This window comes from Colobus angolensis, unplaced genomic scaffold, assembly GCF_000951035.1.
Source record: "Colobus angolensis palliatus isolate OR3802 unplaced genomic scaffold, Cang.pa_1.0 Scaffold100, whole genome shotgun sequence".
In the NCBI taxonomy this organism is placed as follows: Eukaryota; Metazoa; Chordata; class Mammalia; order Primates; family Cercopithecidae; genus Colobus; species Colobus angolensis.
In genome coordinates this window covers 3,770,357-3,842,445 of record NW_012110920.1, presented here as the reverse complement: position 1 = coordinate 3,842,445, position 72,089 = coordinate 3,770,357, and the positions used below count along the sequence as shown (strand labels likewise).

Genomic DNA, 72,089 nt, shown 5'->3' with positions numbered 1-72,089 from the left:
GTTGTGACACACAGTCTGAAAAAAATGAGACGATATTAAGGGGATGATGGGAAGGAATTTGTTATCAGAACATTCCTAAAAAATTCAGAGTCTATGTTCATAATAGGCATTTGGGTGAGGAGAGGAGAAAGGCACTGAGATTCCTTCTGAGGGACAAGGAGGGTATCTGATATTTCTTAGAGAAAGTTTGGTTTGAGCAAGGCCTTGACAGACTAATGGGTTTGTGAGCTTTGAAGATGGAGAATGTGGCAGGGTCAGAAGAACCCTTACTCCTTCCAGCAAGAAAAGATGGCACAAAATTCCTGAGGCCAGAGAGCACTTCTACCTCCCGTACCTGAGGGATGGCAACTCGTGGATGTTGGTTGGGGTTCAGGAGCAGGTGTTGAAGAAAGTTTTAAAAAATGGTGGAATTGCAATGAACTGTGAGCATGAACTTGAGAAACTATACTCTGAGACGTTCTAAGAATCAGTGACTGTTTTCCTTTGGTAACCCACTCAGAATCTAGGCCAACATCATACATCACAATAGGTCAACTGACTTGCTTACTGATGTGTTTCCCTAATTTCAAATTCAAAGCACCTTTTTTTTTTTTTTTTTTTTTTAGAGAGAGAGACATATAGAGGCAGGGTCTTGCTTTGTCATCCAGGCTGGAGTGCAGTGGTGTAGTCATAGCTCAATGTAACCTCAAACTCCTGGGTTTAAGCAACCCTCACATCTTAGCCTCCTTAGTAGCTAAGACTACAGGCATTCACCACCATGCCTGGCTAATTTTTTATTTTTGTAGCTGTGGTGTCTCGCTATGTTGCCCAGGCTGGTCTCAAACTCTGGCCTTCAAAGTACTTTTTCGTTCACTGGTTTCCTGCAGAGACTGAGCTCTCTACTATCCAACAACTTTCACATTAGACACCATTTCTAGCCACCTAGTGGTACTGGAAGGACCCTGCCTGCACTCTGCCTAAGGGGTATCTCATCTAGACTTACACCTTGCTCTTCTTGAGCCAGGTGTGAGGGACATTTTGGAGCCATTGAGGAGGTGAGGAAGAAGAGGTGAAGTCTTGAGTTCTTTCTCCCCACTCATAGGGTGGCTGGTCTGAAAAAGCTGAGAACCTCTGGCCCAAGTGAGAAGGTGCTGCTTCTGCTGCTGCTGACCTTGTTGGAGCAGATGATGCCCTCTAGCCTGCAGACTTGGGACTGCACCACTCCTAGGTGAGAAGGGCCCCAGTTAGCAAGACACCCAGAGCCCTGTCCAGCTGAGGAGTTGAGTGGAGACATTAATCTTCAGGCCTCGGGATGTGAAGTTAAGGACCACAGGACAATAATCAGGGGTGAAAGAGAAATGAAAGGCAAGAAGGACAGACAGAAAATTGACTCCTTTGCCATGGAGCTAGAAACAAAGGACATGGAACAGAGGTAGAGGATCCAAGTGGAGGATAAAAGGAAGGCTGATAGGTTCTAAAACCAATGACAAAGTCACAGGCTTCCTTTAAGTGGGCTCCGCCTTTGCTTCATGCATGCATTCATTCATTCAATGAACATTTATATACTGAGTGCAGCCATTTACAAAGTGGCTGTGCCCTCAGAAGCTCAGAATCTGGAGATAGGAAATGGATACTGAGATATCTCTGACTTGTCAAGAACTGGAAAACCATTCTGGGTCCCAAGGAACACAACTAGGAGTGGAGGTAGAGAGGAAGGAGCAAGAGGAAGATTGCTTTCTGCCCTGGGGGAACGGCTGCAGTTCTTGGGAAGTTAAGCCTGTGCTGGGGGTAGAGTTAAGATGCACTAGAAGGTGACCACAGGCTCTTTTGTTGTTTGTTTGTAGCATTTACTGTGTGCCAGGCACTATGTACTTCATGAAATACTAGTTCCTTTGATTCTCATGCAACCCCATGAAATATGTGTGCTTATTCTCTTCATTTTCCAAATAAGGAAATTGAGGCACAGAGTGCTGTTAGAATGTCTAGGGAAGTGATCAGCAGAGGCGTCCAGACCAGAGTGTGCTGAGTCATACTTATCTCCTGATATGAAAGCTAGATTCTGAACCCACTCCCACTCCCTGGTGCTGGATCCAGCCTCATTTACAGCACTTGAATCTTCACTGAAGGTGGTTCTGTGGCAGAGCTCTAAAACTGAACTAATTGAATGTCTTTCAGTAACAGAATGCGAAGTATATAGATGTCTGTAGAATGCTCTAGAGCAGGGGTCCCCAACTCCCAGGCCATGGACCAGTACTGGTTGGTGGTCTGTGAGGAACAAGGCCATAGTAGGAGGTGAGCTGCAGGCCAGCGAGCATTGCCACCTGAGCTATGCCTCCTGTCAGACCAGTGATGGCATTAGATTCTGATAGGAATGTGAACCCCAGTGAACTGCGCATGTGAGGGATCTAGGTTGCACTCCTTATGAGAATCTAACTAATGCCTGATGATCTGAAGTGGAACAGTTTCATTCCAAAACCATCCGACCTCCCCACCCTTGACCTGGTGGAAAAATTGTCTTCCACAAAACCAGTCGCTGGTGCCAAAAAGGTTGGAGACTGCTGCTCTAGAGAATAATCTATCTCGGGCCGAGTGCTGTGGCTCACACCTGTAATCCCAGCACTCTGAGGGGCCAAGGCAGGGAGATCACCTGAGGTCAAGAGTTCAAGACCAGCCTGGCCAACATGGTGAAACCCCATCTCTACTAAAAAAATACAAAAATTAGCCAGGTGTGGTGGCACACACCTGTGATCCCAGCTACTCGGGAGGCTAAGGCAGGAGAATCACTCGAACCCGGGAGGTGGAGCTTGCAGTGAGCCAAGATCACACCACTGTACTCCAGGCTGGTAGAGAGAGTGAGATTCCATTTCAAAAAAAAAAAAGAATGCTGTATCTCTGGAATGCCTTGTCTGGCTACTTAAAAAACAAAAACAAACAAAAAAACCCATGCAACTTGAGCTCATAGCAACTTTTAAAGAATTTATCCTCTCCCAAAGGCCTTGGCCAAAAGTGGTATGCTGACCCCTACTGTGGACCTACATCCAGGAATAATTGCTGTGCCCTGCTACCCACAGTCAGGCATTGCTCATGGCTGCATGGGAGGTATTGAGTGCATCTTATGTGCCAAGGGTTATTCTAGGCATGACAATCAGTGCTGAACAAAGCGGGGATCCGTATAGAGTCAAGGGAAGAGTCCTACACTGATGAGCACTGTGACAGAGGAAGAACAGGGCACTGGGTCAGCCTGCAGGAGGGGTACCTGAGTAGCAGGGAGAACCAGGAAGGCTACCTGGAGCCTGGCTGGCCATGCAGAAACTGCAAGAGCCATAGCCAGGATGCGGCAGAGAGCCATCTGGAGATGCAGACCTCGAGGAAAGTACAGCTGCCCTGGACCAGAGTCTCTTGCCTTCATACTTGCTAGTTATAAATAAATAAATAAATAAATAAATAAATAAATAAATAAATAAATAAATAAATAAATAAATGTACAAGTAAAACTCTCCTAAAACGACACTGTTATATGGAAAATAAAATTGTAAAGTTGAGAATCATTAAATACGAAAATCATCTTTTATTAAACTGTTTATTTTTTGTGAGTACACAGCAGGTGTATATATTTATGGGGCACATGAGATGCCATGATACAGGCATACACTGTGTGACAACCACATCATAAAAAATGGGGCATCTGTCCCCTCAAGCACTTATCTCCCATGTTATAAACAGTCCAGTTATACTCTTCTAGTTATTCTAAAATGCACAAACAAATTACTATTGACTATAGTCACCTTGTTGTGCCATCAAACACCAGGTCCCATTCATTCAATTATTTTGGTTGTTTTTACCGATTAACCATCCTCCCCTCCCCTCAAGCCCCCTACTACTCTTCTCAGCCTCCGGTAACCATGCTTCTACTCTCTATCTCCATAGGTTCAATTGTTTTGATCTTTTAGTCACACAAATAAGTGAGAACATGTGATATTTGTCTTTCTGTGTCTGACTTATTTCACTTAACATCATAACCTCCAGTTGCATTCAGGTTGTTGTAAATGACAGAACCTCATTCTTTTTTATGGCTGAATAGCACTCCACTGTGTATATCTGCCACATTTTCTTTATCCATTCATCTGTTCACAGACACTTAGGTTATTTTCCAAATCTTGGCTATTGTGAACAGAGCTACAGCAAACATGAGAGTGCAGATATCTCTTCAATATAATGTTTCCATTATTTTGAGTACATACCCAGCAGTGGGATTGCTGAATTGTATGGTAGCTCTATTTTTAGTTTTGTGAGAAACCTCCAAACTGTTCTCCACAGTGGTTGTACTAATTTACATTCCCACCAACAGTGTACGAGGGTTCACTTTTCTCCGCATCGTTGCCAGCATTTATTATTGCCTGTCTTTTGGATATAAGGCATTTTCACTGGGGTGACATGATATCTCATTGTAGTTTTGATTTGCATTTCTCTGATGATCAATGATGTTCAGCACGTTTTCAAATGCTTGCTTGTCATTTGTAGGCCTTCTTTAGAGAAATGTCTATTCAAATCTTTTGCCCATGTTTTGATTGGGTTATTAGATGTTTTCCTAGAGAGTTATTTGAGTTCCTTATATATTCTGATTATTAATCCCTTGCCATATGGGTAGTTTTAAAATATTTTCTCTCATTCTGTGAATTGCCTTTTCATATTGTTGATTGTATTCTTTGCTGTGCACAAAAACTTGATGTGATACCATTTGTCTATGTTTGCTTTGGTTACCTGGGCTTGTGAAATATTGCTAAAGAAATTTTTGCCCAGGCCAATGTCCTGGAGAGTTTCCCTAATGTTTCCTCATAGTAGTTTCACAGTTTAGGGTCTTAGATTTAAGTCTTTAATCCATTTTTATTTGAACTTTGTATGTGGTGAGAGATAGGGGTCTCATTTCATTCTTCTGCATATGGATATCCAGTTTTCCAAGCACCACTTATTGGAGAGACTGTCTTTTTCCCAGTGTATGTTCTTGGCACCTCTGGCAAAAATGAGTTCACTGTAAGTGTGTGGATTTGTTTTTGGGGTCTCTATTCTGTTCCATTGGTCTATATGTCTGTTTTTATGCCAGTATCAAGCTGTTTTGGTTACTATAGCTCTGAAATATAATTTAAAGTCAGATAATACGATTCCTCCAGTTTTGTTCTTTTTGCTTAGGACAGCTTTGACTATTCAGGGTCTTTTGTGGTTCCATATAAATTTTAGAATCGTTTTTCTATTTCTATGAAGAATGTCTGTATTTTGATAAGGATTCCATTGAATCTGTAGATTGCTTTGGGTAGTATGGACATTTTAACAATATTGGTTCTTCCAATCCACGAACATGGAATATCTTTCCATTTTTTGGTGTCCTCATCAATTTCTTTTAGCAGTGTTTTATCGTTGTCATTATAGAGACCTTTCACCTCTTTTGTTAATCCCTAGGTATTTAATTTTATTTGTGGCTAGTGTAAATGAGATTACTTTCTTGATGTCTTTTTCAGATTGTTCACTATTGGCATAGAGAAATGCTACTGATTTCTGTATGTTGATTTTGTATCCTGCCACTTTACTGAATGTGTTTATCAGTTCTAATAATTTTTGGTTGAGTCTTTAGGTTTTTACAAGTGTAAGATTATGTCATCTGTAAACAAGAATAATTTGACTTTTTATTTTCCAATTTGGATACCCTTTATTTCTTTCTCTTGCCTGATTGCTCTAGCTAGGACTTCAAGTACTACATTTAATAACAGTGGTGAAAGTGGACATCCTCGTGGTGTTCCAGACCTTAGGGGAAAGGCTTTCAGTTTTTCCTCATTCAGTATGATACTCGCTGTGAGTATGTCCTATATGGCTTTTATTATGCTGAAGTGTTTTCTTTCTATACCCAGATTTTTGGGGATTTTTATGAAGGGATGTTACATTTTACCAAATTCTTTTTCAGCATCAATTGAAATAATCATATGGTTTTTATCCTTCATTCTGTTGATATGATGTATCACATGGACTCATTTGCATACATTGAAACATCCTTGCCTGCCAGGGATAAACCCCACTTGGTCACGATGAATGATCTTAATGTATTGTGAAATTTGGTTTGCCAGTATTTTGTTGAGGATTTTTGCATCAATAGTTATCAGAGATATTGGCCTGTAGTTTTCCTTTTTTGAGGGGTCTTTGTCTGGTTTTGTCTTTAGTGATCCATAGTAGCCACTAAATGATCCTTTGAATTTCTGTGGTTCAGGAGTGTATTGTTTAATTTCCATGTATCTGTATAATTTCCAAAATTCCTCTTGCTATTAGTTTCTAGTTTTATTCCATTGTGGTCAGAGAAGATGCTTGATATTTTCTCTTTTTTTTTTTAATGTTTTGACTGGTTTTGTGACCTAACATATGGTCTATCCTTGAGAATGAGCCATGTGCTGGGAAAAGAATGTGTGTTCTGCAGGAGTTGGATGAAATATTCTATAAATATCTATTAGATTCTTTTGGTCTATAGTGCAGAGTAAGTTTTTTTGTGGATTTTCTGTCTGGAAGATCTTTTCAATGCTGAAAATGGGATGTTGAAGTCTCCAGCTTTTATTGTATCAGGGTCTATTTCTCTTTTGTTCTAATATTTGATTTGTATATCTGGGTGCTCCAGTATCAAGTGCATTTGTATTTAAAATTGTTATATCCTGTTGCTGAATTGACCCATTTTCATTATGTAGTGACCTTCTTTGTCTCTTCTTATAGTTTTTGTCTTGAAATCTAGTTTGTCTGATTTAAGTGTAGGTGTTCCTGCTCTTTTTGGTTTCCATTTGTGTGGAATATGTTTTTCCATTCCTTTATTTTCACTCTGGGTGTCTTAACAAACCAAGTACATTTCTTGTAGGCAGTAGACCATTGGGTCTTTTTTTAAAAATCCATTCAGCCACTCTATGTATTTTGATGGGATCATTTAGTCCATTTACATTCAATGTTATTGATAAGTAAGGACTTACTTCTGCCATTTTGTGATTTGTTTTCTGGCTGGTTTGTGATCTTCCCTTTCTTCTTTCTTTCCTTCCTGTCTTCCTTTTAGTGAAAGCAATTTTCTATGGTGATATAATTTAGTTTCTTGTTTTTTATTTTTGTGTATGTTTGTGTATCCATTGTATGTTTTTTGGTTCGAGGTTACCATGAGGATTGCAAATACTATTTTATAATCCATTGATTTAACTTGATAACAACTTAACACTGCTTGCATAAACAAGGAAACAAAAATCAAACAAAAAAAAAACTAATAAAGATTCTAAGCCTTAACTTTGTCCCCAAACTTTTTAACTTTTTGTTGTTACTCTTCATATCTTATTGTACTGTCTGTATCTCTAAAACTTGCTGTCTTGAAAACTTGTTCCACTCCTCAAGTGGAAGTTATTATTTTTCATAATTTTTCATCTTAAGATAAAAGTAGTTTATACACCACAGTTACAGTGTTGTAATATTCTGTATTTTTCTATGCACTTACTGTTATCAGTGAGTTTTGTACTTTCAGATGATTCCTCACTGCTTATTAATATCCTTTTCTTTCTGATTAAAGCACTCCCTTGAACATTACTTACAGGACAGGTCTGGTGTTGATGAAGGCCCTCAGCTTTTGCTCGTCTAGGAAAGTCTTTCTTTCTTTTTCATGTTTGAAGGCTATTTTCACTGGATATGATATTCTAGAGTAAAAGTTTTTTTCCTTCAGCACTTTAAATAGGTCGTGATGCCACTCTCTCTTGGCCTACAAGGTTTCCACTGAAATATCTGCTGCCAGATGTATTGAAGCTATGGTGTACGTTATTTGCTTCTTTTTTCTTCCTGCTTTTAGGATCCTTTCTTTACCTTTGACCTTTGGGAGTTTGATTATTAAATGCTTTGAGGTAGTCTTCTTTGAGTTAAATTTGCTTGGTGTTCTATAAACTTCTTGTACTTCAATATTAATATCTTTCTCTGGACTTGAGATGTTCTCTGTTATTAATCCTTTCAATAAACTTTCTACCCCTACCACTCTACTTCCTCTTTAAGGCCAATAACTCTTAGATTTGCCCTTTTGAAGCTATTTTCTAGATGCTATAGACGTGCTTCATTGTTTTTTATTACTTTTTCTTTTGTCTTCTCTTACTGTATATTTTCAAATAGCCTGTCTTCTGCTTGATCAACTCTGCTATGAAAAAACTCTGATGTGGCCGGGCGCAGTGGCTCACGCCTATAATACCAGCACTTTGGGAGGATGAGGCAGGCAGATCATGAGGTCAGGAGATCGAGACCATCCTGGCTAACATGGTGAAACCCCGTCTCTACAAAAATTACAAAAACAAAATTAGCCGGGCATGGTTGTGGGCGCCTGTAGTCCCAGCTACTCCGGGGTCTGAGGCAGGAGAATGGTGTGAACCCGGGAGGCAGAGCTTGCAGAGAGCTGAGATCGCACCACTGCACTCCAGCCTGGGTGACAGAGCAAAATTCTGTCTCAAAAAAAAAAAAACTCTGATGTATTCTTCAATATGCCAAGTGTATTTTTCAGCTCCAGAATTTCTGCTTTATTTTTCTCATTATTTCAATCTCTTTGTTAAATTTATCTGATAGAATTCTGAATTCCTTCTCTGTGTGATCTTGAATTTCTTTGAGTTTTCTCAACACAGCTATTTTGAATTCCCTTTCTGAAAGGTCATATATCTCTGTTTCTCCAGGATTGGTTGGTCCCTGGTGCCTTATTTAGTTCACTAGGTGAGGTAATATTTTCCTAGATTATCTTGATACTTGTAGACGTTTGTCTGTGTCTAGGCATTTAGCTATTAATTATAAAGGTTAGGTATTGTAGTCTTCACAGTCTGGACTTGTTTGTACCTGTCCTTCTTAGGAAGGCTTTCTACATGTTCAAAAGGACTTGAGTATTGTGATCTAAGCTCTATCTGCTTTAGGGGGCACCTCAAGCCCAGTAACAGTGTGATTCTTGCAGACTTGTAGAGGTACCACCTTGACAGTCTTGGACAAGATCCAGAAGAATTCTCTGAATTACCAGGCAAAGATTCCTGTTTTCATCCCTTACTTTCTCCCAAACAGTCTCTCTCTCTGTTTTGAGACACCTGGAGTTCAGAGTGGAGTGACACAAGCCCCCCTGTGGCCACCAAGGACTGTGCTGGGCCAGCACAGCACTGGGTCTCACCCCTTCTGTAACCATTCCCTAGCTACGGCCTATGTTTGCTCAAGGCCCTGGGGCTCTACAATCAGCAGGTAACAAAGCCAGCCAGGCCTCTGTCATTCTTATCAGGGTGACAAGTTCCCCCAAGTCCCCAGAGGTACTATCTGGGAGTCAGAGACTAGAGTCAAAAACCTCAGGAGTCTACCCTGTGTTCTGTGTTCTATTGTACGGCACCTGAGCTGGCACTCAAATCACAAGATGTAGACTTTCCCACTCTTTCCTTCCCTTTCCAAAAGCAGGAGAGCCTCATCGGATGGCTACCACCACCCCAGGCCCACAGAGAGTACTGCCACACTACTGCCAATGTTCCCAAGGGCTCTTCAGTCAACTTACAGTGAATGCTTCTAGGCCGGGGACTCACCCTTCAGGGCTGTGGCCTCCACTGTGCCCCAGGGCAGGTTTAGAAATGTCATCCAAGAGCCAAGTCCTAGAATCAGGGACCCCAGGAGTCCAGTTGCTGCTGTACCCCATTGTGTCCAAGCTGGTACCTAAGGTGAAAATCAAAGTCCTCTTTACATTTCCCTCCACTTTTCTCAAGCAGAAGAAGTCTCACCCCATAGCTACCATAGTTGGGAATGTGCTGAGTCTGATCTGAAGCCAGCAAGTCTCACAGTCTCACCCAAGACCCTTGACATAGTACCTGGATATCATTGCTGGTTATTCAGACCCAAGGGCTGTTGAGTTAGCCGGTGATGAATCCTGCCAAAATTGAGTTCTTCCCTTCAAGGCAACCGGTTCCCTTCTGACCCACGGGGTGCCTAGAAATGTCAAGTGAGAGCTAGGACCTGGAAAGGGGGCCTCATGACTGACCATTGCCCTATCCTGATGTGGCTGAGTTGGTATCCAAGATATAAGTCAAAGTCCTCCCTACTCTTTTGTCTCCACTCCTCAAGTGGAAGGAAGGAGTCTCATTATTTTGAACCATCAGTTGTGCAGCCTGGGGTTAGAGGAGGGGTAATGCTGGCACCACTTTAGCTGCCTTTGTTGGTGTCTCAGTATACTGTGTGCCCTCACATCCTAGTCTGCTGGCTCTGGGCCCAGTTCAACACTAGTACTTGCCTAGGAGTTGCAGTCCTTGTGGCCTAGACTGAATCTCAAGTTTATTTAGAACCCCAGAGTACTTCAGCCCACAGTGATAAGTCTTGCAGAAACTCAAGTTCTGACTCTTGGGGTCAGTGACTCCCCTCTGGGTAGGGCTGGTTTAAATCTCCCTCCATGGGTGGGCATCAGGTGAATGTGTTCCAGTTTTGCTTTCTCCTATAACACGGACAGTACTGATTTCAATGCCTCACAATTGCTGCGCTCTCCCTCTCCCCAGCACACAAAACTGCTCTCTGCACCACACTGCCACTGCTGGGGGACTGGGGACAGGGTGGCATCAGTGATTCAAGGCTGTTTTTCCTACCTCTTCAGTACCTCTTTCAGCAGTATGAAGTTTCAGTAGTATGAATATGTGTGGCTATTAACAATTTGCTCTGGAAGATGGAAGGAGGATAGAGCATCCCCAGGAGGAGCCCACGCCTCAGCTGGGCCGGGAACATTGCGTGACACACTCAGAAGTTGGCCTCTGCTCCTTTGCTCTGTGTTGGTCCATAAATTCGTGGGTAACTTCAGAAGTTTGTGGCTAGTTAATCCAAGCCCCTTTTGGTGCATCTGGGTTTAGTTATCTGCATTCCTGGTATTCAGCATAGTAACCTGGGTCCTAGGTTATACAGTTTTGTCCAGGATGAAATGAACTCCCCTAGCAGCAAGAGGAGAGGGCACCAAAGCCAGGAAGTTGGGGCCTGGATTCATTTTCTGGATCTGCCATCCCAAAGCTATGTGGACTTGGGCAAGCTCCCCCACCTCCCTGAGCCTAAGATGCCTTCACTGACCGTGTGAGGATAAGAACTCCAACCCCCTTGGCTTCCTCTGAGGTTTGAATAAAGTCTTACGTGTAAAGTGCCTGTCATGGCCCTGGTGCGTGACATGCATTCCCTTCCCATGCACCTTAGCAGTGGAAGTGAGCTCCAGATTTTTCAAGGGTACCTACTAGGGACTGACAGAGGACTCAGCATGGTTTGGGAGATAATGTTACTCTTGGTTTCCTAGCATGTATTTCTTAAGCACCAGCTCTGTGAAGAAACACACACACACCACTATGCCAGAGCTACTGTGAACTCAAAAAGCATTGGGACATATTCTTCAAGTCTGAAAAATGAGAAAGGAAAAGTAGATGAGGAAAGGAAGCAAACAAGAGACACAGGAGAGTTTCGAGCAAGATACCAGCCATTTCAGAGAGGACAAGTGAGCTCTTCTTCAATTATCTTCCTCCTGCTCCTCCTCCTCTTTTATTAGTACTTCTATCACCATTGATAATAACAATATTTCCTGCAGGTGCAGGTCATTATTGCCAGTAAATCACCTTCTCATGTGGGCTTCTTGCCACATGAGCAGGATGCACAAGCCACAACAAACCATCATGATGGAGGACTCAGGCTTTGGAGTAGGACACCCGGAGTTGGTATATTGTCAGACTCACTAATCTCCAGACTTTTTTGTTTTGTTTTGTTTTGTTTTTGAGATGGAGTCTAGCTCTGTCGCCCAGGCTGGAGTGCAGTGGAACAATCTCAGCTCACTGCAACACCTGCCTCCCATGTTCAAGTGATTCTCCTGCCTCAGCCTCCCTAGTAGCTGGGATTACAGGCACCTGCCACCACGCCCAGCTAGTTTTTCTATTTTCAGTAGAGACGGAGTTTCACCGTGTTGATCAGGCTGGTCTCGAACTCCTGACCTAGTGATCTGCTCACCTCGGCCTCCCAAAGTGCAGACTTCTTCACCTTATAATTATAACCTTACCTTAGAGAACTATCATGAGGAGTAAAGGAGGAGCCATAAGTTAAGTTCTCACCTTGGTGCCTGGCACATGATGAACTCACCATATGGACATTATTGTGGACATTATAGTTCATTCTGGAATGTGGCTGCCTGGATTGGAAGCTCAGCTCTTCTACTTATGCAATGTGTGGCCTAGGGTAAGTCATTTAACCTCTCTGTGCCTAGTTTCCTTCTTAGGGTTTAATTATCTGTACTGCTAACAATCAATGAGGTAGCCTTTTTCATCTTTATTTCATTCAAAAAACCCTAAAATAGGATCGTTTTGAGAAATAAATGATATATATATATATATATCATATACACTTATATTATATTACAAGAAGTATATTTCTTAGACTGTTGGCTTGCCTATAGGAAGCACTATGTCTGTGTTGGTGGTTATTCACATTTCTTGAATAAATAATCTGGGTGAATTGTGAATTTAACACCTACTAAGTGCCAGGCAGTGAACAAAATAAACCATCCCTACACTCATGAAGCTTACCTTCGTATGGAGAAAGAGCTAGTAAACAAAATAGGATGCTAGATAAACAGAAAAGGGGTATGAGGTGTGCTGAAGGTGGAAATGGCGGGTTATCCTCCAACAGGAGACCTTTGGAGTGAAGACCTGAAAGACGTGGAGGTGCAAGCCATGCAGGTGTCTGGGGAAGCACATCCCAGGGCAGTGATAAAAGATCAGAAATGCTATAACTGCCATCATCCTGCCATCACCCAGCCTGCTCAGGGTGGGTGCCCATCCAAGGTCACTGTGGAAAGGTTAGGTGCTCAACAAACAACCCTGGTCCCTAATAGCCTATGAATCCCATTAACGCATAATGTGTGGAGGGTTTCTTTTACTTTTTAACCCTACCTCAGTTTATGAGTGTGCATGTACACAAAGTGCAAAGGCTGTATGGTGAGAACATGCCTGGTGTGTTTGAGAAATACAGAGCCAAACACCATGGTTGGGTCAGAGTGAGCCCGGGGAAGCAGCAGGGGCACAGTCGGGGGAAATAGCCAGGAGGGGTGTGTGTGCACATATTAGGGTTGTCAAAGCCCTCATAATGACTCCATTTTTAAATGATTATATAGAGGCAGGTGTGGTGGCTCATGTCTGTAATGCCAGCACTTTGGGAGGCCGAGGAGGGAGGATTGATTGAGCCAGGAGTTTGAGACTACAGTGAGCTATGATCATGCCACTGTGCTCCAGCCTGGGTGACAGAGTGAGACCCTGTCTCCATAAATAAATAATCATATGGAGCAGGTAGTACAGAAGGGTCAGTATCCACACTACCAAAAACTAAGGACCAAAGAAATGTACTGACCTGCCCTGGGAAATTCATGGCAGGAGATGCCTTAGAACCAGAAGGTGGCCCCTGAATCGGCAGTCTTTATACTGCACTGTGCCGTCTCCCACCCTGCTGAGGTCATGAGAGACCTTTTCCTCACTCGATGCTCACAGCAACACTACTAGACTGGTGTTAATATCTTCACTTTACAATAGAGGACACTGAGTCTTAGAAACATTAAGTGTTTTGTTCGAAGTCACATAGGATTGGAACCAGATCTGTCGGACTTCAGAGGTCTTGTTCTTTCCGTTAAAGCACGTGATATGAAATCTGAAAGATAGGCATTTGTGCTCTGAATCATCTATGCGGTGTCCATCTAGATGTTGGTGCCCTTTTTGGCCTCTCTACCCAGCAGCCTCTCTACTTACTTGTGGCTGTGCTTGTTCAGCTTTGTCACCATGACAACCATTCCTCTGTCAGAAACACCCTGTCCTCAGTCTTGACTGACTCTCCCTGACTGAAAAGATCCTTCCATTCATACGTAAAATACAGAATTTATTCAGAAAAACCAGTCAGTACAAGGTGTACTACAGGATATCACACCTGGCTCACATCACAGACATGGACTATACGACTTCACAATAAATTAGAGGGGAGGCAGCCCTATACTCCCTGCAGGCCCTTTCAGCAGATAGAGTTCAGTATCAATACCACAGTAGACTTTTTGACTATTTTCAAGTGGAATCAGACAGCCTGAGGCCAGCCAGTGGGACTGTCAGTTGCAAAGGGCCTTCCCCATCTCCTTCCCCTTCAAGGTGGGCCGTCTCCCACAGTAAACCGCACAGGGGATGTTCGTCACTGGCTCACTATACAGGTTCCTTGTCATCAGGCTGAGGACGTTACTTCATGATTCTTAGCAATCCAGGCTAGAAAGATGTCGAGCTCTCCCAGGGATTTGACGGCAGCAGAGCGGACCTCCAGCTGAAATCAGAGATCATTGTAAGAACCCACCTTTCTAGACTGTGTAATGGTTTTCAAGTCACTTTCTTCACATGCTGGTCCCCACAAGGTTTTGTTTTTTGTCGTGAAATATATTTGTATAACATACAGACTCAGTATTCTTTTCCTCGCAGGCAACCAATTTTTTTCCCCACAAACAAGCAATTAAATCATTTCAGCTCCTTATAAACAAAACTTTAAAATTCTTCATTCTTTTCCCTCAGGTTTCTTTTTTTTCCTCTGTTTTTCACAGGAAAAAAATCTGCCTTACTGGCCAGTTCTGCTGATTTTCTTCTCCACATCAGCTTGCTTTAGTGCTTCTGTTATCCCAGAACATCTTCGTCCCTGTGGTGCTGGACAGCGGGTAGGGAGAGCATGTTGTCCCCATTTGACATATTAGAGCACTAAAGTCCCTAAGAGCAAGTGTCCTACCCAATGTCACCCAGCCAGTTAGTAACAGAGTTGGAACTGAAGCCCAAGTCTCCTGCCTTATTCCACCTCCTTCCCCAGCAGACTGAGTTCATGCTTTTAGCATGTCCTGCAGAGCCAGCCAGCATGGGATTGAATCCTACCTCTGCCATGCAATTGCAGTGTGAACTTAGTTTAGTTACTGCACCTGCTCGAGCCTCAGTTTCTTAATGTATCCAATGCAAATAATGACTCATAGCATTGTTCCGAACAACAAATGTGTAATACTTGTTGTGTGCCTAGAACAATACCCAGCTTATAGTAAGAACCATGTAATCCTTAGCTATTTCTATAACATTATCTTACAGAGCCTCTCCACAAAGAAGCAGAGCCCATAATAGGCTCCCTAACTCCTTGCTATTCAAAGCATTGGCATCATTTGTCAGTATGATCTAAATGCAGAAACTCAGGCTCACCCCAGCCCTCCTGAGCCAGAATCTGCATTTTAACAAGATCTGCTAATGCTCATGAAAAGCACTGCTTCTCCCTCTACATCCCGTGAGATGTGCATTTTACACCAACATTAACATGAGAAGTACTGTGTCTTCATCACTACACATAATATGGGCGGGGGGGCAGGTAACGATCACAGTGACAGCATGCAGGTAACACGTTTTACGCATAATAGCTCACATATCATGGGGGATCTTTGCTCCCTCTGTGTCATCCCATCTTAAGCAGTGGGTGCTTTCCCCAAATCATACAGGTCAGGCTTGATATACGAGGGTATGAGAAAATGGTGGAGGAATGATGGAGATGGGGAGCCCAGGAGGTTAGCAAATGAGGTAAGATCAAAACTCTCTTTACAGACACAGAATTGAGGCCTGTCCACAATGACTGCTTATAGAGTGAATGCATGAATTTAAGTGGAGAGGAGGCTGAAGGGCTGGCACCCTCCTGATCTCTCATCTTCCATCTTCCCCATCCTCTTCCCAGATCTTACCTGATCATAGTTGTCGTGGATGACTCTGGTGACATTGGTAGCTTCCTGCCTGCAGTGACACTGCCTCTGTTCCTGCTGTGATAAAGTGGAGGAAGCTCCTATCAGAGGACATTTCCACTTGGGCCCTCTCTTATTCCTACCTGCCCGCATAAGAAGTGACATTTCTCCTCCCTCCCACAGTGAGAGTCGGATGAGTAAACTCAGGTGGGAACAGCCATGGAAGAATAGAGCTTGTTTGTAGAATCACCTGCATCTGCCCACGCCTTTTGTTTTTTCTGCATTTAGAGCCTATCGGGCTGTTAGCACTAGGAAAGCAGGTGCCATATCTGTCTTATCACTACTCTGAGTGCTGCCTCCCACAGGGTAGGCACTCAATGAACATTTGTTAAATATTAATTAGATAATAAATATTAATTAGATGATTAATTAAATAACTGGTTAGGTGAATTCGTTTGAGTCCATTATCATATTAATGCAAGTAGGACAGGGACCGTCACCCCTTCTAACAATTTCAGAATCTGAGGCACAGAGAGGTGAAGTCACTTGACACAAAGTCTCACAGGAAATCATTAGCAGGAATGGGACTAGAGCCCAGATTCTCTACTGGTCTAAGTTTTTGTTGCTTTGTGTTGGTTTTGTTTCTGATGTTGGATTTGAATAGATTGCAATGAATTTCTAGGTGACCTTTAGGGATAGGCCATACCAAGGACCTACCCAGAAGTTTATTGATGTAAAGACACCAAAGGGCCAGAAATAAAGAAACCAGGGGTATGCTTATAGTAGAACTGGTGTCCCTGCCATGCCTCTTACTAAGGAATATGTTGACATAAGTCGGTCACCCCAGGAGGGTTATCTAGGAGGAGACCGTCTGAGGAGTTGCCACCAGGCAGGGAGCCCTGGGGAAGCAATGGCCACTGGGAGAGGTTCTCAACAGTTCTCCACGTAGACGTAGGCAGAGAATTTCCTTTGACTCCAAGCACCATATCAGGAGGCCGATGGGGGCCAGCATATCCTGGCCTCTCCTGGGGCAGAAGGGGAGCAGATGCTGGAATCCTGACCCAGTGACTCACACATTGCCGCAGAGTTTTCTGCATGTAGAGGAAAGAGTTGGCAATGCTGCTGATTTTTCTCAAGATTTTGGGGTTTGGCTCCTGATGATCCTTGAACACCCTGTCCACGTAGAATGCCAGGAGGTTCTTGGTCACGCAGCACACATCTAAGGGCTACAAACACAAATTAGAGAAACACTGGAGGCCTATTCTCTCATTATGTTAGAGACCAGGGCAGTCCATTTGAGTGGGGTCAGCAACACATGACAGAACTAAAAGTCATTTTGGAAAAATTCGTAATGGTCTCAGAGTGTTCATCCTCTCTTATTCCCAGCAAAGCTACTTATGACAAAAATGGTGAGAAGAGATTCCAGTTCTCCCCATTTTTTGTATGGCCAAGAAATACATTTACCAAGGATGGGGCCCAGAATCCATCATAGACTAATTCTCTCTACAGTATCCCTAGCGTGTCATCACTAACTTCCACTTAAATCTTTCCAGGAACCAGTTGCCTCCTTTTTAAAAGGACTGATGGCTGAGCAGCTTTTTGGAAAAGGACTTCCTTACATTACAGGGGCTGAAGTCAACCTCTCTGTTATATCTTCTGTCTGGCAACACACAAGGGCTGTTGCATGCCAGTCATCCTGCTAGGTGTGCATTCCTCCAACTGTAATCACAATGCATTCATTCTGGCCACCTTACTCTGGGCCACACTGCTTAGCTCTCCTCTAGTCTGTCCTTTTACAACCAGAAGGAGCACTGGAATGAGGCTGAGATTTGCAAGAAGGGAGACTGACAGCTGCAGAAATGGGCATATTTGGGTAGGTCTGCAGCCTGCAGAGTGCAGATGTCCCAAAAAGATAGTCTCTAAATTCCCAGGCACAGCCCAGAGAAGTTGGCTAGACAGTTTCCTTCTAGAAGTTTGCCTGCCATCTGCCCTGAGAGTCAGTTACTCTGCAGAAGATAAACTGTTCAGTCTAAGCAGGGAGTGGTTAACGGTGGGGCAGCACATCTGTCTTCATTCAAGAAGCAAAGCCTCCTTGGCCCCAGTGGCAGCTTTTCCTAGATGGCAACACAAAAACCCTTCTCCTCCTTCACTTTTGCTGATTTCCTTAACCAGAAGGGCAAAATGTTACACTCCTCTGCACTATCAAAGACTGTGGTACTAGAAAAAGGAGCACTGCAGAAAAAAGGAAGGTGGGGCTGAGAAAGGAAGGGAAGGAGAGAGGAAGGGAGGGAGAGAGGACAGGAGGCAAAGAGGAACAGAAGGAAAGGGAAGGGAAGGGAAGGGAAGGGAAGGGAAGGATAAAGACCTGAATCCTTATTGACTCCTTTTCTTATTCCACATGAGTTACTTCCCAACCTTGAGAGGAGAAAGAATCTGAAGATGGGGACATACACTTGGGGGTCTATTCCTAGCTCTGCCACTAACTCATCATGCTCCCTCCCAAGGTCTCACTGTCCTCATTTGAAAATGATGGTTTTGGAATAGATGATCTTTTGGGTTCCTTCCAGCTGTCATATCTTATGTGTCTATAATACAGTTGGCTAGAATTTTATTTAGTAAGTGGCTACGTCTCTTCACCACAAATAAATCACTGCTTAGAAGAATTATGAAGGGGTGTGTGTGTGTCTCTCTCACGTATGCAGAGAAACCTGAGAAAAAAGTAACTCAATACAAAATATACCTCACACTCTGTCATATAAAATCCCCCTAAAACTGGATCTGTCTAGAATACTTCCCAGGACTAGAGAAGCTCACTTTTAAAGGCATCTCTCATGGGCCTTTTTGTAAAATGAATGATCACCTGATAAGCCAGCTATTTTGTAACATACTCTCGTCACCTCCTGTCTAGATGGTTGGACTGATCTTCTCACTGGCTTTCCTGCCTCACGTTGTCCATTGTAAGAACAGCACCAGACTGTCTTCCTAAAACAATTTATGATCATATAACTTTGGGCTCAAAAATTTCAGTGACTCTCTATTGCTGCTATTATTTTCTTTTATTCTTTTATATTTCCATGGGGCCTTCCAAAATTACCCCTAAGCTACAGAAATCCTAATCGCCTCTGAGCACTGGGCACCCCCAATCACTCTCTAGGAAGTGGCACTTCTTTAGGTCCTCCCAGGGGTTCCAAGTCCTTGGGACACTAGTGTGCCCTAACACACATTCTTTTATTCTTTTTGGGCATCTCAATCTGGTGCCCAGGCTGGAGTGCAGTGACACAGTCATGGCTCACTGCAGCCTTCACCTCCCAGGCTCAAGCAATTCTCCCATCTCAGCCCCCCAAGTAGCTGGGACTCCAGTTGCATGCCACTATGACCTGCTAATTGTTTTGTTTTGTTTTGGAAACGAGGTCTTGCTATGTTGCCCAGGCTGGTCTCAAGCTCCTGACCTCAAGCAATCCTACCCGCCTCAGCCTCCCAAAATGCTGAAATTATAGGCATAAACCACTGCACCCAGCCTATTGCCTGTATTATAAGCCTGAGGCTCAGCCTGGCTCCAGGGACCTTTATAAAATGACTCCAAGGTATTTTTTTGCATCATCTCCCACCAGTCACTTACATGTCCTTCGGATCACAAACCTGGTCACCTCTCTGTCCAACCTTCACTGATCTTACAGCCATTATCTTATCTTGCCCAAATACCTTCCTCCTTCTTATCCACTGATCTATAACCTCCTCAGGTTTTAAGTCACTGTTTTCTTAGCTACCTCCATGGGACCTTCCAAAATTAGCCCTAAGCCACAGAAATCCTGTCCCCTCTGAGGACAGTGATTGGTCACCTCCAATCACTCTCTAGGAAGTGGCACTTCTTTCATTCCTCCCAGGGGTTGCATGTCCCTGGGACACCAGCATGCCCTAACACATCATCTGACAAAGAAGAAGCCTGGTGCATTTAGAGTACATTGGAGATTAGGAAAGAGAAGATGATAATGTAGGGATTTCTTTCTCAACCCAGAGCCATTTAGACATGAAGATAAAAATATTAGAAAAAGCAGACATAGGCCAATACCTTAATGATCTGCAGAGTCTCCAATGTGGACAGGATAGTGACATTTGGGAAGGTGTCCTTAGCTTGCTGTGGAGGGAAACATAAGAACAGACATAAGCAATCAGTATCCTATGTTATTCTGAGATGCAAAAGGCAATGAGAAGGAACTCATTTTCAAGCTAAGATGTAAGGGGAGGTATACCCCATCACCCACACCTTTACACCAACCCATACTCACGATGGCTCTTTTGATTTCTTGGAAACTCTCTTCTATATGGTGCATGTCTGTGGAAATCAGACATCTCCTGAGACCATGGTTGTCTACTGAGCACAACATCAGTATTGTACCCAGGAGCCCAAGGGAAACACAAGGTAACTTCATGCCTGCACAAAGGAGAGGAAGTCAGCTGTCCAGCCAAGAGTGGAGGGCAATGAAAGAGAAGAGCCCTGATTGACGTCCCCTTCCAGCCCCAAAAGCAGGCCAGGTGGAATACAAGAAAACAAGACTAAATACTTCAGCCTTGAGGAGTTTCAGGGGTATGTGTCTCCTCTGGTTTTCTTGAGTCAACTGGATATGAGTTCTTCCCCACCCTCACCCCATGCCCCCACCTCCACCCCAGAAAGCATGATACACCACTCTCTTAAGTCCCAGGAAGCATACTTGCGTGCATATCACTCTCCCATGACTCAACACAGCCTACTTTGTCAACAGGGGTGAAAAGCATTGTTTTTAATAAATTAAGTAGGAAAAGCAGGGTTGGTAAGATGCCCTAGGAATTGGGCAACAGATGTGAAAAACCATAAAAACACACTTGGTTTTTGATGTTTACCCCCAAAATAAGTAACACCCTTTTATTATAAACCTCAAGAGTGTATCTGCTTAAAATCATTTGTTTGAAGCCAGCTGTGGAGATTTCATCTTCTGGAGAGGATGGGAAAGGGAGACTTCTTCAAGTCTTCAAGGCATCTTCAAGGACTAATCAGCCACAACGAGGAGCTAGGGGAAGATGCCAATGGTAGAGGGCAGCTTGGCAACTTCCCGTCTGTCACCCGCTGAGCCAAAGGGTGTGAGCGGCATGTTTGCAGCTGGCTGCTTCATAGCCAGGGCCAGACCCTGAGAGGTTTGCCTCTTCTCATTCTCTTACCCTTCTTCCCTCTGTCTTTCTTGCTGCCTCTTCATTTAACCACTTTATATTGTGCCATATAATGCACACAGAGAAAAGTGCATAAAATATAATGATGCAGCTTATGGGGTTATCTCTGCTTTCACCCACATTTCCCAAGCTTATAAATAGAGCTTAGCCTTAACACACGTCTTATGACAACACATGTGATGAGAGCAGCCCTCTGCTATGCACTTTGCATGATGCCCACTGAGATCTCCCATTTACAGCTGTGTGTGCCAAGGTAAGTGTATCATGTGTGGCCGTGGAGGAGAGGAGGGCATCAGACACAGGGAGCCAGCTGCGGGGACTGCAGAGCTATAGTTAGAGCTGCTGTAACTCATACATGTGAGTGTGAACCCCAGCTGCCCCCACTCCCTATGCCTTCCTCAGGATTCCCAGCTCCTTCTCTGGAAAGTCAGGAAACAGGAAATCCTGTTTAGAAACCATTTTTGCCTTGTCTCTCCGTAACTGGGCATCATTCCCAGGGAATAGACAGGTGTATGCTGAGACCTTACCACGTGGCAGGCATTAGGCCAAAGAGCTCCCTTCCTCTTTTATCAACCTTTCTTTCTGGCTAAACAAAGATGGGCCCCATTGCCAGGGAAGTTTGTAGAGAGTCCCCCAGAGTTCTGTCCCCTCGGAAGGCTACTGGGGTGCTTCTAGAAAGCCAAGAAAGAGTGCGGTTTTTCTTCTGACAAGATAACTCTCAGAAGCAGTGGGATATTGCCTGCTCATCCCATGCCAGGAGACTTGCGCATTTTGTGGAGGAGAAAGATGCCTCCCTTAGCTTGGTGAGGCAATGCCAGACATCTTGGCTATTTCAGATATTAGTAGTAGGTAACATTTATCCTACGTGTCATGTGCATTGGGCACTGTCCCAAGAATTTTACGTAATTTTCTCATTTAATGCTCACAACTACCCTGTGAGGTAGGCTCTGTTTCTGTTCCCATTTTACCAAGAAAATGAAGTAACTTGCCCAGGCCAGGGTTTGAGGGAAGGCGGGCCAGTCCCTGAGCTGGCTCTCTTTACTGCTACTCCACCCCACTAACAACACTGTTTCTCTCTGGCATCACAGCCTGGAATCCCAGTAGCTCCCCTGACACCAGACAGACAGGAATCCATTTACGAACCGGTGGTGCTCCTTACATTTAAAAAGACATTTAACATTGCAAAGGATTAAACAATGATAACACATTACAAAGTGCCCAACACAGTTCTTGGAACAAAAAAGCAATAGTAAAGACGTTAGATTCCTTACCTTTCCTTCCTTCCCTCCTTCTTTCCCACCCTCTATCTCTTCTCATTGAAACTAAAGTACTAGAAAATCACCCCTTCTATAGAGTATCTCTTCCCGTTCTATCAAATGCCCAGCATCTGGAACATCACAGCCACACACAATGGTAATAGGTCACCTCCCTGCGGCCATGAAGGAAGAGGTCTAGGATGGCAGTGCATATGAGCCCCTGACGATGGACAGCATGAGCCTCACCTGTCACTTGGTGCTTGCGGGCTGCTCCTTGTGTCTCCTCTCAGTGCTCTCTGCCATTTGGAAAGGGCTGGTCATTTTTATTCAGGTGGATAAGAGGAAATGCTGTCAAGGTTTGCTGGGTGGATCCACCTTGGGGAGATTGTTTTTTCCCTTGTTTTCTTAGTATCGTATTTCCTTAATTGTTTTCTTTCTTCTTTAAGACATAGTTGATTAATCATTACTATAAAATGCCTCTTTCTTCTGGGTCTTGACATGCAGCTTCTAGGAAAAATAAATTCCCCATTTCCATGCAAATGAGAATTTTTTGCAATTCTGTGTCCATGCAGAAAAATCCAAGTTAGGTCACTTTCCTGAGAGCTGTGGCACATTACCAACTGTACCCTGCAGGCCAACTCATGAAAGCACTCTCAGTCAGCCACACCCTGCAGCAGCCAACCCGTGAGGCTCTGCAGGTGCCTCTGGCTCCAGCATGATCCAGCTCTCCAATGCCTCACGCAGCTATGAGTGTCTGCCATGTGCCAGGTGCTAGCTAACTGCTTTACCTGCATTATTTTGTTGAACTTCAGGAGGAACAGTTTTTCCCCTCATAAAGCAAGAATTTCTTTGCACATCATCTCTTTCACCTTCATCTTGTCCCCTGGAGAGTTCTCTCATTCTTGATTAATGCAGAGAGAGAGAAAATGAGACTGGAAAGAAGAGAGGTTTAACAGAAGCTAGTGGCAGAGCCAGGACCTGAAATCCTTATTCTTGGGCTAGAAGACTCTCTATCTAAATTACCTTTTTACATAAACTCTTTACCACGAAGTTCTCTAGGGATCAGGGTTTGGGGCAATGAAAAGATAGGATGTAAACAGTTTCTTCCCATTAAATAAAATTTTCAGGAGGTGATTGGTTTGGACCGAGTTACTGCACTAGGCCAATAGGCCAAACCGAAATGGAGTCACTCATGCTGAATGAAGTTCCACACCACCAAGCTGAAACTAAATTGTTTATCTAACCTTCTGAGAAATCAGGAGAGAGAAAGATAATAGCCAAATCCTCAAGTGAGCCAGTTTTAGCTAGCATATAAGGAAGTCTCCTCTGCTCTAACCTTTACAAGGAAAGTAGCTTGAAATGACCAATCTGCTTTTTGTTCTCTGTTTCTGCTTCCTCCAGCCCTTGTCTGCCTATAAAACCACTCTCCTCTGTCAGCTCATGGGGCCACTCATTCTATGTCTATAAAATGGAATGTTGCCTGATTCTAGGATTGCAAATAAAAGCCAATTAAGATCTTTTAATTAAATGTGTTGTGATTTTGTCTTTTGACATCCCCAAACACAGACTCCCAGAATAAATGGAGCTTTATTCAAATGAAGTGAATAAGTCAAATGAAGTGACCTCGGGATGAGATGCAATTCTGAGACCCCATTGGGCTGGTACAAACCCTGCCCCTGCAGCCAGATTCAGGAGACAGAGAGGGCGACAGGGCACCGGCAAAGAAGGAAAAGGGACAGGAAGGATTGGGGTCTTTTATGGGACAGGTGCAAGGGAAAGAAACCCCAGGGACTTGATGTCTTGTGGTCCAGCATCTTGGACATAATAAAATGATAAGTGTTGAGGGAAGTGGTAGACGGTAGCGGTTCACAATGTCGTTCTGGGTTTAAACCCTGGCTCTCTCTCTTCTCTTCTCCCTTGTCTCCCTTCTCTTCTTGGTAGCATGCCACAGCTCTCAAGAAAGTGACTTAACTTGGATTTTTCTGTATGAACAAAGAATTGCAAAAAATTCTCATTTGCATGGAGATGGGGAGTTTATCATTTTTCCTAGAAGCTACATGTCAAGACCCAGAAGAAAGAGGCATTTCATAATAATGATTAATCAGCTATATCTTAAAGAAGAAAGGAAATGATTAAGGAAATAAGATGAGGGTATGGCCAGGTAGGTACCCTCTCTGCCTGGCTCAGAGAGGGTACCATGCCTATTGCCTTCTGTGGGAATGAGGCTTCACGGAGTTGAGCAATATGTGGTCCTATTGCAGAGTCTGGATGAAATGCATTAGGTCTGTAGACACTGGACAAGCTACTTAAAGCCTTTCTGAAGCTCCATAAAGTAGGTAAAATAAACTGTGAGGATTTCAATGAGCTAATGGACCTGTGTCACAGTAAGTACTCCTTAATAAATGTTATGTTTTTCTAAGCTGTGCGCCAGGCACCTGGAAAAGGAGAAGACATCTTTGTTAGGAGCTAATGGACATCTTTCTTCTCCTTTGGAGAGGGGGCAAAGAGCCACTCTTGACATCGGAAATCTCCCCTATCCCCACCCTTGTTTCCCCCAGAGGGGTCGGATGGAGGGAGGTGGGTGCTGTTTTCCCAGCAGGGCCTGAGCTGCCTGGCTCAGAGCCCCTCTGCACATGTGGAAAGAGCAGTTCAGAGCCCAGCCACACACATGAGAGGATTTGCAGCACTGTCCTTGCTGAGTCTCACCCCACATTCGCCCCTTGTGCTCAGACTATATGTTCTGACCCAGCTTTCATTTCAGGGCAAATATGTCATACCAGGAAGCTTGCAGGGGAAGGGAATAAGTGATGTGTTTATAACTCCACTTCCAGCATGCAGTGTACCATAATCACCGGTACTGGAAGCTGGGTTGACTGGCTCTACTTTCTATGGCTGTCAGACTGAAGGCAAGCCACTTAATCTCAGTGCCTGTTTACTCATCTGTCAAATGGTACACACCATGTCTACTGCACATTTACCATGTAGGCACAGCATGAAGATAAAGTGATTACACGTAAGTCCTCAGCACAGTGCCTGGCACATAATAAGCAACTTGAAAATGATGACATTTATTATCAATTTTACAATTCCCTTTAGAGCTCCTAAATCAGGAAGAAGGAATGATAAGAAATAAGATCTCTTCATATTAAGCCTTGCTACCTGACCCCTAATATCAAAAATAAAATATAGATTGAGATAGAATGGCATCTTTCCCAGGATTGCAATTAAATTATGAATCTGGTCTCCAGACATATGGTTGCATCTCGCCTTAGAATTGGGACTTCTGGGACCAATGGACCCACCATTGAGATATCAGAGCTCAATTTTCCACTTGTTAAGTAGGGAAGCAGAAAGAATGTGAAGCAAGATTGGCGAGCCAGAATGGAGAATGCTCTGAGTTTGATATGTTCTGGACACAACTCTCTCATGTCTTCCAATTCCTTATCCCCACCTAACATGCACTCCAACCTCATGAATTTTTCATAGTGATGCCAAGGCAATTTCCTTCCCTTAAAAGAGTTGATTCTGGCCATTCCTAAGTACTTAGTCCTGGAGCGCATATAAAAATTGCATAATTCCAGAGGGTACCATGCCTATTGCCTTCTATGGGAATGAGGCTCCATGGAGTTGAGCAATGTGTGGCCCTATTGCAGGATTTGGATGAAATGCATTAGATCTATATGAGTAATTTTGGTTAGATTTGAGAAAGAACCTGTCGTTATGAGGACTATAAAACACTAAGAAGTATGACTGAGAACGAATTTGTAAAAGAAAGAAATACAGGCTGGGCGCGATGACTCACGCCTGTAATCCCAGCACTTTGGGAGGCCGAGGGGGGCAGATCACGAGGTCAGGAGATCAAGACCATCCTAGCCAACATGGTAAAACCCCGTCTCTACTAAAAATACAAAAAATTAGCTGGGCGTGGTGGCAGGAGCCTGTAATCCCAGCAACTTGGGAAGCTGAGGTGGGAGAATGGTGTGAACCCAGGAAGCGGAGCTTGCAGTGAGCCAGGACCGCACCACTGCACTTCAGCCTGGGTGACAGAGCAAGACTCCGTCTCAAAAAATATATATATGTACACACTATATATGCATATATAAATATATGTATACATAATATATATGCATGTATAATCTGTATATATGTATATAAATATATGTATATATAATATACGTATATATTATATATGTTACTGATAATGATGGATGAGTGTTTTATTTGGGAAACTAATAGGGATTTTAAAACAGAATATATAAATGTTTAGATATCTTGGTAAATATATCTAGATCATAATGATATGTGTGAACTTGAGTAGAGCTTTGAAAATAAAACAAAAAAAAAAGATGAGAAAAAGAACTGGGAAATTTAAACCTAAAAAAGTTTCTCCTTTGTTTTGTTTTTGTTTTTGTCTTTTGTCTCTCTTTTATTCTTCATTTTCAGTGGGGTTGGCTCTCCTTTGTTGTGATATCTGGAAAATGAGAGTCAGAAAACATAACAGAGAGAACTCAGTTCAATGTTCGCATTAGAGGGATGAAGAAATAGAGAAGTGAACTAGTCCTCCATGGCACAGCAAGGAAGTGGCACGACTGCTCTCAAACTTCTCTCTCCTCACCTCTGGCTCAGCGCGCTTTCTAACCCCATGCTGCCCTTTCACTCTGGGATTAGGTGGAGTGGAAAGGAACCTAGACTTGTGAGGGACCTCAAGCCCGTTCAGCAGGGGAGGTGACGTAACTCTCCCAAGCCACGCTGTTCTGACTTGTCATTACCCAGGAAGCTGATGACCTAAGGAAATCCAAACTGGCCACACCTGTGCTCCTGGGGAGGGAAGCACAAATGCACATGGGGCACCTATGCCACTTCAGCCTGGACTTCCTCCTCCTCCTCCTTTTTTGCCCACAGGGCTCTCAGTCAAAGCCTGTTCAAAGCCTCAGGCCCCGGGTGACATATCTTATGTCAATGGGCTCTGTAGCTCAAATGTTGTGAAAGAGCCCCAGTGGAGATGGGATGGAGGGATAGGTAATGGAAAGAGCCCAGCTGATGCCTCCCCATTCCTCTCCTGAACAATCCACTCTTCCCTAGGCAGGTGGACTTTCTAAAATGCAAACCCAGACTTTCTAAAACTCTCCAGTCTGAAACTCCCAGCGTAACGACCTGGGGCCTCCCAGTAGCAGAAAATCTGCTCCCCACAACATCCAGACCCATTGCAGCCTGGATCTTGCCTACATTTTCCACCTCATCTCTCTTGCAGGTCTCCCACACCTCACGGGCTCATCTCTCCTAGAAAGCCCTCCCTGGCTCTTCTACCTTGCAAACACCAACCTAACGTCAAGACCTAGCTCCGGTGTGACTTTGTTTGTGAAACTTCTCCCCTCTTCCTTTCCTCTCCCCACTCCCCTCCTCCTCCCCACTTCAACCCTGGTTGAGTTGACCACTACTTTCCTTTTTTATATTCCCACTGTATACAAGATGCACATTTAACTTTGAATTTCAGACGAAAACATCTCAGTGTTTATCTACCTGAAATTCCAAGTTAACTGGGGGTCTTGCATTTGTATTTGCTAAATCTGGCAACTGCTACAGCTCATACAATTGAGTGGGGAGGATCCTTTTAAGAAATTGAATTCAGGCTGGGCACAGTGGCTCACACCTGTAACCTCTGCACTTTGGGAAGCCCAGGTGGGAGGATCCCTTGAGACCAAGAGTTTGAGACCAGTATGGGCAACAAAGCGAGACCACATCTCTTAAAAAAAAAAAAAAAACAAAAAGCTGTGTGTGTTGGCACATGCCTGCCTGTAGTCCTCGTGCACACCTGTAGTCAGGAAGTCGAAGCAGGACAATTGCTTGAGGTCAGGAGTTGAAGACTACAGTCTGCTATAATTGCACCATTGCACTCCAGCCTGGGCAACAGAGTGAGATCCCATCTGGGGAAAAAAATTGAACTCAAAAATAGAAGTACAAAATTAGAGACAAAAGTAAATGTTTATTTAGAAAGAAAAATTACAACAAATTACAAATTCATAAAAGTTAACAAATACCACAAACACCATAAAATCTAGAAAAAAACATTTTTATTCATTAACTCCTGACAACTTTTTACTTCCTTCTTCTATGTGAATACTTTTTTTATTGTTATTTTCTATAGAGAGAATAAAAAGATATTCAGTCTGTCCTTTGCTGTGGTTGTTTCCATCAGCTTACCCCAATGAAAGGTTAAGATTTAATTCTTTCATAACACTCCGTACAAACCTGTTATTTCTTTCCCCCATCCCACCAACATAAACGTATCACAACGGCACCTCTTTCTAGGCAACGTGTCACCCACATTGGCCCAGGGAGGTATCAGCTTTGGGAGAAGGCAGAGTCCTACTCTCTTGTAGCTTTGTGTCTCTGGGAGAACCAGAGAATGGTATTGGGTCCACATGTTTATGTACCTTTCACTCCAATTTCTAACATTTCTCATGGTCACATACTCAAGATGTTGCCAGAAAAGAGGATCCCAATCTAGACCCCAAGAGTAGGTTCTTAGATCTCACACAGGAAAGAATTGGAGCACAGAGAAAGAAGCAAATTTATTGGAAACTACTCCATTAGAGAGTAGGGCATGCCCAGAAAGCAGGAGGAGGAACCCCTGTCCTTTAGGAACATCTCTGCTTATAAGAAACTGTAAGGAGCTATGATTAAACTTGGAATGTACAGATGTGCTCACTAAAGGTATGGGCTGTTGGTGCTCTAGTGACCATTAATCCTTCAACCTAAGTCTGCTCATTGATGTTATCTCTGAGTAAAGTGGGCTGTACTTGGGACATCTGGACATTCTGTAGGCTTGGTGGGGGATGTCCTGTATGGCCATCAGTCTTCTGTAATTATAAGTAGTGGTCAGATTAGAATGTGGCTATTTTCAGACCATAAAGCATTAACCCTCTAGGTGCCTTGTGAGTGCCTGGCACACTCACTTCAGGATGGAGTCACTCCAGTCATGTTTTATTAAACCAGAGGCCTGGTAAGCAGGAGTTCCTCCAACAAAATTCATAGACTGAAAGAGTAGACTCACACTAATAGCTAACAAGTACTGAGCACATTTGCTGCCCCAGGGTCTGTGTGAAGCATCCATATGCATGGTCTCTTTTCATATTCACACCTATTCCATGAGGTCAATACTATTTTTGTGTCCATCGTTTTAGATGAGGAAGATGAGACTTGGAGCTACTAAGTACCTCACCCAAAGACACCCAGGTGGGGTGTGGTAGAGCTGGGTGCAGTCATAGGCAGCCCACTCCAGCGCTTCATTGCACCAGACACGAAAGAGATCTGGTCCAGCCTTCTCATTTACAGATGAGGAAACAGCTGAGGCCCAGAGAGAAGCATTTTGAATTTGAAAATTGAATTAAAAAATAGAGGGACAAAGTTAGAGACAAAAGTAAATATTTATTTAGAAAGAGAAATTAAAACAAATTACAAATTTGTAAAAGCTAACAAATACCACAAACACCATAAAATCCAGAAAAAAAACAACATTTCTATTCATTAACTCCTGACAACTTTTTGTTTCCTTTTTCTATGTCAACACCTTTTTTACTGTTAATTTCTATAGAGAGAATAAAAAAATATTCAGTCTGTCCTTTTCTATGGTTGTTCCATCAGCTTACCCCAACGGAAGGTTAAGATTTAATTCTTTCATAACACTCCGTACAAACCAGTTATTTCTTTCCCCCATCCCACCAACATAAACATATCACAACGGCACTTCTTTCTAGGCAACGTGTCACCCACATTGGCCCAGGGAGGCATCACAGATTTTTGTTTCTTTCTTCAGACAACTGAGTAGTGGTGGAGCTGGGACTGGAGGCCACATCCCTGAACTCTCAGTCCAGTGCTCTTTCCATTCACAGAATCTTTATCCCCTCTTCTCTCTTCAAACTTCCTCCCTATAGAAACAGGCATGTCTTCCCTCCAAGCGAAGGAACAGCAGAACGGCAAATGGCATACAGGATGGCTTGACAGTGTCCTTCGCAGCTGGCAAGTCCCAGGCGTGTCAGGAGGAACTCTAATTCTGTGGAAATTGGTTGTGGTTCTTGTCCCTTATTGTTAAAATAAATCATGTCAGTTGAAAAGAGCTTCTCCCATCGGTACTGGGAGCCAGGGAGCTCCTGGGGAGGGCTTCACCCCAGAGCCCTGGGAGGAGGAGAGGGTGGACTGGGGGCTGCTGGCCTGCTGCAGAGTTACAGAAAGCAGGTGGCAGAGTGAGAGCTGACTCATCTGAAATACTAAAGCGGTAAGGGCAGGCCAGGGACAAGGACTGCATCTTGCATCCACATTGTTTCCTGGAAGAAACCCCACCCAGCTGCCCTCTCCCCTACTACCTTCCCAGCTCCTCAGATCCTGTCCATTCAGAAAGCTAGTGGTGTAGTTCAGACTGCGTTTCCTAGAGGATTTTCTGCCCTGGGCTGTCTAAATCTCCACCATGTCCCGGGGCCAAAGTCATTCAATGTGGCAGGTCAAATAGAAGCCAGCTGTCAGCGTCTACTTAGAAGTTAGTTAGGATTTGCAGCTTAGGGCTAAAATTCAAAGCAAGGTGCAATTCCTCTAGGAATCCCTCTCTCACTGCCCTCACTGCATTATCTTCTCCTTGGTCTCCCCTCAGGACTTGAGGACTTATTTTGAGCTCTGTTCACTTCCACTTTAGATTGTTCGGGCCGCTCTGAAATCTCTCTCCTATCAGACTTGAAGGTGGAGGAAGGCTGAGACTGTCTCCCAAGCGCAGGGTGCATAACAGTTAGTGGCCAGATGGCCCCTTTGTTAAGTTGGTCTCTCAGTTTGAAGGTCAAGCTCTGGTTTGAATATAGACTCCACAAGGGCAGGGGTCTTGTCTGTGTTGTTCATCACTTTATCCTCAAAATGTAGCACATACTGGGTGCTTCAAATTTGTTGACTGAATGAAGGAATGACAGGGAATCAGACCTTCCAAAGGCAGGGACAGTCATGCAGTTCTTTGGTGTTTCCTCACACCCACCTGCACGGGGTTTTGGTGAGTTCCATGTGAACAGCATGCCTGTTAAGCTGGGTTCCTGGTGGGAAGGAGCCCCTGAATCCATGCTGTAGAAACATTAGTCTTCTGTGCCCCTTCAGTGAAGCTCTTCCAGAGAAAAATCAGAAAGGTCAGGCCCAAAGAGTCTACCTGCTTCTCTCCCAGTATCCAACATAACTAGATTCAGAAGGGGGTGGAGACAGGCAATCCTGGCTGTTAAAGAGTTGAATTATAGTCTTTTTTCTTCCGGGGTATGCACCTAGGTTGAAGATTAAACAAAATGTGGTATCAGAAGAAAAAGTGTTGATCTTGACATCTTACAGATACTGAAGAGTTATTAAGCCGGGAGAAAGAAAAATTCAAGTTGGCCAGCTGCGTCAAAGGCAAATCAATCATTTTGACTAACAACCTTGAAGCGCAGTAACAATTAAGTACATTTTAAGTGCCCAAGTAACTTGCCGTCACTAAAGCTTTTCTTGTAGTATATCAATGTTTAAATACAGAAAGAGCGACTTAGGGACCAACTACAGGTCCAAGATTTTGGATTCATTTATTTGAGAAGTTGATTCAATATTTGGAATCCCTCTCCCCCCAAAAATGTACACATATGCAAACCTTCTTTCTGATGTCTTTCTGAGAACCCCTCAGGAGCCCATGAATCCTAAATTAGTAACATTGAAAGACTTGGATTCAGGGGCCCTGGCACAGTGGCTCATGCCTATAATCCCAGCACTTTGGGAGGCCGAGGTGAACAGAACGCCTGAGGTCAGGAGTTCGAGAACGGCCTGGCCAACATGGTGAAACCTTGTCTCTACTAAAAATACAGAAAACTAGTGGGGTGTGGTGACAGGCACCTGTAATCCCAGGAAGCTGAGGCAGGATAATCAGTTGAACCCAGGAGGCAGAGATTGCAGTGGGCTGAGATCGTGCCACTGCACTCCAGCCTGGGCAACAAGTACAAAACTCCATCTCAAAAAAAAAAAAAAAAAAAAAGATTTGAGGACTCTGGTCTAACTTTGACACTTGCTGGCTCTATAACTTCAGACAAATCAATTAATCTCTCTGTGCCTCAGTTTCCTCATCCAGAGAAATGGGGGTGATAATTCCTCCCCTACTCTTACTAGCTCTGTGATCTTGGGAAAACCAGGTCAGTGTATCTTTCATCAGCCCCAGTTTTCTCATATATAACATGTGGCAAATGAGGACCAGACAGTATAACACACAGGAAGCTCCTAGAAGAAGGAGGAAATGCCATACATGTTTTTGACTCGGCAGATGCAAGAAACATAAACTTAACTCACTGAAAAGAGTCCATGTTTTCCTCTATTCCACCAAATACTTTTCTCATTCACAAATAGCACCTGTCCATCACTTTATGTTCTCCAGGGCATTTTCACATATAGTACTACTTCACACTCAGAATTCCATGTCAACAGGGAAGATGTTCCATATCACTAGGGAAGATGTCCTCCTTTCTTCAGATGGGAAGGCTAAGGCTCAGTGATTGAAGGATCATGCAGCCAGCTAGAGCTAGAACTCAGCCTACCTGGGCATCTTAACTCGGTCCGGGCCTCCTCTCTGCCTTCCCCCTGGGGCAGCAGCTAGGGTTGCCCTCCATCCGGGGGCCCCAGACCTCTAGAGAGAAATAATCCACTGATATCAAGTAACAGTGCTGGGGTGAGCAGCAGGAGCAGCAGTTTTGCCCCTCAAATGATACACTCAGTACCTGTTAAAACTGAAACTTGCCCCAGTCACATCCTTCTTAAGATGGAGGGAAACAGGGCCTCCACCCCCATGGCTTTGAGCATTGAGAATTCCCTCGGCAGGAACAGCTTGTGAAACCTCCAACAGGCCTTGGAAGGCTGAGAAGCCTTCCCATCACATACTATTTATTCCCTGCATTTCTTACCCATTCTTATCTTTCGGTAATGGCTCCTCCCTTCCTGACAATGGAGAGTGTTATGTTTGTTTAATAACATTTTTTTTTCTCAGCCATTAGAAAAGTAATCCTTGCTTTGGTATGGAAAAATTATACAGAATACAAAAATAAAATAGATAATGGAATAAAAACTAGAAGGAAAGAAAAATGGTCATCTGCACTTATTCTACCCGGGAATAATCTTGGTGTCTTTTTTTTTCTTCTTGCTCTGTCATCCAGGCTGGAGTGCAGTGGCGCAATCTCAGCTCACTGCAACCTCTGCCTCCCGGGTTCAAGCAATTCTCCTGCCTCAGCCTCCTGAGTAGCTGGGACTACAGGCGCATGCCACCATGCCCAGCTAAATTTTTTTTGTATTTTTAGTAGAGACGGGGTTTCACCATGTTGGCCAGGATGGTCTCAATCTGTGAGCCACCACGCCCAGCCACCTTGGTGTCTTTTCTAACCTGGATCACCTAGAAAAAGAAAATATTTAGGCCAGATGCGGTGGCACACGCCTCCCGGCACTTTGGGAGGCCAAGGCTAGTGGATTACTTGAGGTCAGGGGTTTGAGACCAGCCTGGCCAACATGGAGAAACCCTGTCTCTACTAAAAATACAAAAATTAGCCAGGTGTGGTGGCATGTGACTGTTGTGCCAGCTACTCAGGTAGCTGAGACAGGAAAATCACTGGAACCTGGGAGGCGGAGGTTGCAGTGAGCTAAGATTGTGCCACTGTACTCCAGCCCAGGTGACACAGTGAGACTTCATTTCAAAAAAAAAAAACGAAAAAGAAAGGATCCATGCAGTGAAATATAACCCTAGAGCCTAACCCCCACAAGGGCTGCAACCACCTGAGCCCACCCTGGTCACTTACACATTCATTCAACTGGACCCCTACAAGCCAGGCCCTGCACTAGGTTTGGGGGACACCAAAGTGGACAGCACAGTCCCGGCCCCACAGATCTCACAGTAGCAGGAGAGACTGGCCACTAAACGGTTGTCACGATCGCTCTCATCAGTCAAGACCTGGGCTCTGTGCTAAGTATTTTCAATATATTAATTTATTTAATCCTTACAACCTTGTGAGAAGGTACTATCTTTAGCCACGTCACACAGATTGATAAAACTGAAATTAAAAGAGTTTTAACACTTGGACAAGGTTGTCGAGCCTATAAGTGAGGAGCTGAGATCCGGACCCACGGAGACCTACTCCAGAATAGAATGAGGGTTATGAGGATCAGGAAAGGTCTCTCTAAGGGAGTGAGGTTTAACCTGAGACATGGCGGAGGAGCACAAGTAGAACATTTCAACCCCATTCTTTCCCCTATATCACCCACCAGCCTCCAACATTCTCCTCCGGGATTCTGGCACCAACTTCCCCCATAGCTGTGGCTCTTCATGGGCCCTGCAGCTGCCATTCCCACTTGTCTTGCTTCTCAGCCCTTCTATGCAGGGGCGTTTCCCCCATCGTCCTTCTCCATTTCCCCCTTTATGCAAGCCTCTTACCCAGGACCCAGACCTGCTCATTCTCTCGAGGGCATTTTGGAAATTCCCCTTTCCCCCTTGCCCAGAATAATTTCAGGCTTAGCCCAGAACCCCCAGTTTTCCCAGCACCAAATATTAATCACAGTTCAGGCTAAAACTGCTGTGCTCAAGTTCCTCCAAATTCCAGGCAGGGTGGTGCACAGACATGATGAGAGAACTCTGGGACTTTTCAGCTTCCGGCTACCCCAGAAAGGCAGGGCAAGAACAAGGCCTGTGGGAACTTGAAGAACCTGAACACCTCCTCCAAATTAAGGTGCAGACCAAACCCTCTCCCAAAGTGTAAGGAGCTTTCATTTCAGTGGGCGGCTTTCCTTCCAGCCTTCCCACACAAGACATCCTGGGGGACAGTAACTGTTGATCCCAGGGTGGCGGCATACCAGAGCACTCTGTCCCTGAACTCACTTCTCCCTTTCCTTAACCCTGCTTTGCCTGGGGAAGCTTAGAACCACCTGGCAGGTGGTGATGCCTGCATCCACCTGTTGCAGTGGAAGCCAATAGGAGTAAAGCTGATGGCACTAGAGCAGGGACCGAGCCTTTGCCAAGAGAAAAACACATGCAGATTCTGTCAGTCTTGAACACACTTTCTCTTCCAGAGGATTCCTCCCAGGGAACTCGCAGAGGAGAAGGAAGTGCCAAGGTCATCCAAGGTCCCTGTTAAAGAAAAACCCTAATGGGAGAGCAAAAAGAACCTTTGGCAAAGCTCTATACCTGAAAGCCGCAGGCATCATAACAATGATAATAGCAACAACGAATTCTTATATGGCGCTCACTGTGTGTGAGACACTGCTCCAAATGCTTTATGGATTTGAACTCATTTAATCTTACATCCAGTAGAACCTGCTTCACTGCAGCTCTTTACAGGTGCCAGGTCCTGTTGCTAATCTGTTATTTTGATAGCATCATTTTAACTTCCAGAACCAGTCATCATCACATCACTCATTGATTCAACAGATTGAGCACCTACTATATCTTACACGCTATGCTATGGTCTGGGAATGCAAAATGACAACAATTTCGTACCCTGAAGAGCTGCTAATCTCATGGGAAAAACAGGCAAACAAAGAGGATAATCCATTACAGTGGGATAAGTGCTTTGAAAAGGGGAAATAAAGTGTGCTATGGAACACAGTAGAGAGACAGTAATGCGAACCAAGTTGTGTGGGGGCAGGGGATATCAGGGAAGGCTTCTAGGTAGAGGTGACACCTTGGCTGAGTCTTTGAGAATACATGGAAAAGGACAAGCACACTGGATGGAGCCCTAGAGATGGTCAATGATGGTATATTGTGGGAAACACATGTTGGTCAATACGGGCAGAGTTTGAAAGCAGGGTGGGGAGGGGGCAGCATGAAGCCATGAGAAAAGCTGACAAGACTCTCAGAGTTGTGCTAGAGGAGCCTCACTGTGCCAGTCCCCAGCTGTTCTTTAAGCCCAGCCGATGCCACAGTAAAATAGACGCCCACTGTTCTCACCCAGCCATGCCCTCATTTCAAATTCATCAGTGAATAAATGATTGCTATTGTTTGAAGCCACTGTTGTGGGATGGTTTGTTTTTCAGCAACAAATAATCAAACAACCACTTTAGAGGTGAGGGCAGTAAGAAGGAGGGCTAAGTGAAAATGACATGCATCAACACTGGTGCCAGTATCTTGATCCTTCTGGCCCTTATGTTTGGTTAGAAGCAAACATTGTCTAACATCTGAAAGTCAGTTACAACCAGTATATGATTCTCGATGGTGCTAGTAGGTCTTTAGGCTCCAAATACAAAACATATCCTCCAGAATCTGGAGATAAGAACAGAAATGGGTTGGTATGCTGGTATCTTGAAAGTTACAGACTGGTAAACTGATATCAACCTCAAGTGGGAGGGTTTCTAATAGCCGACCACAGGCCTTCATCCTTTCCCTTGTCTTAGCAATGATTTTTATCGATCACTCAGATGAAGTTTAAAGGGGCCATATTTATCAAAGTCACTAAATACATGAATCTTGGAAGGCGAGAGAGCATATGGAATGACAGGATGAGGATCCTAAAATATTTTGACAATCTGGAGCAATAAACTTAATCCAACAAGATAAAATTTAGGAGGGATAAATGTAAGACTCCGTGGTTGAATGTGAAAAGAATCCTCCACAAGTATAGAAGGAAAGGGGTGTGGCCTCATCACAGGAGATATGAGATGCACCTAAGAATTCAGGCTTTGGGGTTAGATAGACATAGGTGTATATGTTAGGTACACCAGTTAGTAACTGTGACCCTTGGAAAATTATTCAGGCTTCTCTTAGTCTTTCCTTGCAAGAATTAGAGATAATTCATATAAATGACCTGGCAGTTTCTGGCAAAAGTAAGTGCTCAACAAGTGACCCGTGAAAGATCTAAGTTGCTATAATAGTGCTGAGTCTCTACATAGCCCAGGAAAAAGCTATCCAAAAGAACTTTCTCTAATGGCAGAAATGTTCTATAATCTGAACTCTCCAATATGGTGGCCACTAGCCACAAAAGGCTATTGAGTTCTTGGAATGTGCCTATTGCAACTAAGGACTGAGTTTTACTTTTTTTTTTTTTTTTGAGATGGATTCTTGCTCTGTCACCCAGGGTAGAGTTAGTGTCGCATCTTGGTTCACTGCAATCTCTGCCTCCCAGGTTCAAGCGATTCTCATGTCTCAGCCTGCCGAGTAGCTGGGACTACAGGCACACACCACCACGACCAGCTAATTTCTGTACTTTTAGTAGAGATGGGATTTCACCATATTGGCCAGGCTGGTCTTGAACTCCTGACCTCATGATCTGCCCGCCTCAGCCTCCCAAAGTGCTGGGATTACAGGTGTGAGCTACTGCACCCAGCCCAGTTTTACATTTTAATTGTAATTAATTTAAATTTGGATGGCCACTTGTGGCTAGTAGGTTATTATATTGAACAGTGTGGGTTAAGATGATGTTAAGAAATGCTAAACTCTGAGACAGGAGGATTGCTTGAGCCCAGGAGCTTGAGGCCAGCCCAAGCAACACAGCAAGACTCATCTCTTAAAAGAAAAAAAGTCTGGGTGCGGTGGCTCATGCCTGTAATCCCAGAACTTTGGGAGGCCAAGGCAGGCAGATCACGAGGTCAGGAGTTTGAGACCAGCCTGGCCAACATAGTGAAACCCCGTCTCTACTAAAAACACAAAAATTAACTGGACGCAGTGGCAGGTACCTGTAATCCCAGCTACCTGGGAGGCTGAGGCAGGAGATTCGCTTGAACCTGGGAGGCGGAGGTTGCAGTGAGCCAAGATCATGCCACTGCATTCCAGCCTGGGCAACAGAAGTATACTCCATCTCAAAAAAAAGAAAAGAAAAGAAAAGAAAAAAAGAAAAGAAAAGAAAAGAAAAAAGAAAAGAAAGAAGGAAGGAAGGAAGGAAAGAAGGAAGGAAGGAAGGAAGGAAAGAAGGAAGGAAGGAAGGAAGAAAAAGAAAGAAAGAGAAGAGAGAAGGAGGGAGGGAGGGAGAGAGGGAGGGAGGGAGGGAGGGAAATACCCAACTCTAAACCTAAGTAAGATCTGAAGCAGAGGGACAATTTTTACTTTTCTTTATAAACTTCTAAATGGGCTCTTTATTGTAATGAAAGGGTACAATTTGATAAGCTTTGGCATATCCAGACACCCATAAAACCATCACCTCAATTAAACTGTGAACATACTCAGTAGCCCCAGCAGTTTCTCCTGCTCCATTTTAATCCTTCTCTCCTGCCCTCTCACCCACATCCCCACTCCAACCCTGCTCAGGCAAGCACTAATCTGCTTTCTGAAGGTATAGACTAATTTGGGTTTTCTAGTGTATTATGTAAATAGAATCATACCGTATGTAATCTTTTTTGTCTGGTTTCAACTAAACATAATTATCTTGAGATTTGTCCATGGTGATGCATGTATGACCAGTTCATTTCTTTCTAATGCTTAGTAATAGCCATTGTGTGGCTATGCCACAATTTGTTTGCCCATTCTCCTTCTGATGGACTTTTGAGCTATTTCCAGTTTAGAGCTATTGCAAATAAAGCTGCTACAAACATTTCTGGAGAAGGTTTTTTTTAATAGACATATGCTTTCCTTTCTCTTGGGTAGATACTTTGGAGCGAAATTGATGGATCGTATAACAGATGTCTGTCTGACTTTTCTTTTCTTTTCTCTCTCTCTCTTTTTTTTTTTTTTTTTTTTGAAATGAAGTTTTTCTCTTGTTGCCCAAGCTAGAATGCAATGGCATGATCTCGGCTCACTGCAACCTCTGCCTCCCAGGTTCAAGTGATTCTTTTGCCTCAGCCTCGCGAGTAGCTGGGATTACAGGTATATGCCATCATGTCCAGCTAATGTTTTTGTATTTTTAGTAGAGACAGGATTTCACCATGTTGGTCAGGCTAGTCTTGCACTCCTGATCTCAGGTGATCCACCCACCTCAGCCTTCCAAAGTGCTGGGATTACAGGCGTGAGTCACTGCACCCAGCCTGTCTGATTTATTGTTACTATTTTTTAAATCCTCAATTAGGATATGGTATTCAGCAATGACCGGGTTCCTCACTATAGGGTGCTGGGCCAAGGAAGTCATGGTCAGGAGTGCAGAGTACCCCTCCACACTGACCCCTCCTTAGTGCTACTTGCATGGCCACTCATGTTTGAGTCCCTTGTAAGAAAGGCAGTCGCTGAAAGGCACGAAGCTGCCGGCACCATAGAAACTCTCCGGTGATGCTTGTCTCTTCACGGTGACATACTAACCTCTTTGAAACACTTCAACAATGCCTTTAGGGGTGAAATTTTGCATCAATATCTAGCTTGGTGGCTTCCCTAGTGAGATATCCATAAGTTCTTTTTCCTTCATGGTATGACTGACACCATGTGGGAGTCCTGGTGTCTGCTGTCTGATTTTTTTAAGAAACTGCCAAACTCTTTTCCAACATGGTTGTAACATTTTACTTTCCCATTGACAATGTTGTAAAAGCCCCTGTTCCTCTTATCCTCACCAACAATGTGATCAATATTCTTAAATTTTAGACATTCTAATACATTTCAATGTCGGTGTATCTTGTAGCTTTAATTTGCATTTTTCCCTAATGACTCAGATCATTGAATAACTTTTCATGTGTTTATTTGCCATCTGTATAACTTTTCTGATGAGATGTCCAATCAAATGTCTTGCCCATTTTTAAGACTGAGTTGTTTATTTTCTTATTATGCAATTTAGAGAATATATTTTCTGGATACAAGTCTTTTATCAGATATACGCTTTGCAAATATTTTCTCCTAATCTGTGGCTTGTATTTTGTTTTATTTTATTTTTTGTTATGCTTTATGTTCTAGGGTACATGTGCACAACGTGCAGATTTGTTACATACGTATACGTGTGCCATGTTGGTGTGCTGCACCCATTAACTCGTCATTTCCATTAGGTACATTTCCTAATGCTATCCCTCCCCTCTTCCCCCACCCCACAACAGGCCCCGATGTGTGATGTTCCCCTTCCTGTGTCCAAGTGATTTCATTGTTCAGTTCCCAGCTGTGAGTGAGAACATGTGGTGTTTGGTTTTCTGTTCTTGCGATAGTTTGCTGAGAATGATGGTTTCCAGCTGCATCCATGTCCCTACTAAGGATACGAACTCATCCTTTTTTATGGCTGCATAGTAATCCATAGTGTATATGTGCCACATTTTCTTAATCCAGTCTGTCATTGATGGACATTTGGGTTGGTTCCAAGTCTTTGCAGTTGTGAATAGTGTGTGGCTTGTATTTTAATTCTCTCAACAGTGACTTTTGAAAAGCAAAAGTTTTAAATTTTGGCCAAGTCCTATTTATCAATTGGTTCTTTTATGGATTTTACTGTTGATGTTATATTTAAGGACTTTTTGTCTAAGCCAAAGTCGCAAAGATTTTCTTCCATATTTTCTTCCAAAAGCTTTATAATTTTAGATTGTACATTTAAGTCTATGATTCAATTTTAGCTAATTTTTGTATATGGTGCAAGGTAAAGATCCAAGTTTTCTTTTTAATATAATATCCAATTGTTACAGCCCCATTTGCAGAAAAAGCTGCCCTTTCTCCATTGATTGCCTTCACACCTTTGTTGAAAATCAGTTGTCCATATGTGTATGGGCCTATTTCTGGCCTCTATTCTGTTTCGTTGATCCATTTATCTGTCTTTATTTGCCTTGATTACTGCACATTTGTAGTACATCTTGAAATCAGGAAGTGTTAGGCTCCAACTTTGTTATTCTTTTTAAAAATGGTTTTTAACTATTCTTAGTCCTTTGAATTTCTACGTATTTTAGAATGAGCTTGTCAAATTCTACCCACACACAGAAAACTTTGGGATTTGTTTTTTAATCTGTAGATTCAACAAATAACAGTCAAAATATCAGCAGACTTTTTCTTTTATTATTTTTGAGGCAGGATCTCACTCTGTTGCCCAGGCTGGGCACCATGGCTCATCCCTGTAATCCCAGCACTTTGGGAAGCTGAGATGGGAGGAACACTTGAACCCAGGAGTTTGAGACCAGCCTGGGCAACATAGTAAAACCCCATCTACACACACACACAAAAAAAAAAATTAGCCAGGCTTGGTAGGGTACTCCTATAGTCCCAGCTACTCAGGAAACTAATTTGGGAGGATCACTTGAACCCAGGATGTCTAGGCTGTAGTCACCACTGTACTCTGGACTGGGGAACAGAGTGAGACCCTGTCTCAAAGAAAAAAAATAAAATAAAAAGTCTACTGGGATTTTGACTCATATTTGTTGAATCTATAGATGAACAGAATTGCTGTGTTAACTATTTGAGTCTTCTGACTCATGAACAAGGTGTATCTCCCTATTTATTTAGACCTTCCTTAATTTCTCTCAGCAATGTTTTATAGTTTTCACAATACAGGCCTTTTACAGTTTTTGTAAAACTTGTTAGGTATTTCAAATTTTTATGCTATTGTAAATAGTGTTTTTAATTTCAGTTTCTGATTGTCCATTGCTAGTATACACAACTTGATTCTTTTTTTTTTCAGATGCAGTCTTGCTCTGTTGCCCAGGCTGGAGTACAGTGGTACAATCTTGGTTCACTGCAACCTCCACCTCCTGGGTTCAAGTGATCCTCGTGCCTTAGCCTCCCAAGTAGCTGGGACTAAAGGTGTCTGCCACCATGCCTGGCTAATTTTTGTATTTTTAGTAGACATGTTGTTTTACCATGTTGGCCAGGCTGGTCTTGAACTCCTGACCTCAAGTGATCCACTTGCCTCGGCCTGCCAAAGTGCTGGGATTATAGGCATGAGCCACTGTCCCCGGCCTCAAACTTGATTTTTGTATATTTTAAAACAATCATTTTTTATATATTAGTTTTGCATTCTGCAACCTCTCTTGACTCACTTAGCAATTTCAGAATTTTTTTAAGATTCCATAGGATTTTCTAAATAGACTGAATAAAGATAGCTTTACTTCTTTCTTTCCAATCTGGATGCCTTTTTTGTTTCCTTGCCTAATTGCTGTGGTTAAAATCTCAAGTACAATGTTAAATAGAAGTGGTGAGAGTGAACATCCTTGTATTGTTTGTGATATTAGGAAGAAAGAGAAAGTTCTCAGTCTTTCTCCATTAAGTATTATGCTAGTTATAGACTTTTCATAAATGCCCTTTATCAGATTGAGAATTTTTTTCTAATATAGGCATTTGATGTTATAAATATTCTCCTAAGTATTGCTTTAGCAGCATTCCACAAATTCTACATATGATATTTTCATTATCATTTGGTTCAAATTACTTTTTTTTTTTTTTTTTTGAGATGGAGTTTTGCTCTTGTTGACCAGGCTGGAGTGCAATGGCATGATCTTGGCTCACCGCAACCTCTGCCTTCTAGGTTCAAGCAATTCTCCTGCCTCAGCCTCCCAAGTAGCTGGGATTACAAGCATGTGCCACCACACCCGGCTAATTTTGTATTTTTAGTAGAGATGGGGTTTCTCCATGTTGGTCAGACTTGTCTTGAACTCCCAACCTCAGGTGATCCACCCGCCTCAGCCTCCAAAAGTACTGGGATTACAGGCTTGAGCCACCATGCCTGCTGTTTCAAAATACTTTCTAATTTATCTTTTGATTTCTTCTTTGATCCAAGGGTTATTTAGAAGTATGTTATTTAGTTTCCAAATATTTTGGAATTTTCCAAATATCATTCTGCTATTGATTTCTAATTTAATTCCATTATATTCAGAGAGCCTACTTTGTATGACTTGAATCCTTTTAAATTTACTGAGATTTGTTTTATGGCCCAGAATATGGTCTATCTTGGTAAAGATTCTGTTTGCACTCAAAAAAGATGAACATTCTAATATTGTTAGGTAGAGTGTTCTATATATGTTAATTAGGTCAACTTGGTTGACAGTGTTATTTAGGTCTACTACATCCTTGCTAATTCTGCCTACTTATTCTAAGGATTATTGAGAAAAGGGTATTGAAATCTTCTACCATAATTGGCCGAGTGTGGTGACTCACACCTGCAATCCCAGCACTTTTGGAGGCTGAGGCAGGCAGCAGATCACTTGAGGTCAGGAGTTTGAGACCAACCTGACCAACATGGTGAAACCCCATCTCTACTAAAAATACTAATATTAGTTGGTAGTGGTGGCACACACCTGTAATCCCAGCTACTCAGGAGGCTGAGGCAGAAGAATTGCTTGAACCCAGAAGGCAGAGGTTGCAGTGAGCCAAGATTGCACCACTGTACTCCAGCCTGGGCAACAGAGAAAGACTTTGTCTCAAATTAAAAAAAAAAAAAAAAGAAATCTTCTACCATAATTGTAAAATTTTCTATATCTCCTTGTAGTTCTATGAAGTTTTATCTACTTTAAAGCTCTGTTATTAGGTGCATAAACACTTAAGACTGTTATGTCCTCTTGATAAATTTACCTGTTTATCATTATGAAATGACCTTCTTTATCCCTGGTAATATGCCTCTCTGAAATATGTGTGATATAGATATAGGTAAGATTTATACCTCTAGATAAATAGGTAGACATATATGATAGCCATCTTTCTTTTGACCATTATTAGTGTTACTGCACAAAAGTGGCTTGCTGCTGGATGTGCTAGAAGCCAATATTATGACATTGAGTTTTTGAGAAAAGAAAAGCTTTATATTGTGAGTTGACTCACAAGAAAAGAGTGTCAAGCTCAAATCTGTCTCGTTGTGCTGGCTTCAAGGCAATATTTTTATTAGGAAAAGTTCAGGGGGTGGATTCTGAGATTAGTAGGTGATTGGTGGAAGAAAAGGGGAGGTCCGGAAAGTCCTTAGGCAGGCGCAGTTATCTCTTCATGTTAACTCACAGGTCATATGTGCAAATTCGGAGGAGTTAGTATGAAACATAGGGTGGAAATTTAGGCTGTGATGTCAGCAAGCTCGTTCTGTGCAAACTCCAGTAGACCATTTCGGTTCCAACTGATTCAGTCAGTTTTTTTCTTGATATCACAAGCCGAGGGAGTTTCAGCGTTTCAGCAAGTTGCTTCTTATCTGATATCCTGCCAACTCAAGAATTTCTGTTACTGGTTTCTTACTCTTTGGTGCACAGTTTCAGTTTCAGCTTTTCAGCAAGTTGTTTCTTTTCTTACCTGCTATCCTATAAACCCAAGAATTTAGTCATTGGTTTCTCTAACTCATTGAGGGACAGTTTCATTAGCATAGTATATCTTTCTCCATTTTCTGCATTCTTTTACTGTTAACCTATTTGTGTTTTTAAAGTATGTTTCTCATATAGTTTGTACCCATGTATTTTTTTAAAAAATTCAATCTGATTATGTCTGCTTTTTAATGGTCATATTTAGGCCGTTTGTATTTAATGTGATTATTGATATGGCGAGGTTTGGGGCTATCCTCTGGCTATTTGCTTTCTATTTGTACCATCTATTTTTTTAATACATTTGCCCCCTTTTTCTGCCTTCTTTTGATTTCATTAAGTATTTTCATTATTCCATTTTATCACTTTTGTTGACTTATTATATATAACTTTGTTTTATTACGTTAGTGGCTGCTTTAGGGTTTCGTATATACCTTATACTTTTAACTCACCACAGTCTGCCTTCAAATCATACTATATATTTCATGTAAGGTATAAAAGCCTTATGATAGTGTACTTCCATTTCTTCACTCCCAGCTTTTATGCTATTATTTTCATACATTTACCTATACCTATTTTATAAATTCCAAAATACATTATTTTTTAAAGTAATTATATTTTAAAGATTTTTTAAAAATCTTATACACTTACCCATGTAGTACGATATCCAGTGCCCTTTATTTATTTGTATATATTCAAAATTCCATCTGATATCATTTTCTTTCTGCCTAAAGGACATTAACATTTCTTGTAGGGCAGGTCTGCTTGCAATGCACTTTTTCAACTTTTATATGCCTGAAAAGTCTTTATTTCCTCTTTATTTTTCAGAGATAATTTCACTGGGTATAGAATTTTAGGCCGGCAGGTTTTTTTCTTTCAGTACAGTAATTCCTCACTTAACTTCATTGGTAGGTTCTTGGAAACTGCAACTTGAAACAAAACGACCTACAATAAAAGCATTTTTTTCTCATCAATGTTATAATGAAGCAATGTCAAAGGAAACAACGTTATTCAAGGGCCTGCTGTACATCGTTTTGCTAAAAGTTGCCATTTTCAAGAACCTATCTACAATGTTAAGTGGGGACTTACTGTACTTTAAAGATATTACTTCACTGTCTTCTTATTTGCATTGCTTCCAATGAGAAATTTGCTATCATTTTTATCTTTCTTACTTTCCCCATGGATGTCTCTCTTATATAGCTGCTTTTAAGATATGTCTGGTTATAACTTGCTTGGTGTTATTTTCTTACCAAGACTATGTTTCATATAGGATTATGCTACTCCTTTTTTGCTGATGTTAATCTCCAAAACCAAGGTGGATAACCATGGTGGATAACTAAAGCCACCCAATCCAAAGATAACTACATACACTTTATTTAGCAGTTAATTTGGCCAGTTAGGAATTCTCAAGAGTAAAATTTTGGCTACCTGTTCTAATATTTCCTCTGTGGCCATTTTAAAACATGGTCCCAAAATTCTTTGACATTCTTCCCAGTGAGACATGACGTCTATATCTCCTGCCCTCGAATCTGGGTTCTGTGACCACTTAACTGATAGAATGTAGCAGAACCAAGTTTTTTTTGGTCCAGACATTAAGACTCTGTCAGTTTCTCATTTTCTCTCTCAGGCTGTTTGTTCTTAGAACCCAGCCATAAATGATCACAAACATCCTGGAGATAGACTCACATGGGAAAGAAGTTCATAGCCCACTGCTCTGGCAGAGCTCCCAGAGAGCCAGCCTCAGTCATATGAATGAGATATCTTGAAAGTGGATCTGGCAGTCCTCATTGAGCTGTTTCAGCTAACATTATATGGAACAGAAATGATCTATCTGTATTGAGCCCTGCCCAGATTGTATATTTGTGAGCAAAATAAATGATTGTTGTTGTTTTAGGTCTCTAAGGTCTCAGATGATTAGTGACACAGAACTGTCTCCAGTAAGTAACTTCTGCTGTGATCCAGGGTAGTTTCCTCTCTTCTAACTTCTAATCTTCTATTTGACCCAAGGTGTTCCATTCTCTTTTTCTTCTGCATTGACATAGTCCTGTCCTAGTAGTACTCATACTGCTATTCATAGAAAGTAGTTGTGCTTCCACTCTGCATATGTTCAAAGTGAATTGTGTGTGTGTGTGTGTGTGTGTGTGTGTGTGTGTGTGTGACAGAGTCTCACTCTGTTGCCCAGGTTGGAGTGCAGTGGCATAGTCTTGGCTCACTACAACCTCCACCTCCCAGGTCCAAGTGATTCTCATGCCTCAGCCCCTCAAGTAGCTGGGATTACAGGTGCCTGTCACTATGCCTGGTTAATTTTTTGTGTGTTTTTAGTAGATATGGGGTTTTGCCATATTGGCTAGGCTGATCTCGAATGCCTGGCCTCATGTGATCTGCCCACCTTAGCCTCCCAAAGTGCTGGGATTACAGGTGTGAACCACCGCGCCAGGCCCAAAGTGCTCTGATTCCCTCCATTATCCTCTGCAGAATGCTGCTTACCTGTTCTATGGGTTAACCATTGTCTCTTGCTGCTCTTCTAACCTACATACTTGGGTTTGCCATATTCTCTGCCTAAGCAATGTTCTATTAATATTTACTGGCTGCAATCTCTGCTCATAATTGCTGTTCAAACTTATACTTAGTATAGGAGTCTTTATTGAAAACTTCCAATTGTGCATTGCTTGACTCACTTAGAGTTCAGTCAGGAGATGGAAACCACAACAGTTATTTAAATATATGTAAATAGGTACAAATATACTAACTAGATAACTGTATCAGTCAGGGATCTCCAGAAAAACAGAACCAGCATTTCTTACTATATACAAACAGATTTATTTCAAGAAATTAACTGATACAACCATGGGGGCTAGTAAGCCTGAAATCTGTAGGGTAGGTTGGCAGGCTGGAAACTCTCAGGGAAGAGCTAATTTGCAGTCTTGAGAATTTCTTCTTCCTCCAGGAAACCTCAGTTTTTGCTCTTCAGGTCTTTCAACTGATTGAATGAGGCCCACCCACGCTATTGAGGGCCATCTCCTTTACTTGAAGTCAATTTAGTGTAGCTCTGCAAGATACCTTCACAACAATACCTGATTAGTGCTTAATTAAATAACTAGGTACTACAGCCAAGCCAAACTGATATATAAAACTAACAACCACAGTAACTAAAAAAAGTTAAAAGAGAACTCTAAAATATCATAAAGGTTGCAACTGCTGAGAGCCAAGAGGCAAAGAGAAAAGGTTGAAATTACTAAAAATTAGAAACTTAGTAGAGAAGCCCCAAGGAACTGAAACTCAGATCTGTAAGAGGCATTGCTTGGCCGGTGCTTGTTGTCTGAGTTCACAGGGAGGGATCCAGGGGATTAGGACCCAAATCTCTGCAGAAGGGACACTGACTGGCTATTGCTGGTGTCCCCAAGGATCACATGATGAAGCTGATTCTGCAAGGTAGAAAAACTGAAAACTACATTTAGCTGCTGTTATAAGGGAAAAAAAATGTTATGATGAAAAAGCTTCTCTGGGGTAACACTCACAGGAACCACAAGTGACAGGAAACCCTCAGGAAGCATATAGAAAGGAGAAAACCCCTTGTTCTGCCTCCAGCTTTGAAGTCTCCATCTAGTGCCCCTATTGGCAGAGCCAACTGGCAATGCAGAAATGTGGTTTTTAGGGTCTGGGCTCTAGGATCACAAAGCAGGCTATAGAAGGGTGGGTTTAGAACTGAGAGGCAATAACTGATACAGTTCACCCCTTTGGCTATTTAGCATCCATTACACTGCTCCACAAAAATTTGAACTTTGATACAACCACAAAACAATTCATTTCCTCCCAACAAAATGCAACTATTCAGCATATAAAACAGGCGAGTATCACCTTCTCCCCAAATTCAGGATTATAAAGTCTCAAATCATTGTATCCATCTCTGAGAAATGTTAATTCTCAAATTCAGTCACGGTCCCATCTGAATACGTTTTCTAAAAACCAAATTGCAAAGTTAATTTCCAACAAGACCTGTATGAAATGATATGAATAAGAAGAAAAAATAAAACAATTAACATATACAAATACACACACACAGTAAACAAGTAACTAGTCATGAGGCCATAATTGATATTTACAACTTCCTTCTTCCACTGCCTATTTTATGTTTCCTTTGCCTTCATCCAGCACCTCACATGGTTGGGGTTTTTTATGTGGTGGGGTAATCCATCTGGCCTGAAGGGTCTGAATCATCAGTGGTTATGCCTTTAAAAGCCAGGGGCTGAGGAAGTTGTCATCTTCCATTAACTTTTACTATTGGACATGAAAATCCTAAAAGGCACCCCAGAAAATCCCCCTGGTTTCCAGATATAGTCCTCTCTGGGCCCATGGAGTGGCAGCAATCCAATTTCACTTTGGTAATCAATCACCCTAGTCATAGAGTAACCTTCTTCTTAGCCTGTTGATTTGGCACCATGAGGAGCCCCAAATGGCCAAATGGTAGTCTCACCTTCCAAACCAATGGGACATTGATGTATTTCCTGGTAGAGACATTTGTTCCTTAGGAATCAAGACTCCAAACCAACAGAGTTCAAAGGCACAGGGATGAAAAGCAAAAATTCCGTGAGTAGGCTATGAGATGCAAAAGTGTGAAGAGCTAGTCCCCCTTCCACCCCTGATTCCCAGATCTGTGTAGTCTGGCTATGGGAAATATGGAACCATATAGTTGTATATGATTCCAAGTATAATCTACATCCTTTGATGTAGAACCCCATCCTTTCAGACTGTAATCTCCCAACTGGTACCATAACTGAATCTTCAGTAGACCATCAAATCTTTCTATTATGCCATCTGCTTCTGGGGATTAGGATATGTGGTTGTACCAGTTAATTCCATGAGCATAAACCCATTGCTGCAGTTCTTTTGAAATTACTTTCTTGATCAGAAGAAATGTTGTATGCAGTACACCATATTTTGTAGTCACAACTACCAGAAGATTTTTGGACAGGATAACAAATCTGTACTGAGAATTCATATGTCCTGCAGTAAAGAAACATTTTTGCTTCCCTCCATGATGGAAGGGTTGCACTGTAATCAACCTGCCCCTGGGGGCTGGCTGGGCCTTTTAGGGAGTTGTACCATAACAGAGGCTTAGTTTAGTTGGCAAGCTAGGCATTCAGCAGTGTTGGTATTCAGAAAAGCCTTGACTAAGGTAAATCCATGTTGTTGAATCCATGCATAGTCCCCATCCCTGACATTATGGCCACTTGATGCTCAGGGCCATTGAACAAGCACGAGAATAGCTGGAGAAAGATACTAACCGAAATCCACAGGATGCATCATTTGTCCACCTTCAGTCAAGAGATTCTAAGTCTGGGACTGGCCTAGGTCTGGAAATAGAATGAAAGGCAGCTTGAGTTCTTGGTTGCCAGTTTTTGGTTTTGTCGCCCAGGCTGGAGTGCAGTGGCGTGATCTCGGCTCACTGCAAGCTCTGCCTCCCAAGTTCTCGCTATTCTCCTGCCTCAGCCTCCTGAGTAGCTGGGGCTACAGGTGTCCACCACCATGCCCAGGTAATTTTTTTGTATTTTTAGTAGAGGTGGGGTCACCAAACTTTTTATATAGCTCAGATGACATTTTAGTAAACTGGCCATCTTTTTCATTCCTAGATGCACCATGATCAATTCGCCTCACTAAAAATCTCTAGGTTTCAAAACAGTTTGATTATCATTATGCCCTTTCTGTTTTTTATGGTATTTGTCTTAGTCTATTTTGCATTGCTATACAGGAACACCTGAGGCTGGATACTTTATAAAGAAAAGAGGTTTATTTTGGCTTGCAGTTCTGCACACTGTGCAAGAAGCATTGTACTGGCATCTGCTTCTGCTGAGGGCTCCAGGAAGCATCCAATCTGGTGGAAAGCAAAGGGGGCATGTTACATGGTGAGATAGGAAACAAGAGAGATGCCATGCTCTTTTAGACAACTAGCTTTTGTGTGAACAAATAGAGTGAGAACTCACTCATTACTCTGAGGAGAGCACCAAGCCATTCATGAAGGATCTGTCCCCATGAGTCAAACACTTCCCACTAGGCCCCACCTCCATCTCCAGCATTGGGGATCACATTTCAGCATGAGATTTGGAGGGGACAGACATCCAAACTATGTCAGTATTTGCAGTCCCCTTATCTCTAATGGTTAAATTATAGCATTTGGCCTCTGCTGTATGGGAATCTCATCATTTCTATTAAAATCAGATCCAACTCAATGGAGGTGTCTCACCATCATTCCTGGCTTACAGAAGACAGCCACCACAGAGTTTTTCAGAGATGCAAGTGCTACCTTTGTCAATATGTTTCTCAATGTCTTTATGAAGGGATTGTCCTCTAGGCATTCTGGGGGATGGATTTGAGTGCGGTAAATGTAGAGATTTCACGTGATAAAGTCACTCCATCATTCCTTCCTCCTTGAATCTTGGATGCCTTCCTCTACATTGTGTCAGGGAAGTTCTGGCATTCCAGGCTTATTGAACATATGCCACCATTGAGTCCAAGGTTTAGTCAGCCAACCAAGAAATTTTAGAGCCACTTTCAGTTGCAAGAGCTAGCACACTAAACCCAGAATGTCTCATAAATATACTCAATAAATTCAATCCAATCCAGTGCTATATTCTATCTTCCTTGGTCTAACACCCTTAGAATCTATTCTCACACATATTTCCCAAGATTCTGCCAGTATTTATTAGTAAAATCTTGCACTTCTTTTAGTGTATAAACTATTCTGAGTCAGACTTTGTCCATGCCCTCCAACCCCCAAAGAAAGGTGAGATCTGACCCTAATGGTGAGACTAGTGGCAATAAAGAGAGGTTGGGATGGGTCTTGAGAGGAAGGAGAATTTATTCCCTTAAAGGAAATTGCCCCAAGCGAAGTTGTCATAAGGTTTTTCGCAAACGTGGATGAGATGGTTGATTCTACACCTGGTGTGATTGCTCAGCTGCAACATGCAATCCACTGATGAATCTGGGGAAGTTCCTGTCAAACTCATTATAAATGAAGGACAGTATCTTGCAAGTCATCTAATGGAAATTTGTCCTTATCATTATCCTGGGCCCAACTCCACCTGCCAGCTACTATATTTCTTGTTTGAAGCAGGTCTCATCTAATGCACTGAGGCTGCTATGGTGCCATCTAGTGCCAATTGAACAACCCGCCTTATAGTTTACATGCTACTTACAGTCGATCAAGAGGACAAATTCACCTTTTCTGGTGATTTTCCTAAAACTGGATAGATGCCCAGAGATTGGTATGGTACTTTTACAGTCTACAGTGGTGCAGTATAAAATCATCTTTTAAAGTCCCTACCAGAGCTGTGGGCTGGGCAGAGAAATATTCTACCCAGTTGGCCAACAGAGTCTTCCTTTGAGGCTGAGCTAAAGTGAAGACCTGCAGGAAAAGCCAGTGTAGGTCAGGCCCACAGAGAGCATCTTCTGAAGCTCATGTCCACCCACCCCACACCAAGTACAACTAACAGTACAGACTACAAAGCCTATCACATATGGAGATCTCACATAGGGATGTGGAAATCATGCATTATTATCCCTTCCTTTCAGATGAGAGCAGTCTTAAGATAATGAACCAGCTTGGATTTACACAGATAGTAAATAGCAGAGACAAGTATTCCAGCCCAGGTCTGCTGCCTAGGAATGCTTTATCTACCACTCTTCACTGCTCCTAGGTGCTCCTGTCTGCAGGTAGCAATGCCCATAGGGGCTGCTTTGAGGGACATCATGATCAACATACACAAAGACTGTTTGCCAAGAATAGAGAGCAGCTTTGTTCTGTTCCCCTAAACAAGACCTGCTTCTGAGTTCATGGGGAGTAGTACAAGTTTGTTTCCAGAACCTCTGCCTTCCTTCTCTGTCATACAGAATCCTCAGGCACCCTCTTCACTCATGATGCCCCACCCAGGCTGTCCTTTCCTGGCCAGCATCTCTAGCTCCTGCAGCCTCTTCACTACATCTGTCTCTCATCTTCTTTGTAGCACCACAAGGGGTCCTTATTGTCCACAGACCAAATGGGCTGGGAGCCTTTTCTCAGGACTCCTGCTAAGACTTGTGTCAACTGTAGGCACACATACATAGCAACAAGCCCCTCCAAGGTAGATGCTTTGTCCTCATGGCAACACTTTCTACATTACTCTCTGTGAATTTAACCTACTGCGAGTTCTCTTGTACCTGGAAGTCTTAGGTGCTCCTCACCCTCCCACCTCACTCCATTTACTCTGTCTCAGTGACAGATCTCTGCTTACCTAATCTTTTCCTACCTCACCCCACCATGTGTGCACATGTACGCGTGTGCACACACACACACACACACACAAAATTCCCTTCATACCTCTCCCTAATTTTCTGAATCCTATCCTTCCTTCAAGGCCGCAGTCACTCTACATGCACAGTTAATTTTACTCTCAGAGCTTCACATCACGTCACAGTATCTTTTGTTTGGTATAGTTTTTTTTTTGCTGTTGTTTGTTTGTTTTTGTTTAGATGGAGTTTCACTCTGTTTCTCAGGCTGGAATGCAATAGTGCAATCTTGGCTTACCACAACCTCTGCCTTCAGGGTTCAAGTGATTTTCGTGCCTCAGCCACCAGAGTAGCTGGGATTACAGGCATGTGTCACCACACTCGGCTAATTTTTGTATTTTTAGTAGAGACAGGGTTTCGCCATGTTGGCCAGGCTGGTCTCGAACTCCTGGCCTCAAGTGATCTGCTTGCCTCAGCCTCCCAAAGTGCTGGGATTACAGGCATGAGCCACCACACCTGGCCTATATCAATTTTTAAGGCACCAGATTAGGAACCAAAAGCACTATATACTGAATGTGTTTATTTACTCTTTTAAATATGTTTTCTGCTCCATTTTTTAACACCATAGTTCATCTCTGTAATAGAAAAAAATGTTTACCATCACCTTAGAAATTATAGTTAAATCGATTCCCATAACGTATTTCTATATATTTGTTTCTATATATAGTTACCCCATTTCGATGTTTCTTCTTGCCTTACTCCTACAAATATAAATTGCACACCATTTCTGTGTCATGCACTGTGCTAAGACCGGGGAATTCAGTGGCAAATAAATTAAACATGGCCCCTGCTTTTGTGGGGTTCATACTCTAAGAGAAGACAAATGTAACACAAGTAAACACATAAATATATAGCTACATTTTGTGACTAGTGGTCTGAGATAAAGATGCCAAAAAAAATTAAAGGAAGCTTATTTGCAGATTGTGACACCAGAAAACATCTGAAGAGGTGATATAAGTAAGCTGAGATGTAATGAGAAAGAAGGAGCCAGGAAAAGAAAGGGTTGGGGGAAGAGAGTTCCAGGTCTAGGGAACAGCATGAGTGAAGGCCCTGAGAGAAGAAGGAGCTTAGCATGTGCACAGCAAGAACTGATCAGTGGCTATGTGACTATAGCATGGTGAGTGAAGGATAGTGTGGCTGGGCTGGGAATAACTGCAGAGGTAGAATCAGGCAAGGTCTTGAAGGTCATAGCAAGGAGCTTGAATTGACTCTACATGCCATAGGATATGGTTTGGCTGTATCTCCACCCAAACTTAATCTTGAATTGTAGTTCCCATAATCCCCATATGTCATGGGAGGTACCTGGTGGGAGGTAATTGAATCATGGGAGCCATTACCCCCATGCTGCTGTTCTAGTAATAGTGGGTGAGTTCTCATGAGATCTGCTGGTTTTATAAAGGGCTTTTCCCTCTTTGCTCAGCACTTCTTCCTGCTGCCATATGAAGAAGGACGTGTTTGCTTCCACTTCTGCCGTGATTGTAAGTTTCCTGAGGCCTCCCCAGCCCTGCAGGACAGTGAGTCAATTAAACCTCTTTCCTTTATAAATTACCCAGTCTTGGGTATGTTTTTATAACAGTGGGAGAACAAACTAATACCCATAAGAAACTGTAAATTTATTTTAAGCAAGAAAGTGATATGATCTGGTTTACTAGACCATTGGTGACATGTAGAGAATGACTTAGAAGGGCTAAGAGTGGAAAAGACAGGCAAGTTAATAGGCTGTGGCAATAGTCCAGGTAAAATATGATATTGACTTGGACTAACAGCATACCAGGCTGATAGTGGAAAGGGGACCAATTTGTACTGTATTTCAGAGGTAGAATGATAGGACTGGGTGATAATTTGTACCAACTCTAATTTATCCTTATTGTGATACATTTTTTACTAGTTTGCTCAGGGAGAGTCCTGGGAATTGTATTTTCCGAGTGCATATGTTGTGCACATGTTATGAGTGACACTTTACATGGGCACACCCCATTTTCCTCTGGCGATCTCTCCCTTATTTGCAGTCCATATGACAAAGCTGACCCATCCTCTCATCCCAGGAGTGGGTATGTGCTGCCATTGAGATTAAGGCAACAACCCTTCTCAATTGCATAGATTGATTCAAGGGTGAGTACATGACCCAAGCCAAGCCAATCAAAATCAATGAGGATTAACCCAAGGTTAATGGCACATGTATTAGGACTCTCTTTTCCACTGGGATTGGTAAACTGGGAGAATGTAAGTCTGGAGATACTGAATGTCACCCTACAGGAACAACCCTCCGAAGAATGACGGCAACCCAGAGAAAAGCAAGAGCAGCAGGGATGGATTCCTAGTGAACCCTTGGACTTCGTTAAGTGAATCAGCAAAATTCCTTTTTTGTTTAAGCCAGTTTGAACTGACCCTGACACAACCCAGACTACTGATGAATACAGTAAGCACATTCAGTTTTTAAAATAAGATTTTACTTAAAGCCATTATATTTTCTACATATGGCTTCTGCTCCAAAAGAGTCTGTTCATTATTTTTAGGAACTCCTGTTATGTGTAGGTTAGCTCTTTGATATCTGTATTTCATGTTTACTCTATTCTTTCATTTTCATTTCTTTATCTTTTACTTTTGTGTTCTAGGAAATTTATCTTCAGTTTGCCTTTTACTCATCATTTCAGTTTTCTGCAGTGTCCATTTGTAAGCTATGGCTTGCATTTTGGAGTTTAATTCATAACTGTATTTTCCAGCCTGACAAAATATTTCTTCCATTTGGATTGTTTCCTTTTTATAATGGCTTGCTCTAGTCACACACATGTAAATTGTTTTAGCATCTAGCACATGGCATTCTTTGATAAACAGAAAAAAGTAAATGAGGTTATTATTCATTTTTCAGGTCAATGATTTTCCTGATTCTATCACTTAACTCCCGTTAGCCTGCTTGGTCTTTATAGCCTCTACCACCTGGTATATATTTGTATCAAGACCTAGAGCAGTGGCTGCACAAGTTGGCACTAAAATCTAGTGGTACAGATGTGTTTTCACTCTTAATTTGCTCAAAGTCCCATTGAGAAGGTAAAACTAGCACAAAAAAGTAAATAACCATCCCAGGCAGCTCAGAACTATCAGAAATACATACATGGTTAATAGCCAAATAAATTGTGCCGATACAGGTGTGTGCTCTAGAATCAGAGCGAGGGATGCAGACAGCAGGAGATCATTTCGTGCTTGAATGATCAGAACAGTGTCCACAGAGGATCCAAGGACTGACGGGAACTTCGAAGAAGGGAAAGGAAGGAGTCTGGTGGATTCTTCTAAAGAGCATTTCTCTGGGATTCAGATAATTTCACCCATGCAGTTAGCACTCATTCTATCCCTGAAAGATACAGCTACTCTTCCTATAAGGTAAGAGAATTTCAGGCTCGAACAGAGAATTTTAGATTGAAAAATCCAAGCCCATTTTCTATTCCTCCAACCGCAAATAAAGGTGTGGAAAGCAGTTGAGGAAACAGATTGAGGTGAATTTCATTGAAGCCTTGCTCTCTTGCATCTCTGTTTGATCCCTGGGTCATTCTCTCAGGCATCTCTGGTTGGAAACACTTTCAAACCCCAAATCTCATCCTTATTGGGTTTGCATTGTGCTTAGAAAGATGTTGACACCAATAAAAGCTTGTTGCTTAAAGACACAGCCTATGACTCACACAATGCACACTTTATACACCCTAACTGCTTCCATCTCTAGTAACTTTCAGCTTCTCATTACCTAAATTATTTAATTGCACTCAACCTGGGGGTTATCATCATATAGGGAATCAAAGGAGGTGCCAGAAACAGATAAAAATCAAGAAAACAACCATTTGAAAAGGTTATCATCGGCATCAGGGAATGTCCGTGTTGGAAAGGATCTCCAGGTTCATTAGCCCCCGCTCCCAGCACAGGAACCCTCTTTGTTATGACTCGGACAGATGTTATCCAATTTTGCTTCACAACTTTCAAGGCCTGGGTGCCACATTCTGCAGCTGTCATATGCAGACTTGACAGGCAGGTGAATGTGGCAAGCAACCCATATTTAAATATAGTTGAAGCCCTCCTGGAATTTACACAGCTACATCTTTCCCTGTACTGCCCTGCAAGAAACATGAGAGAGGAAGCGCTTCTGAGCCTCATGCCATGTTATACAGAGCAAGAAAGAGAAGGAAAGAGACAGGGCGAAGAGAGAAAGGATGACTTAATATTGTAGTGTTCAAGCTGGAATAATTTTCCCTCCCACCTTACTGGAGTGCTTTCCAAGTGCTATTTCCTGGAGCAATGCCAGATTAGTTATTCCAGAATTCCCGGGGACTTTGCACAGAGTCCCAGACCCCATCCCTGAGAGATGAATTTGGTACATCTGGGATGAGGCCTGGGCATCTCTATTTGTTAAAGCTTCCGATTATTTTGAAGCGCAGTCAGGTTGAAAGTCACTTTATATTAGAGGGCTCTGGACTAGGTCACCCCATTCCTGGTGGTTGAAAAACCTCATGCAAGCAGATCACTCCTATGTCCTCTGGCAGTTTTCTGTAAGCATGTTTTTGTGTTGCTGAAGGCAGCCCCATCAGCCCCTGGGGAAATAATCCTTTCCTGTTCTCTCCAGCCATGCCCTACAGGATCACCTGAGGCCTGTGTCTGGGCCTCTTTACTGCAGCACAGCATCCAGCTTGTACTCTTTGTTGTGGGCTGGCCAAGATGCTGACAGGAACAAAAATGACTTGTTTTTGAGAGTAAAGATACAAGCTTTGACTGAGATGACGCACACATGTTCATGGAGGGAGACTCTCACATCCGACCTACCTTCTTCCGTCCACAGAGAGTCACGTTGCTACTCTAACCACATCACTAATTCCGAAAGATGGGGACTCCTACACAGGGCCTGAGGTCAATGCCTCTGATTAGGGCAAGGAACTGGAAGGTGTCCAACCCCAACTTCCTGGCACTCCAAGTTCTCTCAGCAGCAATAGAGAAAGCCCATGGATGTAATTGCATTACCGAAGGCAAGGCCCTCAATGTGTGGACTCTCTGGGGTGCTGGTTTTAAAAAGGCAAGCTCTCAAGCCCCATAAAAAGACGTTTTGAAGATCAGAGTGAGGACAGGAAATCCACCTTTTGAGCAAGCAGGACTAGGGAATTCTGAGTAAGGCTAGTATTTGAACTTTACCCATTTGGGACTGAACCTCAAAGGAAAAAAGGGATCTGGAAAAGGAAATGACGTCCCCTCTGCCCTTCCAGGGCCATTGGTGCATCTGTTCTTGAGATATTGGCCAGGCCCCTTATTTTTCTGACATTCCCCTTGCTTTCCTGTCACCTCATCTTCCTTAACAGGCCTTCTTATCTGCCAGAAGATTGGTCTTTCTTTAAGGCTAGCAGTTAGCCTTGCTTGGGGATCCAATTCTATACATGTGGGCATAGAGGACAGAGCAAGAAGACAGGGCAAGTGGGCAGAACTGTACAGGGAAGGGAGGGACAGTGTTGGAAGTGAAGCCCAGGCTTGGAACTTGCCTATGGCAAAAAAAAAAAAAGGAAAATTTATAGCTCCAATATGTCACCAGGGATTGAAATTAAGTTATGACTCACGACTTACCCATGAAGCTCTTTCCCAATTCGTCTGGGTTGTGTCATCAAACGACCTGAATTTAAGTCATGGCTCCATCGCTTATTGGCTGTGTGATCTTGGGAAAATTATTGAACTCTCTGACATTTAGTTTCCTTATCTGTAAAATAAGGGTAATCGTTTGATAAAGGTGCTGTTCGTTTTGATGAGGTGATACACAAAAATGCTTAGTCCAGGTTTTGGCACATGGAAGGCAGAAAAAAAAAAACCACCCTAGATATTATGAATAATATAATTCTGTCATGTACACCTTTCCACACTTAACCTCCTCTCACAACCTACTCACTTACTCTAGGCACCAGGCAACCTGAATTACTAAGTGTTCTCTAGGGCCCCAATAAGCCATGGGTTTTAGAGTCTAATGGAATGGTCTAATCCCATCTCCATCACCAACTCATGAGCTGTGTGACCTTCCTGGGCCTCTGTTCCCTTCTCTATGGATCAATGCCAATACATCAAGTTTCTGCAAAGGCCTGGTACATTCACTGATGCGCACAAGTAGCCCAGGACAGTGCTCAGAGCACCCTGTGCTGCAGCCTCCCCTTCCCCTCCTTCCTTGCAGGCTCCCATGTTTGTCCGTGCCTTTCCATGGCAGTGCCTTTGTTCAAACTGTTTCTTCCACCAGGAATGTCCCTTCCCTTTTTCTGCTCATTGGAGTTCCTCCCAAAGCTGCCTTCATCCTACCTCAACCCCAACAGTCAAGATACCCAGATAATCACCCTTCGTTGACAAATAGAGTATGTACTGAGAGTCTGTGATGTGTCAGGCACTGTTGCTCATGACCAGGGATACAGAGATGATTAAGATCTAGTCCCCAAGAAATTCAGTCTACTTAACATAAGAACATAAGAAGAATATGAACATAAGAACAAATAACTGCCCTCCAAGGAAGTGGGGGTAATAATAGAAGTGAATCAAAAGTGCAGGGACAGCACAGAAGAGGGAGCTCTTGGGTCTGACTCAGGCGGGATGGAGAAGCCTTTATAGAGACACAGACTTTTGACTGGAAGGGTGAGTGATGTTGGACAGGCAGAGAAGGGGGAGTAGTAGTTTGTCTAAGACTGACCCAGAGCAATAGAGGTCTGAGATAGACAGGTGGGCCAACAGTGCTGGAGGCTGACCAGGAATTGGGAGGGCACAGAGACAGAGCTGTAAAGAGAAGAGGACCAGGTGCCAATGACCTTGAGCCTGGTCAGGGAAAGGTCCAGGAAGTTGCCTCCATTCCACCCCTGCCTAGGCACATGGGGACAGTGGAGAGCAGATCTGTCATCTGTGAGGAACATTCCAGAGCAGGAGCAGTCCATGGAAATCCTTCATCTCTAGTCCCCCTCATATGATTGGCTAGAAGGCCATGGGCTACAGACTTGTAATTCAAAAGACACACGGGTGTGGAGGCAGACTTCTGTTGCTTTTTTTTTTTTTTTTCTACAAATGGACAACTTTCTTTGATTTCTTAAATTCAATTGCAAAATTTAGAAAATCCCACTCCACTAAGGAGAGAGTGAAAGTTAGAATATCCAGTGCTTTCTGAGGAAGGTTGCAATATGAGAGTGACAAATTTCACCAGAATCTCACCATCCAGCCATCTTCCTCCATGAGCCAGAGGTCAATGACCTCAGGCAGGAGTAATGTCTCATCCTAAGGCCTTTTGGAATATGTTTCTGGCCAGAGGTAGCTGGTCTCCAGGCTGTGCCTGGTCCTCATGCCCAGCCAACGTCATTGCCTTCCAGACCCCAGGGCAACAGACAGTGTCTACTTACCCACTGCCTTCTGGACTTAGCACACAAGGCCAGGAAGGGCCGGGGCCAATTTCCCCATTCTTTTCCCCATATTTTTTGTGTGCCAGATATACTAAATGTCTCACCTTCCTCCAGACACGGCAGCTGTTTCACAATGCCTAAAATCTTTTTCCAGATAAATGACTTGATCTGGAAGGGCTTGATCACCATCATTCCTATCTCCTTTCCCCATCCCGGTTCCCTAAACACACACACACTCACATACTCAACTCCCACTCTCCCTGGCAAACTCTTATTCACCCTTCAAGTCCAGTCACGTGTCACTGTTCTCAGCAAAATCTCCCTTGACCACACCCTCCTCCTCTGGGTGGTAAATTACTCTCTCTTTGGGGTCTTACAGCATTTCTTCCCCAATCCTTAACTAATAATACTGTCATGTTCTTCACCAATATACTGGAAGCTCAATGGGATATGGACTTTGTCTTGTTCAGCGTTGTGTCCTCGGCAGTCTGGTATGTAGAAGGCACTCAATAAAAATTGGTTGAATTAATTGCATTTAATCAAGCCAGGACAATTTTCAGTGAAATGAAACACTTGCCCAAGTTGCTTAAATTCCTGAAAATTGATTTATCTGAAGAGTATCAATGACTTTGGATAATTATTGAATATATCCTTTTTGTACAAGCTGCGAAGTATATGAAGATAAACAAACTTGCTTATAGATAGGTGGGAGAAGGGATGAGATGTTTATAAAAATAATAGTAACACAAAATAGAAAGAAATACATGCCAAGAAGAGAAAGTGCTGTGGGGATTCAGGAGAGAGGGCACTTCCTCCATAGGATTGATCAGGAGTCTTCACAGAGGACAAGCCATTTAACTTGGGACACCATTGACGATGTTTTCCACCCTGAACTTGGTCCACTGGCAGCCATGTGACCCTGGTCTCCTGGCTATAGCTGATTAGAAAGTGGACAACTGACCTAAGCTGAGCTGTTGGTCTCTGTCTCCCAGTGATTTGGTCTTGGGACTTCAGAGCACTAGTCAGTCTTGGCTGGTCCCTTGAATTAAAGACTAGTAGCCTCTAGAGCTGTGTAGTTGCAATCCTCTGCAAACTGCTAAGAGATGCAGAGAAAGCTTCCAAGGAAAGCAGAAAGGTGTGACCATGTGGACTCAAAGAGCGAGAAGCTGAGTCCTGGCTTTCTGATGACTTCTACTCCTGGTTCCAGTCCCTCAGTGTCCTGCAGCAGCTTCCATCCCACAGATATTCCAAGACACCCCAGGGTCTTTACAGTAAATTCCCCCTTTTTACTACAGCTAGCTGGACTGTGCCATTGCAGTTAGCAACTTTGGTGAAGACTTGTTTGTGTGAAGAAATGGGCCATGACCAGTATGGGAGCTGATAGGGAAGGGGTATGCAGATACGGTTTATTTGTCTTCCTTTTCACCCTATACTCCCTCACTCACCCTCAGCATCTCCAGTCTGATGACCCCTCTATCTCCCCTAAATCTGGCCAGCAGTCTGTCAAAAAGGAACCTTATGACAGACAAAGGTGTCATAGGTGTCTGGAAGTCCAGTCTTCCAGACTCTTAAAATAAATTGGATATCTCTAGTCCCAGAGAATGGCTCCACATCCACGGTCCCTATAGCAGAAGTTACTCACCCCATGGAACAGAGCCCCAAAGCACTGGCACACACACGGATATATGTGTACACACATGTGAGAGGTAAGGAACATGCAGATCTGTGTGGAAACGCTCCCTTAGTGCACATTCTTGGACTCCTGTCAGTGTGTACAAGCACTGCTCGATGGAGAAAATCATAGAGAGTCATCATTACAAAAAGGTGCACTCAGCTCCCTCCTTCTGGTGGCTTTGAGGTCGGCAAAAGTGCACACACGGCAACCTCTTTACAAAAATTCAACCCAGCTACTCTGAACCGAATCACACCCTCAATCAAGGCTTGTACTGTGTGGGAGAGCTCCAGGAGGACAGTGGTGTTTCTCAGGGCGTTGTGGGACTCTGACATTTGGTAAATCGGATCGGGGAAGAGGGTGGCCAGATTTTATGAGGCCCAGAGGCATACATAATGGGAGGGAGAACTGTCTTTTAAGAAAAAAAAAATGTATATATAATTACTTTGGCTGTGGAAAGGACCAATGCAAGTAAGAGACCCTGAAGCTTTTATTAGTGTCACAGGAAATCGACTTGGGGGTGGGAAAGTGGGAGCTTAAAATTAAACCCCGATTTCCTTTGCTCTGTGCTTGTCATTTCTATACAAATGGAAGCCCGCAAGGACTGCAGTTCCACAACAGCACCACTTCCCTTGCAGAGGGGATGCCTAGGCTGGAGTGTGGGCTTGCACACGCCCCCTGTAGGCTAGCGAGGTCAAGATCGGATGGAACAGTGAGCCAGGTGAAGAATGTGAACTAGGCAGCTTGGAGAGAGAGAAATGAACCACTCCTCTGACACGGCAATTCCAAAACTTGATCTTGATTCTTTTATTTCTACATCTCACAGATCATCCCCGCTCTCTGGATCCCCAAGTCACAAAATCCCTTCCTTTGGTGGGGGTCGGGAGGTGGGGCAGGTGGAGGCAGGAGGAAGATGTACTATTATTCTGTAGTACCGCCTCTAGGTCTGGGAGGCAATGAAGCCAAGAATGGGAGCTTGGAACCAGGCTTCCTGGGTGTGGAGCCCAGCTCTGCCACTTAGCTGGATGACCTTGGGCAAGTTATTTCAGCGTTCTCTCTGACTTTCAGTTTCCCCTCTGTAAAACTAAAATAAGGTTAGGCCCTATCTCATAGGGTTATGTGAAAATAATTCGGGGAAAATGTCTAACACAGTAGGGCTCACGAGGTTGACTCTTATGGGTCATAACTCACCAGCAAGCAGCTGTTGGATTTTAATGCTCTGGCCTCCCAACCTCGTGAGGATCGTGCCTTCCTGTTGGACAAGTCTCTTTCCTCAACCCTCTCTCTGAGGAACTCAAATAATTTCTAAGATATACTGCCTTGGAGCAGAAGACAAGGAATTTGGGGCAATTCTCCCCATTTACAGCCAGGCAAAATAAGGCCGAGAGCTGTTAGGGGCAGGGCCAGAGGCTCAGAGAAAAGTAAAGGCATGTCTACAAGTGAAGCTGAGGCCTCATGGCTCCTCGGTAGTATTTTCTGGACAGGGAAGGTGGTGGAGTTGTCCCGTGGAACACCACCACTCTGCCTGGTACTCTGTTAATGAGGAGGGGTCGTTGGCAACAGTGGCTCACCCTGTAGTCCCAGTGACTCAGGAGGCTGAGTGGGGAGGACTGCTTGAGCCCAGGAGTCCGAGGCTGCAGTGCACTATCATTGCACCTATGAATGAAGAGCCATTGCACTCCATCCCAGGCAATATAGTGAGACCCCATCTCAAAGATAATTCAAAGGGGAAGTAGACAGCAAGAGGTCTGGGGAAAGTCATCTGACCCCATGACCTACAGCAGGTGTGCCCTGCTTCCTCCTTCAACTCCACCTCAGCACAACCAAACACAGAAGATGCTGAGCTCTCTGAGAAAGGACTGCCTGTTAGGAGGTTTGTGGCCTGTGAGTCACAGCTCTGCCACTAGCTAGCTCTGAAATCCACTTCTTCTGCCTGTAAAATCAGGGATTAGGCTGGATGACATCTAAGGTTTTTATCTTAAACCTCTTCAGAAATTGCTTCATCTCATAGCCACATGAAGAAAGAGCCAGAAGTCAATATCCCTGAATGTGGCACTTCCTGACAACCACGACACCTTCTCCGGACTCCCATCATGTCCCAGGGAGTCCTGATCCATGTGGGGACATAGCCTGAAACGGCCAACTGCTGTCCTCCTTGGGCCATGGAACCTCTAGGGTTTGTGAGTGGTAAGATTAGGTCTAAAGGAGGCAGCAGGAAACGTCCTTGAGAAAAAAAAATTAGGAGAATGATTTTTCCATTTAAAGGGCAATGTTTCAAATAACTTTTTTTTTTTTTTTTTTTTTGAGACGGAGTCTCGCTCTGTCGCCCAGGCTGGAGTGCAGTGGCCGGATCTCAGCTCACTGTAAGCTCCGCCTCCCGGGTTCACGCCATTCTCCTGCCTCAGCCTCCGGAGTAGCTGGGACTACAGGCGCCTGCCACCTCGCCCGGCTAGTTTTTTGTATTTTTTGGTAGAGACGGGGTTTCACCATGTTAGCCAGGATGGTCTCGATCTGCTGACCTCGTGATCCGCCCATCTCGGCCTCCCAAAGTGCTGGGATTACAGGCTTGAGCCACCGCGCCCGGCCTCAAATAACTTTTTAAGACAGATGAACACAGACAACTGCCCATTCCCAATATACAAATTTCCAAACATTTTTCTTGTTTTCCAGGAAAAACAGGAAAGGGCTCAGGATAAGCTATAGTAGCAAAAATGGAGACATTTGCAAGAATACCTGAACTCTCGGAGGTGAGGAATGTGTAAATGGGTGACTGCAGGTCAATGTGGAAACCCTCTGGTGCCTCTGACGTCCATGTGTCTGCTTAGGAGGATGTATGACATGACCTCCACCTCACCCCACCCTCCGCCATGAATTCCCTTCCTGCCTGAGAATTCTAGAATTCTACACCAGTTGAGCAAGAAAGTACAAAGGAGGACTGACTTGGCAAAATCCCATGGGGCCCTGGTGAAACCAACAGGTTTGGCAATGATTGTGTCACTGTGACCCCGGACAAGTGACTTAACTTGACCATGCAAAAGTCAAGGATGTTCACATCCTGTCCCGCAGCAAAGTCTCTACACTGCAGGGAGTGAGCCCTGACCCTTAGAGACTGAACCCAGCGAAGGAGTCAGGGAATGTTCTTCTTCCTCCAAGTCTTACCCCAGCCTCAGCATGAGGAGGCTTTGTGATCTGGTTATCGGGCAATACTTCCCATTTACTGGGCTACGAACATCCCTGAGTCTGTAGCCCTGGGCTGGACAAAGGGTGAAAATCCAGATAAAGATTGCAAGACAGTCATTACTGTTGGGGCCTCCTAGAATGATGGAGGAAGCTGCCAGACTAATGAAGGTGACATAGAACACATTAAAATTCAGTCATGTGTCACTCAACAGTGGGGGTATGTTCTGAGAGATGCCTTATTAGGTGATTTTGTCATTGTGCAAACATCATAGAGTGTATTTACACAAAACCAAGATAGGTCATACAGTATAGCCTATTACTCCTAGGCTTCAAACCTGTACAGCATCATGCTGTACTGAATACTGCAGGCAAATGTAACATGATGGTAGTTTATTTGTGTATCTAAACATATCTAAACATAGAAAAGGTATAGTAAAATACAGCATCATAATCTTATGGGACCATCACCATATATGTGATCCATTATTGACTGAAACATCATTACATGGTGTATGCCTGTAATCCTACAGGAACTCGTGGGGGAAAAACAATGGCAAGTGAAAATTAACACAGCACAAGCCACTGGCCTAGAAAAGAATGGAGGATTGTGATGGCTAATTTATGGTCAACCTGACTGAATCACAGGATGTCCAGATGTCTGGTTAAGCATGATTTCTGGGTGTGCCTGTGAGAATGTTTCTGGAAGAGATTAGCATTTGAAGTTGTGACCGAGTGAAACAGATTGCCCTTCCCAATGTGAGTGGGCATGGTCTGATCTACGAAGGGTTCCAGTAGAACAAAAAAAAAGTGGGGGAAAGGAGAATTCCCCCTCTCTGTCTGACTGCTTGGACTTGCACTGAAGCATCCATCTTCTCCTGCCTGGGAACTTCTAGTTCTTAGGCCTTCAGAACTGAACTAGAATCTAGCCCATGGGACTCTCCAACTGGCCTTTGAACTATACCATCAGCTTTCCTGGGTCTCCAACTGCAGATAGGTGATCATGGGGCTTCTCAGCCTCCATAATCACATGATCCATACCTTATGCCTTATAATAAATCACACACACACACATACATTTCTATTGGTTCTGTTTCTCTGGAAAATCCTCACACAAAAATGAACTGAATTAATCAAAGAAGGCTTTTTCTTGGAGAAGGTGAGTTTCAAGGCTGCTAATAGAAGGAATAAAGAGAAGGGAGCCTTTGATTCAGACACAACTGATGGAACAAGAGTGGGCTATGGGGGATAACTTGAGGGCAGGCCCTGATCCAGGAGCAGGAATGTACACAGCTATCCATGTGTAGAATGTAGAGGTTGTTAGAAGCTCATAGGCTTCACTCTCAAGGCTCGGGTCTGTCTGCCCATCCATAGAATGAGGAAGAAGGTAGACTAGCTAGTCTCTACAGCTCCTTCCAAATCCAGCATTCTACAGTTCACAATCCTAAAAGTGTGGGAAGGAGTCAAACGGTGAGTTGGCTTGGGTTGACTAGAAAACAGGTGGTTAGTAGAAGGGGAGTAAGCCAGGTTCTTGAGGCATCCAATCTGAGAGTAATTTAAACATATCTGCTTGGGCTGAGCAAACTCAAACCTCATCCCTGACCAAACATCATCCAGGACTAGTTCTTATAAAGCAGCCTCAGAGCCGAAGGCAACTTGTGTATATGACAGAATATACCCAGCTGGATGCAAAAAGACTAAAATGTTCAAGAAGGTGGGCTAGGTCTAGACAAGTGCTGCAGCTTCAAGGTGACATGTCCGTCCCCTTTCACAACAGACCACTGTTTGCAGACTGTTGTCAGGCTGAACTGTACCAGCCTTGATGGTCAGCCATTACTCTACTTCCCAATTCTCCAGCTGGCCCTTGTGTCTGGATCTAGACTGGCCTCTATGACTAAGCTTTCTGTGGAGAATGAAAGGCCCTGAGAGACACCTGGGCCAGAGCATAACAGCCAAGGTTGCTTTAGCTGGCGTGGGGAGATGGAGGAAGGGTTTTGGTGATCTGCCAGGCACGAAGCAGTTTTGGGACTCCACATCCTGCCCTGAAGGATGTACTCACTGACTCTTTTCCCTGAGATTCCAATATTTTCCATCCCACAGCACTTTTGCCAATTCACATGAGTGCCATGGGCAGAAATAGGTATGGAAAGTGGGGAGCATAGGAGGATTCCAGCTTAACAAAGCACCAGGCTTGGTACAGGTCATGAAACATGGTCCAGGGAAATCCCCAAACAGAAGTGCCCCAGATGGTTTCCCCATTACTTTGGGTAACTTTCCATTGCCACACACCCACCCCTACCCACCTCCCAGGTCTCTTCTAAAGAACCTATTGCTCACCTTGTGACTTGGCAGGCATGAGAATCAAAAGAAGCAATGAGCCCAGTTCCTGAACTTGAGAAGCTAAAATCTATGTGAGAACATGAAACTTACACCCATTCTACAAGTAGGGAGGACCCAACAGGAGGAGCCGGGGCCACCCATAGTATAAGAGCTCAGAGAGGGGGTGTCAATGTGAGCTGGAACAGTGGGAAGAGGCTTCACAAAGGAGGGACACGGGGTCATGGGAATCAGTGAATGTGTGGGAGGCAGGGCAGGAGTCATGAAACAGGTGACAGACATTGGAGTACAAGATGTGACGGACCATACACAGAAATAGAGTGAAATAAACCACCACCTACTGAGTGCCTACTGTATGCCATGCCAGGCACTTTCCATCTGTTATTTCATTTTATCCTCCCAATAACAGCGGCAGTATCTTTATTTCCAAGTTACAGGTGGGGAAACTGAAAGGTTCATAAGAATTTAGAGTTGTTCTGGTGGCCTATGAGAAGTCTCTCCCAGTAACCAAACTGGGGAATAACTTGATGGTGATGGTGATGGTGATGGAATGAGATTGGCCTGGCCATGGTGTCCAAAGTACTGGAGAACATTGCCCATCCACCATCTGAAGAGCCATGAACCAGGAGCCCCTAGATGTCCTTGGAACATTAAGTGGTGGTCTCTGACTTAGGGATCTTCCCTCTTGACTCAGGTACACTAGCGCTAGCCTTAGCCCAGGCTTCCACCCACACTTCCCTGTCCCACTCTCCTTCCCCTGCTTCTCAGCCCCTGTTTCTTGTCAACAGGCACACTCCTCCCTAGCCCTTTGACCAGATGATGTCATTAATCACTACCAACTGCTAAGGAAGCCGCTGAGGTGTTATCATAACAAGCACCCGAACTGTGACTATGACTAATCGAGTGGTGTTAGAGATGCAGAAAGCATTAATAATTATTATAATTATTTTTTCCGCGTTGTGTTTTTTCTGCTGTTTGAGGTTCCAGGCATGAGATGGAGGGTGAAAGGAAGGCCCAACCTTTCTGGAGTTGAGAGGATGTGCCATTTTGTTCAGCTCCCAACCAGCCTTGCAGTGGGCAAGGGGATTGCCTGCTGCAGCCTCTTTGACTCTCCAAGCAGCACCTTGACAGAGGTCTGAGCGATGCAGGGTGAGTCAGGCCAGCTGGGGGAATCGGAGGCATTCGACCAGAGCGCAACTGCCAGGCCACACAGTCGGGGAATCCCTCAAGGGAACCAGGGACCCATGCTGACCAAATCCGGCCTGTAGGAAAGCCCTGTCTTGCTACATGACCCCTGATTCATGGCTTTCCCCTCCTGGGGCCCAGCTCACATGCTGCCCCTAAAGCAGCCATCACCAGCTACCTTACGTTATTTTTAAAACTGTTACCCCCAAAATCCTCAGAGAACTGACTCCCTGAGATGAAGAGACTGAAATGTCAGAAGCTATAAAAGTCATCGGCAGAAGGCCCCATTGGGATTTAGCTCCAGGTATAAACCTCTGAGGATGGGGCTGACCAACCCAGATGATTGTCAGCGGCTTGTGTGGGTGTCCCACAAGCGCATTCATGCACTCAGATGCAAATCCTTCTAACTCTAATGGATTCTGAAAGCCCTTCATTCCACTGTCATTAAAATGCAAACCATTCCTGGGGCAAGGGAACTAACATTTATTGTGGTACCTTTGTGCCAGGTACCACGAAGTACTTCATTTCAGCTAATAATATGCCAATTAGTTCCCCATAGCTTTGTTAAGGGACAACAGAGTGTGGCCTCTGCAGCCACACTGCCCAGGGTTCAAATCCTGGTTTTGACACTTACCAGCTGTGTGGGCTTGGATTGGTCACATCACCTCTCTGAACTCAGTTTCCTCACCTGTAAGATGGGCTTAAGAGAGATACATACATCTAGCCAGGCATACTGGCTCACACCTGTAATCCCAGCACTTTAGGAGGCCAAGGTGGGCAGATCACGAGGTCAGGAAATCGAGACCATCCTGGCCAACATGGTGAAACCCGTCTCTACTAAAAATACAAAAATTAGCTGGGCATGGTGGCATGCACCTCTAATCCCAGCTACTCTGGAGGCTAAGCCATGAGAATCACTTGAACCCAGGAAGCAGAGTTTGCAGTGAGCCGAGATCACCCCATTCCACTCCAGCATGCGCAACAGAGCAAGACTCCATCTCAAACAAAAAAAAAAAGGGGGCTGGGGGGAATTGTGAAATTGTGAATGTGCTAAACCACAAAGGGTCAATCAGAGCATCATGTTTTTGTCATTACCCAATTTTTTCTAGGGTGGCCCTGTGAGGGAGCATCCATCACTGCTCATAAATATAGCCTTTAATGGAGAGGTGGAGGGGTAGAGGGGTACAAGGCCATGCCAGGTTGGGAAAGGGAAGAAAAAGATGGTTAAGGAATTTAGGTCTGCCCCTGGCTCAGGAACACTCAGCAATGTTCACTCAGGAAGTGGGTAGGCAGTTGGTTTGCTTGTATACTATTTCCAGGGTAGACTTTTATGCTGTTCCCCAGGCTTTCTCAGAATCTTGGAACCAAGAGAAGGCATCTCAGACTCAGCCCTCAGAAGCCACAAATATTACCAGGTTGGGGCAATTCCAGAGAAGTGGGCATCTGCCCGTGAGTGGCACTGCTCATCTTAAATGTTGGGAAAGGCAGATGAGCTGATAAATCCAACCAACCTGGGAAGACCCAGGGCCTCCGCACCCCCACTCAAATGCACACACACGCACACACGCACAGGGCCAAGGATGTGCCAATTTAGACACCCTGTCTGGGATATTACCAGTGAAAACTACAAATCTTTTTCTGGGAGGGTGAAAGGTGCAGTTACAACCTATTTTTTTAAATGTTCAGTTGGCCAGTTACCTTTAAGAAAATGGGGTTTTTACAGGGGGAGGAGAAAGGAGCCTCTGGTGAGGGTGAAGTTCTTGGTGAAGGAAACCACACTGAGGCTTTGAAAGCCAAAGCACTAGTGAGAGGGCACTGGGGCTGGGCATGGGGCACAGGAAGCTTTAGGACTGAGCACAGTGTGCAGACAGCCAAAGTCAAAACCTAGGGACCAGTCACGGTGGTTCACACCTGTAATCCCAGCACTTTGGGAGGCCAAGGTGGGCAGATCACTTGAGGTCAGGAGTTCGAGACCAGCCAACATGGTAAAATCCTGTCTCTACTCAAAATACAGAAATTAGCTGGGCATGGTGGCGGGCGCCTGTGATCCTAGCTGCTCGGGAGGCTGAGGCAGAAGAATCGCTTGAACCCAGGAGGTGGAGGTTGCGGTGAGCCGAGATCATGCCATTGTACTTCAGTCTGGGCAACAAGACTGAAATTCCATCTAAAAAAAAAAAAAAAACCTAAGGACCTCCTGGTCACACCCAGCAGCAGAGCTGCAGGGAATTTGCCCAGCTCCATCCTGATAATGAACCAATCACTTTCCAATTAGTCCTCTCTGTCTAACTCTACAGTTGTCCCTTGAAACAATCTCTTTCTTACCAAAAAGGAAAAGGAAAAGGTCACTCTGGCATTCTGATTGGTATCTGTTTATCAGTGGATACGACATACACGGTCCATCTTCGTATCTTGATCAGCAAATGAGGTGGTAAAACTGACCAGACCTGGGAAAGCCCCTCTACCTAGAAATGCCGTACACACACAGGCACTGCACAACAGAGAATAACTTAGTAAAAAGGAATGAGGAAAGATATCAAAGGTCATCTACCATGTCATCCTCAACTTTCTGGAATCTGGGCTAAGAGAAACCCCTATGGAATCAAGGCTCTTGCTTCTGTCCTGCCTACACTGCCTTAGGTTGAGGCATGTGCTAAGCAGATTCTGGAGATGGTGAAAACCCTAACAACTTTCCAGCACCTCTAACTGCTTCTGCCTCAGCTAATCTGGTCCTGGGGCAGTTGGGGGCAATGAGGGAAGGGAATGAGGTGTCAGAGGCCCGGACAAGTTCGTAAACCCCCAGACACCTGTCAGAGCCTTAAACTTGCGTCAGAGTCTGTCTCCACCAAAAGGAAAGAAACCAAGAGTGCCACAACCAAATCACAGTAGCCGGAGTGGAAAATGTAGCTCTGACACAGGCCGTTGGCTCTGGGGAAAATTCTGCCGATGAACCATATTGAGACTCAATGTTGTTTATCTTCTATAGTTGCCGAGCTTGGGTTTTTACATTTTACATTTTTTCCCTCTTTTTCTACCTGGGAGGTGCTGGGTATTTTCCTTCCCCTGCAGTAGAGGGGGAAGCAGGCCACAATCAGAGACAGAAACAGAACATGCCATGGGGCTCAGTTTTTTTTTTCTGGGATAGTGAAAGGATGGCACAATGAGAGGACCACGCCCTGATGACATTTTTTAGCCTTTTAAAAACTACTGGAAGAACCACAATGAGATACCACCTTACCCCAGCCAGAATGGCCATTATTAAAAAGTCAAGAAACAATAGATGCCGGTGTGGATGTGGTGAAAAGGGAACACTTATACTCTACTGGTGAAATGTATATTAGTACAACCTTTATGGAAAACAGTATGGAGATTTCTCAAAAAACTTAAAGTGCATTTACCACTCAATCCTGCAATCCCACTACTGGGTATCTATTTAAAGGAAAAGAAGTCACTATATATATATATCAAAAAGACAACTAACTGCAAATATATGTTTACTGCAGCACAATTCACAATTGCAAAGATATGGAACTAACCTAAGTGCCCACCAACCAATTAGTGAAAAAAGAATGAGATCATATCCTTTGCAGGGACATGGAAGGAGCTGGAGGCCATTATCCTTAGCAAACTGACACAGGAACAGAAAACCAAATACCACAGGTTCTCACTTGTAAGTCAGAGCTAAATGATGAGAACGCATGGACACATAGAGGAGAGCAACACAC

The 72,089-nt window shown here is 43.6% G+C and overlaps 1 protein-coding gene across 1 annotated transcript; it reads right to left on the bottom strand.

The window, feature by feature from the left end:
• Nucleotides 1-13,872: 13,872 nt before the first annotated feature.
• Nucleotides 13,873-61,767, bottom strand: IL19 (interleukin 19). Its single transcript, XM_011937489.1, is given in 7 exon segments — nt 13,873-14,319; nt 15,749-15,823; nt 16,819-16,971; nt 19,815-19,880; nt 20,032-20,177; nt 61,639-61,697; nt 61,699-61,767. Coding segments are annotated over 7 exon segments (645 nt in total). The 5' UTR covers nt 61,749-61,767; the 3' UTR covers nt 13,873-14,223.
• Between the last annotated feature and the right edge of the window lie 10,322 nt (nt 61,768-72,089).